Source organism: Garra rufa, chromosome 3 (assembly GCF_049309525.1).
Source record: "Garra rufa chromosome 3, GarRuf1.0, whole genome shotgun sequence".
Lineage (NCBI taxonomy): Eukaryota > Metazoa > Chordata > Actinopteri > Cypriniformes > Cyprinidae > Garra > Garra rufa.
The window spans coordinates 47815891-47887689 of NC_133363.1; the positions used below are offsets into that span (position 1 = coordinate 47815891).

General features: G+C 35.6%; 5 protein-coding genes across 6 annotated transcripts; 3 read left to right on the forward strand and 2 right to left on the reverse strand.

Annotated features, from left to right (window-relative positions):
• Window positions 1-768: 768 nt before the first annotated feature.
• On the forward strand, window positions 769-14247 carry calb2b (calbindin 2b). The gene is made up of 11 exons (XM_073837202.1): window positions 769-1205; window positions 3696-3772; window positions 4008-4097; window positions 7228-7308; window positions 8220-8276; window positions 8356-8433; window positions 8512-8567; window positions 8648-8687; window positions 11983-12036; window positions 12365-12436; window positions 13696-14247. The coding sequence occupies exons 1-11, from the start codon at window positions 956-958 to the stop codon at window positions 13810-13812; spliced, it is 972 nt and encodes a 323-aa protein (XP_073693303.1). The 5' UTR covers window positions 769-955; the 3' UTR covers window positions 13813-14247.
• A 3499-nt stretch (window positions 14248-17746) lies between these two features.
• gba2 (glucosidase, beta (bile acid) 2) lies at window positions 17747-41041 on the reverse strand. Its single transcript, XM_073837203.1, has 17 exons — window positions 40725-41041; window positions 39713-39965; window positions 35927-36018; window positions 35726-35841; window positions 34417-34635; window positions 32057-32296; window positions 30271-30527; window positions 28168-28293; window positions 27336-27520; window positions 25740-25844; window positions 25544-25651; window positions 25214-25365; window positions 24996-25102; window positions 24691-24833; window positions 24470-24585; window positions 18582-18773; window positions 17747-18487 (listed from the first exon to the last, which is right to left on the reverse strand). Exons 2-17 carry the CDS (start codon window positions 39901-39903, stop codon window positions 18284-18286), a joined length of 2553 nt encoding a protein of 850 aa, XP_073693304.1. The 5' UTR covers window positions 39904-39965; window positions 40725-41041; the 3' UTR covers window positions 17747-18283.
• A 686-nt stretch (window positions 41042-41727) lies between these two features.
• rgp1 (GP1 homolog, RAB6A GEF complex partner 1) lies at window positions 41728-47758 on the forward strand. The gene is made up of 9 exons (XM_073837204.1): window positions 41728-42028; window positions 42540-42655; window positions 42737-42870; window positions 44545-44628; window positions 44998-45147; window positions 45325-45471; window positions 45606-45733; window positions 46749-46926; window positions 47071-47758. Exons 2-9 carry the CDS (start codon window positions 42540-42542, stop codon window positions 47292-47294), a joined length of 1161 nt encoding a protein of 386 aa, XP_073693305.1. The 5' UTR covers window positions 41728-42028; the 3' UTR covers window positions 47295-47758.
• Window positions 47759-48553: 795 nt separating this feature from the next.
• msmp1 (microseminoprotein, prostate associated 1) lies at window positions 48554-49732 on the reverse strand. Its single transcript, XM_073836636.1, has 4 exons — window positions 49630-49732; window positions 49423-49531; window positions 48947-49110; window positions 48554-48585 (listed from the first exon to the last, which is right to left on the reverse strand). Exons 1-4 carry the CDS (start codon window positions 49730-49732, stop codon window positions 48554-48556), a joined length of 408 nt encoding a protein of 135 aa, XP_073692737.1.
• Window positions 49733-56137: 6405 nt separating this feature from the next.
• On the forward strand, window positions 56138-71789 carry pik3c3 (phosphatidylinositol 3-kinase, catalytic subunit type 3). 2 transcript variants are annotated; one of them, XM_073837205.1, is made up of 26 exons: window positions 56138-56506; window positions 58759-58947; window positions 59675-59818; window positions 60676-60805; window positions 61066-61092; window positions 63144-63230; window positions 63337-63432; window positions 64299-64370; window positions 64513-64617; window positions 64693-64785; window positions 65320-65505; window positions 65943-66085; window positions 66276-66354; window positions 66440-66507; window positions 66614-66719; window positions 66911-67027; window positions 67146-67277; window positions 67521-67649; window positions 68999-69068; window positions 69145-69209; window positions 69828-69912; window positions 70010-70084; window positions 70161-70329; window positions 70776-70866; window positions 70965-71090; window positions 71531-71789. In XM_073837205.1, the coding sequence occupies exons 1-26, from the start codon at window positions 56442-56444 to the stop codon at window positions 71543-71545; spliced, it is 2664 nt and encodes an 887-aa protein (XP_073693306.1). In that variant the 5' UTR covers window positions 56138-56441; the 3' UTR covers window positions 71546-71789. The 2 variants fall into 2 exon arrangements, with proteins under 2 accessions (XP_073693306.1, XP_073693307.1); XM_073837206.1 differs by lacking the exon at window positions 61066-61092.
• Window positions 71790-71799: the final 10 nt, after the last annotated feature.

Genomic DNA, 71799 nt, shown 5'->3' on the forward strand with positions numbered 1-71799 from the left:
CTTAAGGTGTTTGGTCACATTTGACTGCCAAAGAGTATGAGAACATATTAATTATGTCTCTTTTTCACTCCCCAGAATAAAATGCGATTGTAAAGCGTATTCAGAGTAGTTATCAATACACAATCAATGTACATTATGTGTTAATAATTACTCGAAATTGCTGCAAATATAGAAAAACTGCTGTCTATCCTACTTAAACCCATTCAAACACATTGACAGCGGGGAGTTGTTTGGAACTATTGAGAGCTCCATGAACCACGTGATCGCGCGGCGGCGAGATCAAAGCGTGTCGCAACTCTGTTTCTCTATGGCTCTGCAGCGCAGCTCCTCGTTTGTTTTGTTTTGACAATTGGGTCTTTCACTTCATCAGACAGGTACCTCAGAATAATGCCGGTGGGCAGTGGCTGCATTTAAAGTGTTGAATTAATGACGGTCAGTGAAATGAGGTAAAAAACCCGGACATTTTATGATATTTTACAAAATCCCCCCGGAAATAATTTTATAGCCAAAAATCTATCTATCTATCTATCTATCTATCTATCTATCTATCTATCTATCTATCTATCTATCTATCTATCTATCTATCTATCTATCTATCTATCTATCTATCTATCTATCTATCTATCTATCTATCTATCATGTGGTTTGGGCAAGCATAATAATGAACAATGTATTTTTCAATAATTTTGAAGAGTACATTCATGTACTCATGTACAAAATGTCGATATGTATTCCATATGTATTTTAACGACTACAGTCATTGCTGGTCACTGTCAATATGCTTTAGGAAACTTTGATGCTATTCTCTGCTCGTAGAAGCGTACAAACTCATAGGATTTGTTAACATTTGAATTAATTTCCATAATCCTGCTGTGATGCTCCTAGAATACGGATTGAATGAACTCGACTGCTGAATCTGCTTTTAAACGCGCTATGTGATGCCGCCTATCGGTGGATGTATGAACTGCAGACTTCAGCAGTTACGGAGGGGGTTAAAACTGCCGTCTCTGTCGGGATACTTCCAGTGACTCGCATTGGGGTAGACAGAGGAGTGCTTCAAAGACAGGACACTTGTTTCTTTGAAAAAAGAAGGGAAAGAAAAACAACTGATATGGCGAATAAAGCACCAGAGCCTATTCATTTGCACCTGGCGGAACTTACTGCTACCCAGTTTCTCGACATCTGGAATAAATTCGATGCTGACGGTGAGTCTAACGTCCCGGGACGAAACGCGTTCATAGTTTAGTTGTACATCGGAGGCTATTACTTATATCCAAACTAATTTTTGTATTGCATTTGATTAATGTCTACAATTAATTCAACTTTAATTCACTTTAAATAAATTCTGTATTTACCATGTTAAAATATTAAAGAATATAATGAGGACAATCAAAAAATATAATCTAAGCAATAACCGAATTTACTAAGTAGCCAGAATACGATTTATTTATGGAAAGAGTAGTGGTGGAGAAATACTTATGTATTCTTGTCTAGCGAATAATTAAACTTTTTTTTATTAGTAGTATTATTATAAATTTACTCGTTTAATTTCTGGATTAAAACTCATGCATATACGAAATTATATTTCTTTGCGGTACCGCATATACATGTAGGCTATGTTTTTTATTTTTTTTTTAGGTTGGTTCATTGCGTTGCACGTTTAAAAATGTAAATGCAAGTATGTGAGCATCTAGACCAGGGATCCTCAAATCTTGATGAATAAGATTTGAGGAACCCTGATCTAGACTGTTGCCACGTTCGCGTATTATGAGCTTCTTTTTCTATAAAGTCGCTTTTGAATAGGCTGTTATGGACAATCGTAGTTTGGGATTGTTTTGATAAGTGATTCCTATATGCAGAATGCCGTTTCATATATTGCTTGCCCCACACAGCACAAAAAAGTAATGTTTATGCTAATTTTAAACAGGTTGTTTGTTTTGCGGGATCTGGCAACAGTGATCTAGGAGGACGCTAACGCAAGTGGAGTCCTCGTGCAATATGCAATGCAGTTTTACGCACAAGCGTATTCTTGAATTATTCAGGGAAATTGAAAAAGCGCCAGTGGGATGATTGCCTGCTATCGCCCTGTTAACTTCTTTCAGCGTTAAGCACGCGTTTTCGCAGCTCAGTAAATTTTGCCTCACAGGCATTGTTGGCATTATTGATTACGCTCGGGAATGGAATCTTTCCTTCCAATTGATTTATGCGTCAGCGTTTGAGAGACTATGAAGATGAAAAGTTATGGGCGGGGGTTGAGAGAGAGGCGTTCCTGCTGGAAATAAAACTACATCTCAAAGCAGCCCTAAGATGGTTTGCTTTTTTTTTTTAGTTTAGGTTTAAACTGGTATCCCAGTCTCGTCTTCATCTGGTCAAGATGGTCTCCCATCATGGCGAAGCTGGCATTCAGCTGGATTAACTGGTCAGCCAGTTGGTCTCCCAACCTTACCAGCTGAATGAATGACCAGGCTAAGACCAGCAAACATCTTAGGTTGGTTTATGTTTGGGAGTGATATATATCTATAACAAATTGGTACACACTTAAAGGGATAGTTCACCCAAAAATGAAAATTCTGTCATTAATTACTTACCCTCATGTGGTTCAAAACTTGTAAGAGCTTTGTTAGTCTTCAGAACACAAATTAAGATATTTTAATGAAATCCGAGAGCTTTCTAACCCTGCATAGACATCAAGGGTCCTCATTCAAGGACCAGAAAGGTCCCAAAAACATTGACAAAATAGTCCATGTGACATCAGTGGTTCAACTGTAATTTTATAAAGCTACGAGAATACGTTTATGTGCAGATCAAGCATGCGTATGCGTCATGGTACTCTCCAAAATGGCGCAAGAAGAGGAGGAGAAGAATTGTTGAATAAAGTTGTTATTTCAGTTATTTTGCGCACAAAAAGTATTCTCATAGCTTTATAATATTAAAGTTGAACCACTGATGTCACATGGACTATTTTGATGATGTTCTTTGTACCTTTCTGGACCTTGAACATGGTAGGACCCTTGGAGGGTCAGAAAGCTCTCGGATTTCATAAAAATATCTTCATTTGTGTTCCGAAGACGAAGGTCTTACAGTTTTGGAACGACTTGAAGGTGAGTAATTATTGACAATTTTTTTCATTTTTGGGTGAACTATCCCTTTAAGATGTTTCTACTAATCTGCTGATAACATATTAACCCACCAAAGCTAGTTTTCTGGTCTTCGCTGGTATAAGGCTAGCCTGACCAGCTAAAATAGTATCGACAACTCTCTAAAACCAACAAACCCGCTAAAACAAATAAAATGTTTTTTTAGATGATCTTAGGCTAGTTTTTAGCAATTTGGAAATAGTTATTCTTTAACATCAGTTATCACTTTCATGCAAGTTGAAATGAACTAGATCAATTAAAAATGTATCAACTGTGAGTTGTGTATAAGATGTAAGATTTTTCCCTGTATACCCAGGCATTGTTTCAGAGGAATGAAATCCCTTTGTAGCTTTAGTGATTTATCTATAATCTGCATTTGTCCTTCAGCAGTTTAAACCAACAAAACAAGAACTAGTGTTAGATCCTCATTTCATTAATAAAGTGAGACTGATTGTCAAGTTATATTAGAGAATGTGAGTTGAACCGCATCTGTGTCTTGGATGTTCGGTTACACTCATAATTTAATAAATGAATAAACTTCAGTTCATTTTTTTCTAGGAAATGGCTGCATTGAAGGGAAGGAACTGGAACATTTCATTCGTGAGCTCGAGCTAGCAAGGAAAACTACAAGTGTGGTGAGTCACATCAGCTGCAGCTGCAAGTGGTATCTGAATATCACATACAGTACTACAGAACGAGATGTTGAGATTAATCTTAATGCACATGCCATCTGGCTGATCTTTTCTAATGTCAATACAATTTCTGTTTTTTTAAATATTTTAACATAAAATGACACTTCTCTTGTACTATTTGAAAACAAATGGTTTTTAATTGTGTTTTACATATCAGACATGTTTGGTTGGTTTTCAGGATCCTTCAAATGCGTCGTTCAAAGACAGGATGAAAGAGTTTATGCAAAAGTTCGATGAGAACGGTGATGGGAAGATTGAGATGTCAGAGGTAAATTTCACCCCTTTTCACTTTACTTGCTAAAATAAAGCCACAGCATTGGTTTGAAGCTCTGGAGAGAGAACATTCTGAGATTGGAAGATAGAACACCAGGAAGGCATATATAGAGGACAGTGAGGGCAGATTAGGGGCTAGAAGGAGAGGCCAGAAGGTGGCATCTTTCGAGGGGATGATGGAATGATCAAGGGCGGGGGGCGGTGAGAGGAATGAGTGGAGGGAGAGATGGATGAAGGGGAGGGAGAGGATGGGGGGACGTCCATCATGATGACGGCACGAATGAATGAATCAAATGATTTATGCTGGAAGAAAAACCTCACTAATCCAGTCATAGAGACTGCATGAACATATGAGCTCCTTCCTTTCTCCAATTAATGTCAGCATGCTTTAGTTACAAAGCTATTATGTTTTTTGGCAGGTTAGGTTGTTTTGAATGTTTTTAGTGGTGGTACATTTCTTTCCCTTGAACTGTTTGCGTCTTATATAGCTTAGTAGAGGTAAAATGGTTTTGAAAGGATGAAAGGAGCCTCTCCATGCAGCAGATTAAAGCTTACTTAGTTGGAGACCATGCAGTTAATGTAGAAGGGAGGTGGTTATATATAAATGATCAAATCATTATGAAGAAAATCTTCTTAGTTGTGGTCCATAAGTGATAGAATGTTTTTCACTCAAACTTCAGGCAGTTTTACTGTTTTCAAGCTGGTACAAAATCTCCAACATTCTCAAACATACTGCTTTATCTTAAAAGCTGTCAGGATTTCAGCTGCTCATTCAGACCGCTTTTCAAGGCTTGTATGAGTCAATGATCTGTTCTTCTGTGTGCAACATGTGAATCTAAGCTGGAACTGCAGATTAGCCATATTGGGATTGTCATATCTGTCATCTTCTGCTTTCCAGTTTTTTAGAGCTTTCTGCTCGACTTAAAGATAGAAGTTATCTTTAAAAGTAGGTTTTTCATTCTTACTGGTATGAACAACAAACATTTGATTTAAGTATCTGTTAGCAGAGGAACAATAATCAACAGAATAGAGATGACTTTTTAGAGGAAGCAAATTTATTGTACTGAATAGCTGTAAACACCTAAGTAAAAAAATTTAAAGATTGAATAGGAGTAGGTAGGTAAAGACATTAATAATGGTATACAATTTCTGTATCAAATAAATGCCACTCTTTTTAATTTTCTACTCATTAAAAAACACTAAAAAAAGTGTCACATATTTCTGTATTTCCACAAAATAAAGCTGCACAGCTTAAGCAGCAAAACTGTTTTCAGTATTTATAAAATAAGAAATGTTTCTTGAGCATTAAATCAACATATTAGAACAATTTCTGAAGGATCATGTGACACTGAAGACTGGAGTAATGGCTGCTGAAAATTCAGCTGGAATAAATTGCATTTTAATATATATAAAAATAGAGAACATATATTTTAAATCGTAATAATATTTCACATTATTACAGTTTTTACTGTGTTTTTGATGCAGCTTTGATGAGCATAAGAGACGTTATTTTTTTCAAAACATTAAACAATCTGTTCTTCATGATCTACACTACCAGTCAAAAGTTTTCGAACAGTAAGATTTTTAATGTTTTTCTTAAAGCCTGCATTTATTTGATCCAAAGTACAGCCAAAACAGTACAATTCTGAAATATTTTTACTATTTAAAATGTAATTTATTCCTGTGATTTCAAAGCAGATTTTTTTAGCATCATTACTCCAGTCACATGATCTTTCAGAAATCATTCTAATATTATGATTTGCTGCTCAAAGACATTTATTATTATGTTGAAAACAGCTGAGTAGAATTTCTTCAGTTTTTTATATTATAAATGTCTTTACTTAAAGACATTTAACTTAAAACACTTTTGCTCAAATCAAAGCATCCTTGCTAAATAAAAGTATTAATTTCTATAAAACATATATAAATAAAATAAAATAAAATTAAAATTTAGTTTTTGAATTCTGTAGTGTATGATATTTTTATTTCAGATGCTGATCTTTCTGTTCATCAAAGAATCCTAAAAAAATACTCAACTGAATAATAAAATATTAATATTAATAAAAAATATATATATATATGTGTGTGTATATTATTATTATTTTATTTTATTTTTTATGTTTCTTGAACAGCAAATCAGCATATTAGATTGATTTCTAAGGATCACGTGGCACTGAAGCCTGTTATGAATAATGATGCTGAAAATTGAACTTTGATCACAGGAATTAATTACATTTTAAATAATATTTAAATAGAAAGCAGTTATTTTAAATAGTAAAAATATTTAACAATATTACTGCTTTTGCTGTATTTTAGATCAAATAAATGCAGGCTTGGTGAGCAGAAGAGAATTCTTTAATAAAACATTAAAAATCTTACTGTTCAAAAACTTTTGACTGGTAGTGTATAGTCAATCCAGCATTAGGATTAACAACAAACTAAGAATGCATTTATGCATTTTATTGAACTTTTATGATCTATATACTATATGTTTCAGATATAGAATAAGCATTTCATGATCATACAACTATATTTGTCCCATGTGTTGTAATACAATACACATCCATGTATTGAAAAAAACATCAGATCGATTGTAAGGCTTATAAAGTACTTTTTGCTACATAGACAAAAGGAGATCCTCCAGGCCCAGGTTTGTGTGTCAGAGCACTCAAGAGGTGGAACTTGTCGTAGACAGATGGCTTCAGAGCTTTTCTGACTTTTCGGTTTGGTACGGTTTAGTGTCCCTTCAGCAGTTCAGCAATGATGAGCTCCTCTGTTGAGGCCCGAAAAGATAACCAAGAGCATGAAATGGTCTCTCATCCCTGTCCAGCCCTTGCAGACACTCTCTTCTTAAGCCAGGCAGATAGGCTTTATACACAGGCATCAACTCAGACAGCAGCACTTGGTTGATCGTGTAGCAAAAGGGATGCTTTGGATAAGAGCTTTGTGCTCCACTGTGCAGCTGTCCATGGTGCTGAAATCCCTTTCAATGGAATTATAGAAGTCTAAATGTAGTGCTTTCGAAAAGAAAACATATTTAGTTTTCATATTTGGTTTTTATATAGACAGATAGATTTTACACCATTGATTAATACAATAATTCTTTCTCTTTTTATCTTTTTCAGCTGGCCCAGATCCTGCCAACAGAGGAGAATTTTCTTTTATGCTTCAGACAGTTTGTGGGATCCAGTGCAGAGTTTATGACAGTACGTAACACAGTGATTATTTTGTTGCCATATCTTATGGATATCCTGATCTGTAGAGATTTGAACTGATATGATTAATAACCTCTAAAACACTCTTAAAAATAAGGGTTCTAAAAGGATGTTTTTGCAGTGATGCCATAGAAGAACCATTTTTGGTTCCCTAAAGAACCTTTTAGTGAACAGTTCCTAAAAGAACCATTTAAAAAATCTAAAGAACCTTTTTCGACTATATAGAACCTTTTCTGCATTTGAAAGATTCCATGGATGTTCAAGGTTCTTCATAGAACCATTGATGCTAATAAAAACCCTTTATTTTTATGTGATTAATCAATAGTTGCAACAGTTATTAGTCTTATTGTAAAAATTAAATATTTTTCAGTAGCTGAGGTGCCTTTGTGTGCATTTGAGTGAAAGAAAGACAGAGAAAGGGCTAGAAAACTCTATTTGCAGTAGGTTATCCATTATGAATGGCCTGCAATACATAAAGCAACACAGTGTGTATATGTGTGAGTAACTGGGTTAATGGACGTTCATTTGTACAACATGGTGATTTTGTAAATAATACAAAGCATGTTCATTCTGTTGAACATCTGAGTTGTAGAAGAGGATCAACTGTTTAGAAGTGTGGACACGATAAAGACATTTTACACACACATACAGTACAATGCGATACACATCCTAGTAAATCAGGGCAGGTGGGTTTTTCTCCCCATTAGATCAGCTTGCCAGTAATCCCAGTGTAATTCCCAAATACCAAATACACTGGTTTAATCAAGAGGACATAATCACTACAAATCAGAACATTTTAGTTTGAAACCCTGTCTGTTTCACCTTTTAGAGGGCAAAGGATCTGTACATGTATACGTGTGGGAAGTGTGGAGGTGTCTTAAAGCTATTGTTTCCTTTTTCAGGCATGGAGAAAATATGATACTGACCGTAGCGGATACATTGAAGCCAATGAACTGAAGGTATAACTCAATAGGTCACACTGAACTTCCTATGCCTATTATAGATCCATTACTAAATAAAATGATTTCTTTTCCTCAGGGCTTTCTCTCAGATCTGCTGAAGAAAGCAAACAGACATTATGATGACAAGAAACTCAATGAATATACAGAAACCATAGTGAGTAGACACACAATTCACACACAAACATGCACACACATACACAGCCAGTCTTTAATTTGTGCTTTTGTTCTGCAGCTTAAAATGTTTGACCTGAATGGTGATGGGAAACTAGGATTGTCTGAAATGGCTAGGTGAGAAGTCTTTAGAGTGAATTGACGTGAATGCATATTAATGCAATATTGTATACAATTTTGTTATATTTTTTCTTCAGATTGCTTCCTGTGCAGGAGAATTTTCTGCTCAAGTTTCAGGTAAGATCAAGCTGCGTTCATAATGTTTGATTCAATTCAACTTTATTGTCAGAAGTGTTCCTGCAGCTCAAGTCAGAAGAGAGTGAAAATAAGATCATGAGTTTGATCCAGGGAATGTATCTCATACCCAGGGAATGCAATGCAAGTTTGTTTTGTTTTTTATTTGGATAAAAGTGTCTGTTAAATGATTAAACATTATGTAAATATAAGTATAGAGCCAATGAAATATATCAGCTAACCTAAGTGCAAATACTGATGTTGCAAGGTACAAATCTCTGTATCACAATGGTCATTGTAGATTATTGTAGCACAATATATAGACCAATTTGTAGTAGACGTCACAGTTAGCTCACTTGCAGATGCGTGTGCATAGTAGTGGCAGAAAAACACTGGTAACAAGTGGAGTGAAACAGGTAAAATCCATGGAATAAGATAAAAAAAATATATTTTGTGCCTTTTGATGCCAGAATCAGAATGCAGATCATTTTTATAGAATACTTTCATCAAAGACGGCATTTAAAGTTAAACACAGACGTTTAAGCGGACAGACTATGGATGAAAACTCTACGATTACTTGACTTTTAAAGCGTAAATTTGATTTAAACAATGTGTCTACATAATATTCACATATGCTGTTCATTGGGGACGCATTGTATTAGCCCTACAGTTACAGCATGACATAATGTTATTTTAAACCTATTACTATTAACATTTTACATAACATTTATTTATTTTATCTCACAATTCTGACTTCTTTCTCGCAAATGCAAGTTTATCCCTTTAACTGTCATCGTCCCCTCTGTGGGATGCCAAAGTTTACTTCACCATTTTACAAATAAATCTTAATCTAATCATAACAAACTATATGTGACCCTGGACCACAAAACCAGTCTTAAGTCGCTGGGGTATGTTTGTAGCAATAGCCAAAAATACATTGCATGGGTCAAAATTATTGATTTTTCTTTTATGCCAAAAATCATTAGGAAATTAAGTAAAGATCATGTTCCATGAAGATTTTTTGTAAAATTCCTACTGTAAATGTATCAAAATGTAATTTTTGATTAGTAATATGCATTGTTAAGAACCTAATTTGGACAACTTTAAAGGTGATTTTCTCAGGATTTTGATATTTTTGCACCCTCAGATCCCAGATTTTCAAATAGACGTATCTCGGCCAAATATTGTCCTATCCTAACAAACCATACATCAATAGAAAGCTTATTTACTGAGCTTTCATATTCTATATACATCTCAGTTTTGTAAAATTTAACCTTATGACTGGTTTTGTGGTCCAGGGTCACATATATCGTTGGAAAGGTCTAAACAGATATTTTACACTTTTTTTGTGTTACAAAATATGTAGGAAAAATAATTTATTAATTTATGACAAGAGTGCACCTCAAAAATCGACTTCATAACATGGAAAATGTACATCAAAATCATATGACAAAATGAATTATAAAAATTTAAGTTTGAATTCTTCATTTTCACGTCTCTGTTCAAATATGGGAGTGACAGTTAAGGGGTTAAATCTCCTAGTTCGTACTTTATAACTCGATTTAACTCAACAATAGTGAGCTTGTCAATTCTCAGGAGGAAAAAACAGAGCCGAGGGGAAAAGAGAGAATGACGCGTTGTTTTTTCTTATCAGAATTGTGCGATTTAATATCGGAATTTCAAGAATAAAGTCCGAATTTTTAAATATAATCTCAAATTTATATTTTTCTATACTTTTTTTCCATGGCTTCATAGACTGCTTCTTGAAAACTGTCATTTTCTGCAACCAGATAAGCTCCACCCACAAAAAAGTCATCACTGTTTGCAAACACTGAATTGGTCTTATAGAAATGTGGGTTAGAAAAGTAATTGGTTGGTTCATTTCAGTTCAATAACTGAAAAGTTTATAATGAAACAATCTATTTAGCTGCAAGCAGCTCTACTAAGACAGTAGTGTCGTTTTTCAGCTTGAGTCAGCTCAGTGTTGATTCAATTCAGTTCAGTAACAGTATCAATGTTGCAAAATTTATAAATTATGAACAAATTCGATTCAGCTATAAATTCAGTTCAAGTTTTGAAAACTGATATACTGGAAGCTGGCAGTTGTTTGTACAGTTACAGTAGAATGGCAGCAGTTTACAGTCAGAGCTGAAGAGAGAGATAAGATTTGCAATATGGCAAGAGGTTTTTTTTTTAGATGCATGTTTTCTGCTGAAATCATGTGATTACCAGTGAATTTAGTACATTGGTTTGCTTGTGTGTGTGTGTGTGTTCATACTGTATGTGTGTTTATAGGTTTTGCCTTTGTCTAAACCTGACAGCAGATTGGTAACTGATTTCTGCCACAGAGAGCATGGTTTGATAGGGATTACTTCAATCCTACTGTAGTTACGATAATCTCCATAGATTATTCTTGAACCTGGAGATGTACTGATCTGACCTAGTCTCCCACATTCACTGGGTGTTCACTCTCTCATTCACACACTCTCTCTCTCTTTATTTTTCTCTGTCTCTTTTTTCCTCAACAACTTAACAACTAAAAATAGTTAAGGCTGGAAGAACTGATCTACGTTCAGTTCAGTCTCATAGCACTATCAGAGTCAAAATATAGGTTGCCTTTTCAGTCATGAAAACAATTTAAAATATTCATAAAAGGATATCATTCTATAGCCAAACATTTTAATAATAATTTGACTTTTTTGCTTTTTATTTGAAAGTGATTAATAAATACAGTTATGTATACAGTTGTGTAAAATATGATCTAAATATTATATAATCTTATTACATTTATTTAATAATATACTGGGAAAACATCATTTAGTAGGGGAATAGGAGGCACTCTAAAACGACACAGAGGGGCATAAAATGCTCATAAATTGTAAACCGATGTAATACATGGAAAAGAAAGCAATGCATATGAGATATAAATTGAATATTATTACTGTCATTAGTGGAATACCATCAATGCGAATTCTGTATTACACAAAGCCATTTTCTAAATTAGTTTTATCTGCAATGTTTGGCATGATTGCATCACATTATTATATTATATTATATTGGCATGTTTACAAATGGTATCCATTTTTTACAGTAGCATTGATGCTATATGTTGCTGCTCTGTTCTGTTGTAATCCAAAGGATTAGAAGGATTATTTTCTAGTTATGAATATTCAGACCCTCAAAATCAGATCTAAAGACAAAATTGATAATACATTATTACCTTCTATATACACTATATTTTGCGTGTACATACATACCTGGGCATAAACTAATGTCTCTTTTTCTTCTTCATCATCAGGATTTCAAACTATCTGCTGCAGAATTTGAAGCAATCTTCACCTATTATGATAAGGTTAGATAATGTATATATTTCTTGTGTTCTTGTTAATTTGTCTTGTATTGTGGGTTAGTAATCCACACATGACCATTTACACACACAGAAACAAACAACACTTTAGCACTACTATATGATACACAACCATAAATCCATAACTGCCACATCCTCTCAGATACCATGTTTACATTGTGGAGATGTCTACTTTTACTATCATTTTCATCTGCAAGATTTATTTTTTAAAATGTTATGTCAGATGTTAAAGAGGCTCTTAGAAAATTACTTTTTAATGTGTGTATAGTTTAGAATGTACGTAAAACTGATTCTGTCCCTTTTCCCTTAACAGGATGGGAATGGTTACATTGATGAACATGAACTGGATGCACTGCTGAGAGACCTTTACCAAAGACATAAAATGGTAACTTGATGTACTTGATTTAGCGTTCTGTTAAGTCTTTTCCTTTAAATAGTTGCACAAAAGCTGCATCTGAAGCTGCATATACACTACTAGTCAAAAGTTTTTGAACAGTAAGATTTGAATGTTTTTTAAAGAATTCTCTTCTGCTCACCAACCCTGCATTTATTTGATCCAAAATACAAAATCAGTAAAAATGTGAAATATTTTACTATTTAAAATAACTGTTTTCAATTTGAATATATCTAATTTATTCCTGTGATTTCAGAGCTAAATTTTTAGCATCAATTCTCCAGTCACATGATCCTTCAGAAATAATTGTAATATTCTCATTTGCTGCTCAAAAAACATTTATTATTATTATTATTATTACTATGTTGAAAACAGCTGAGTAGATTTTAATGAATTCATTTATAATAAATAGAAAGTTCAGAAGAACAGTATTTATCTAAAATAGAAATCTTTTGTAACATTATAAATGTCTTTGATCAATTTAAAGCATCCTTGCTAAATAAAAGTATTAATTTCTATCATTTGGATCTTTCTATTCATCAAACCTGAAAAAAAATCTACTCAGCTGTTTTCATAATAATAATAACAATAAATGTTTTTTGAGCAGCAAATCAGAATACAGTATTAGAAACATTTCTGAAGGATCGTGTGACTGGAGTAATGATGCTGGAAATTCACCTTTTTAAAATTACATTTTAAAATAAATTCAAATAGAAAACAGTTATTTTAAATAGTAAAAATATTTCAAATTTTTACTGTTTTTGCTTTACTTCTAATCAAATAAATGCAGGCTTGGTAACTTTAACATTAAAAATCTTACTGTTCAAAAACTTTTGACTGGTAGTGTATATTATGGAAAAGTACATTTACACACAATCTAATGCTGTGCAGTTGAAACTGCAGAAATAATGGTATGAAATTATTTTAAATATAAAATTATGATGAAATATAAATATTCAAATAAAAGATAAACTTTCTATACATTAAACATTCCTGAAAAATATCAGTTTTCTCAAAAATATTATGAAGTGAATTTGAAATGTTTCTTAAGCACCAAATCAGCGTATTTTTATGTTTTCTGAAGGATCATGTCAGACAGAATTAAGTAATGGCTGCTGAAAATTTAGCATAAGAGATATTTTTTTAGAAAACAGTAAAAATAAATATTTCCCCTCCACAATATTAAATTACACATTGAGAAATATGGTTAGTCTGAATACTTATAGACTTGTATGTGTGTCCATCTTTAGGTTGTTGACCCTAAAAAACTGGCTAGCTCAAAGAAGAGCATCATGGCGTTGTCGGACGGAGGAAAGCTGTTCCGCACAGAGCTGGAGATTGTGTTATGCAAGGATCCGTCAGTGTGAACTCTGAGTTCTTAACTCTCACGTCCTTCACCCACCCCAATCTAGCCAAAGCAGGTGCATGTGGTGGCTCTGTTCCACCTCTTATCCTGTCAAAGTTAATCAGCATCCACAACGTACCCCTCTCTCTCCGTGGCATGCCTTTCCCAAAGATATGGCTTCTCGATGTGTGCATCTCTTGCTTGTCTTTTTTTATGTCAAAACATGACATTGTGGTATAATAATGGATATATGGTCTTATTCTCTTGCTTGTACCAAATCTTCGATTGGGTTTGTTACTTTATGTATGCAGCCTTCTCTTTCTCTCAGTTCCTCTCTTTCTAGCTTCTCTCATATCTCCTTTTTTTGTTCCTAGCAAGACTGTAGACTGTTCTGTTTTGCCAACACTGCTAAAAGAATTATTGAAATAAAGATCAGATAATACATTTACCTTCTAAACCATACTGTTTCTTCTGCTTTAAAGAATCTAGCTTACTTTTTCTCTACATAAAGGACCATTTCCATATTTTCAGATTATATTTTGCAAGGTACCATTAATGCCTCTAATTTAATTATGGCTCTAACTGTTTTGGAAGCAGATAATAGTAATAACAGGCACCTATTATCGTAGTTCGGATGTGCCATCTTCTCAGGCGCACTGTGATCTCATTTTCCATTTAGATAAATCCAAACGTGGCTAACTTATCTTCGCAGGCCTGCAAGTGAAGGCGCGCATCTTCAAGCCAAAGCGAGCGCGGTAGCACAATGAAGTGTTTAGAGCTTATCTTTTTCATTTTCATGGTACGAATGTGCTTTGTGCTTCATTAATCTCTGATACAGGATAGAACAGGAAAAGGATTGTGGTGATGCAGACAGTTTTTTTTTTGCCTTTAGTTTCTCAGTTACACCCCGAATATCTTCCACAAAATTTAAAGGTGCAATTTTTATGCTTGTCCTGTTGGGATCACATGCATTTTATTACATTTTCTGAGAGGAGAGGGCAAACCATGGAAACCTTCCTGCAGTTTATCAACCCAGCTAACAGGGAACTTTGGCTAATGTTTTGGCAAGGTTCTCGATGTGTGCATCTCTTGCTTGTCTTTTTTTTATGTCAAAACATGACATTGTGGTATAATAATGGATATATGGTCTTATTCTCTTGCTTGTACCAAATCTTCGATTGGGTTTGTTACTTTATGTATGCAGCCTTCTCTTTCTAGCTTCTCTCATATCTCCTTTTTTTGTTCCTGCAGTTTATCAACCCAGCTAACAGGGAACTTTGGCTAATGTTTTGGCAAGGTTAGTCAAGTAATATTAATAGAACCTTTGTTCAAAATGAACTGACATTTAGTAATGTTTTCAAAAAATTTTCATGAAGTGTTATTTTCAGAAACATTTTACTTGGATATTCATCTAAAATGCTTTCAATATTACTATTTCTTTCAAAATGTTCAGAGAAAAGCGACATTCCCATAGAATTTGCAAATGTAAATGGAAATTCTGTCAATAATTACTCACCCTCATGTCGTTCAAACCCGTAAGACCTTCACTCATCATCTGAACACAACTAAAGATATTTTTGATTTTTGAAATTTTCCATCAGCTTTCTGACCCCCATAGAGGGGCATCTCGATTTGGTCAGTTACACGGATGTGCGGCCATATTGGCTATACTCGGATGTAAACAACAGCATGGATTGCACAGTTAACGTACTACTGAATATGTTGTTCTACTAATTTAGGCTGTCTAAACCACAGAAAAATATGTGGAAGCTGCTAAATGATATAGAGACAGACTTAGTAAGCAGGAAGGGGTGCAATATTTTGACAAACTAAAGTTAACAGGTGGTAAAGTAATAACACCAGCAGTAATAATTAAGATATTAGTCTAATATTTCACCTGCCTGAACAGAAATGATAAGAACAAACACAATGTTGTCACGATTCATGCCCTGGAAATCCTGGTTCAGTTTGGCCAACCACAAACGCCTTTAAATCCTCAGACAGTTTTTTCCACTCTTCTCCTTGATTTGCTATAACTTTATAACTATAGTACTCCAAATGTTTCCGACCGATAAGTACAGCCTAAAACATGACAATAATTGACCATTTCCCGCAGCAATAATTAGCAAAATATGCAAGTTTCGTTCGGTTCAGTGGCATTGTTTATGAAAATATGGCCGATTGATGACGTGTCGTGAAAACTATATGTGACCCTGGACCACAAAACCAGTCTTAAGTCGCCGGGGTATATTTGTAGTAATAGCCAAAAATACATTTTATGGGTCAAAATTCTAGATTTTTAATTTGGAGAACTTTAAAGGTGATTTTCTCAGTATTTTGATTTTATTGCACCCTCAGATTCCAGATTTTCAAATAGATGTATCTCGGCCAAATATTGTCCAATCCTAACAAACCATATATCAATAGAAAGCTTGTATACATCTCAGTTTTGTAAAATTTAACCTTATGACTGGTTTTGTGGTCCAGGGTCACATATTAACAGCAACGGAACTTCCACGTTTAAGGGTCAGAAAGGTAGTCATTTTCATTTTTGGGTGAAGCAGCCTATCCCTTTAATTTTTTTTAACATTTAATAAACAATTTCATAACGTAACGTTCGTAAACAAATTAGTGTTAAGTTGGGAATCCGCAAATACATACTGACGCTAAAAGACGATGTTTTCATACTGCTGAAGGGATATCGTTTCATGATTTTTGTTTTGTGACAGTTGCAGTTGCTCTGCCACTTTCTGACTAGCTGTGCTACAAGACCTCGCACAGTCTGGGAAGGCCATCAATTAAATATCAGCACTCTCATATATTTTTTAACAAGAGTGTTTAAAATAAGACTTAGCTCTGTATGGCTCTTCTCACAAAAAGAGCGTGTGCACTTTAGACGCCGCTCTAGCACTCCAGAGAGATGAAGCACTCAAGACTGAAGGAGCACACTACGGAAATCTGTGGAAACTGATGGAGACTGAAAGGCTCAAGAGAGACCTCTTGTGGCTGCTACCAAAACACTAGCATTAGCGCTTTTTACACTCGTGTCATGATAACATGATTGCCATTATATTGATGGTTTTCATGTTTGGTTTTGCACTGAAATTATCTGAAATTTACCTGAGGAAATCTAAACTTATAAATAACGTTTATACTAAACACACTAGGAATCACTGAATGAATTCTACTTTAATGCTATGGGTTCTAGGAATCATAATTTGAAAGTGCATATACAACAGGACCTACAGCTCAGTTTCCATCTGTAAATTTATTGGGTCAGGCTTCTGGTCTCATCCGCATCCAAGTATTTTTATCTGTACAAAACAGCTCGTTTTGCTGCTTGATATTGCAAACTGGTGCGTCTTACCATATTATTTTAATGTATTATCCTAATTGTGAACACACTGGTTTGTAGTGCTAATGAACCAGAAGTCTCGCCCATGGGCTTACTTCCGTGTTGAAGAATGAGGTGGATAAGCCTCCAAAACAAGTTAGTAGGGTGAAGAATGAATATATTCTTCTTATAGCACACCTCAGACAGACTCTCAAGATTCATGAGCCTAGGATATGTTTCTACACCTACACAAAACCAATAGCACAGAGCTCCAACAGTAAAACAGCTATTTAGAAAAGCTGTCACAGGTGACCTTGTAAGTCATATATTGCATTTTGACATCCTAAAAAGTTACAAAAGCCTTTTGAGGAGCATAAAACAGGACTGTATATATATATATATATATATATATATAAAAAAAAAACATATTTCTGATCAAATAAATGCGGTCTTGGTGGGCAAAATATATTCTTTTGAACAGTAGTGTGCATTGCTGTGGCTTCCCTGAAAGGTGAAATGCACTTTCAGTCAGTGATTTAAATCACATTTAAGCCTGGCATGCCTGTTTAACATCTCAGGGTTGTGGGTTTGATAGCATTTCCTTACAGTACCACCAGCATGCAACAGAGAAACAAAATGCTTTATGATGCATCTGAGGAAAAACATTGAATCTGACAGCAGTAAACATTCATTCCAATTTACTTAATTATATATCTATTACAATTCTGCAGAATAATGTACAGTACTGACTTGTCAAATGCTTTATGACACATACAAGGACAAAAAAAAGAACCAGCAGTTCTTTCTTCAAGTACTCTACAGGGCATTCCCATAATAGAAATAAAAATATACAGTGAAATTATATAGAATCATGCTATAACTATGACAATACACCCAGTATTCAGATCATTAAGACCAAGCTTTTAGATTCCCATTTGTAAAACAATGATTTACAGCTGCTACATAGAAGGACTGTGGTAAAGCTTATGTATGTTTTCAGTGGAAATGTCAGTTTTACAAAATAATTGAAAATTGAGGCTCTATGTGAACCAACAGTCCATGATGACATTGCAGTCTTTTAAAACAAGGATTTAGAGGTCACTTCATTACGGAGGCTCGACTGTGCAAGTTTCCTTTAGCAGATTTATAAGGCTCCAGCTCACTTATCAGTGGTTTTGTTGTGGTTTGGTCGATTGTTCAGTGCAAGCTGCATTGCCCAGATGCTCAAAGGCCTCATATAAGCGAGAGAGCGGTAAATGCCTTTCTCACAGTATGCTTCAGGAGTCTGGAAAGCCATGCCCATTCGCTCCCATACAGCGCGATAACAGCCTTCCGCAGTGCGCATTCCCTCTTCTGTCATGCCCTGAGAAAAAAAAAAAAACAGCGAGATGTATTAGGAGTTAATTAAAGGAGTCATTTCATCTGGAACCTGGTGATATGATCTGAGGTTTGATTACCTCATGTATCATTGTGGCTGCTAATCCGTACACTACTCCCACCCACACTTCATCTGATTGGACACTGGAACGGTCAGGCACACCCTCTGGCCTCATCCCGTTCACCGCACCCATCTGCCCGCCTGCAAAGCTCATAACATTGAGGTCAAACACTGACTTCAATGCACTACAGATTTTCTCCTTGGGAAAAGCCTGCATAGAGAAATGGGTAGAAAATAATTCATGTTAGTTCCCATCCAGGACAGTCCAGGACTTTTCCTCTAGAAGACTGACCCCTTCTGGAGTGTAAGTGACCCATGTGAAAGTAATGTAACAGCATTTTATTTTAATTTGCAAATTTAAAGGTTCAAATCATTATCATTAGGTGTCTTACTAACAATGAACAATACACAAGTTCACTTCCAGAACAAAAATGTACAGATAATGTAGTGACCCCCTTGTCATCCAAGATGTTCATGTCTTTCTTTCTTCAGTCGTAAAGAAATTATGTTTTTTGAGGAAAATATTTCAGGATTTTTCTCCATATAATGGACTTCTATGGTGCCCCAAGTTCGAATTTCCAAAATGCATTTTAAATGCGGCTTCAAATGATCCCTAATGTGGTTGTAAACAATCCCAGCCGAGGAAGAATTGTCGTATCTAGCGAAACGATTGGTTATTTATTTTTTTATTTTTTTAAGTACAATTTATACACTTTTTAACATTAAAGCTCATCTTGTCTTGCTCAGCATGAACTCTGTTTTTTCCCGGTTCAAGACAGTTAGGGTATATCAAAAAAACTCCCATCTCATTTTCTCCCTCAATTGTCCTACATCGCTGTTTTACCTTTTTTGTTAAGGGTGATCTTCTTTGCATGTTCACTTTGTAAACACTGGGTCGGTACTTCTGCAGCGATGTAGGATGATTTTGAAATGATTTTTGAAAATAAGATGGGAGTTTTTCAACCTACCCTAACTGTCTTGAACCTGAAAAACAGAGTTTAGGCAGAGCAAGACAAGATGAGTGTTTGAAAAAATTTAAAAATAAAAATAACCAATCATTTCGCTAGATAAGACCCTTCTTCCTCGGCTGGGATTGTTTACAACCGCATTTAGAATCGTTTGAAGCCGCATTTTGGAAGTTCAAACTCTGGGCACCATAGAAGTTCACTATATGGCGAAAAATCCTGAAATGTTTTCCTCAAAAAACAATTTATTTATGACTGAAGAAAGAAAGACATAAATATCTTGGATGTCAAGGGGGTAAGTACATTTTCTGTAAAGTGAACTTCTCCTTTAATTTTAATATACATTTTTAAACCTTTCAATATGTAAAATGAGCACAAAGTTGTGCTGCAAGGATGCAATAAATTTCACACTTCATTAAGCAGCAAAAACCATTTCCAACTGTGATGATAATAATGAATGTTTCTTAAGCACCAAATCAGCATATTAAAATTATTTTTAAAGGATCATGGAGTAATGGCTGCTTATTCAGCTTGCAATTACAGGAATAAATTAAATTTTAAAATATATTAAAATAGAAAAAATATATTTGAAATATAATAAAATTTAGCATTATTACTGTTATACTGCATTTTTATTTTATCAAATAACTGAAGCCTTAGAAAACATAAGGGTCTCTTAAAAAAATCGTACCTAACTGTTAAACAGTAGTATAAAGTGTTGCTCATATTTAAATATAAATCTAAATGGTTGTGTGTTATTTTATGACACCTAATGCAATGATGTTAAGGCTCTGAACCGTATTTTAAAATGTTATAATTATTCCTTATGTTAATGAACCCATACAAAATCATTTTTAAATAACATTGAGTGGTAAAAATACAAACAAATGTTGATCATATTAAAACATAGTCTGTTTTAGGCAAACCACCTACAGCTTTCTCCACACTTTATTGGTTTTTACGCACCTGGACTTACAAATAGCCTTCGTCTGAGCGCAACAATACTTCCTTGTCTTCTGAGTTCCCTTTTATTGTTTGCTGCTCCACCCGTACTACTTTGGGTGAAGATGTCGTCCTTTAAAGAGATCAACCAACTGACTGACTGTAAAGCTACTACTTTCACCTGCAGTCTTGAAGATTCTCAGAACATTTTGTTCCCAAGAGACGAAACTAATGCTCTACAACCAGAGGACACTGAATTCTCTATAAAACGCTACAAACATCTTATGGAAAAAGAGATTCGCTATAATCTCCACGGTTCTACACTGAGTGAATACTGGAGAGCTAGCAGCATACCAGAAGGCTCCAACTATTGGCCGTGAAGACCCAGCCTTTTGCAAAAGATGGTGTGAGATCATGAACAAGGCATCTCTAGATCTTACTCTCTTGGTTATCGAGTTTACACAAAAACAGTTACTTAAGATTAAACAAGACATTGATGAGACTAAAATCTCCATTATTGATTCCCATGATGAGACTGTGTTCAAACAACAAACTGAGCTTCTTGAGAAGTCTTTGGTAAAATTCAAACGAGATTTACAACAAATCAAGATAAGAAAATTTCGCAGAGATGCAATGGATTACAGGGATAATCAAGTTTACACATGGCTAAATCAGACCAAAACAACCAGGCCACTTCGCAAAGTCCTTTTTGAAGATGGTGCCTCACTGACCTCAGCGTCTAGTGTCGAGAGTGATTTTTTAGGAGGACAGTCCTGCGACACCTACAGCCTTCAAAGTGTCACACGCCCACGCCTAAGAAGACGCGCCGAGGTCGACGAGGCAGTAAGATGAGGCAGCAAATCCACATCAATGGTGAGAAAGCAGAGCCGGAAAAAGATAACTTAATCTTCAACCTCACAGGCAACACCCAGATGAAGTAAGCATTTTAAATAAGGGTTTGAGTTTTGTCCCTAGGAAACCTGCTGATTCCTTTGTTACTAAAATAGAACTGTTTAAATTTTTTCGCAATCTGAGACTGAAAACTTACTACAAGGACACTACAACTACCTCTTCTCAGATCTACAACAAACAGGAGCAAGGTCAATTTAAACCTGCAAGTACTTTTTGCCCTCCCATCTTTAATCCCGCATTGGATACTTTCTGTAGACTTGTAGAACGTGATGTTGAGCAGCTTTTTAGCAAACCTCATCCTAAAAATTGCATGAATAATTTGACATTTTCAGAAAGACAGGCCCTTGACAAACTTTGCAAAGACAAAAACATTGTGGTGAAGCCAGCTGATAAGGGAGGTGGTCTAGTAATTATGCCCAAAACCACGATCAGGAGGTTCTAAGACAATTACAAGATCTGACCTATTACAGAGCTTTGCCCACTGATCCTACTAGTAGATTTCAAAAGGAAATAGAACTATTCCTCCAGCAAGCTCACTCTTCTTCCCTTATCTCTGAACGAGAATTCTAATATTTGTTCAATCGTACCCCAACTAGACCAGCTTTCTATATTTTCCCTAAGGTCCATAAAAATCTATCTCATCCACCAGGTCGCCCAATTGTTGCAGGTAATAATAGTCTTACTGAACCTCTTTATAATTTTGTAGACTTCATTATTAGGCCTTTGACACTTTTCTCCCGAGTTGCCTCAAGGACACATCTGACTTTCTTAAATGTCTGTCTCAGATCGGTCATCTAGGTCAGGGTGTTTTGCTTGCTACTATGGATGTAACCTCTTTATATACAAACATTCCTCATACTGATGGTTTGTCTGCCCTGAATTATTTTCTTGATCTTCGGACTAATGATGATGGTCTACCTACTAAATTAATTGTAGATATGTGTTGTTTGAACATCAATATTACCTTCAGATCAGTGGCACAGCTATGGGTTCCACTATGGCCCCTGACTATGCCAATTTATATCTTGTTTTTTTGGAAGAACAGTGTGTTCAATAACAATCCTTTTTTGGAGAAGATAATATTGTTCAAGAGATACATTGTGATTTTCCATGGCTCATTATCTGAATTTGAATTGTTTGTCTTATACATGAATTGCTTAAGACCTTCCATTAAGGGAAGACAGCGAGTGCCACTAGTGTGAACTTTTTAGATACCTGTATTTCTGTTATTGATGGACATATAGTCTCTTCTTTATATAGGAAAGACACAGAGAAAAATAGCTTACTTCATGCCACAAGTGCTCACCCAACATCTCTGAAACGTGGTCTGCCTTTCAGTCAGTTCACCAGATTACATCGTATCTGCTCTGACAAAAATGACTTTGAGGTAAAAGCAAGACTTCTATACAGAGATTTTAACTCCAGGGGATATCCCAACAGTTGGCTTGATACAGCACTAAACAAAGTACGTGCCTCTGGTACACATTCGGCTAATTTGGTTTCCAAACAAAATGAGAACCGCTGCATTCTAAAACTGACCTATAGTCCTTTGAGCAGAGACATTAGAAACATTGTTAATTCTCATTGGCATTTAATTAAAAGTGATTACCAACTGAAGGGACTTTTTCAAAATTTGCCTCTTTGTGTCTTTTCTAGAAGTTCAAATCTTAGAGATAGGCTGGTCCATGCTGATATTGCCATGCCTCCTTCTAGTACTCTCTCCAATGCCCAGGGTAATTTTCCATGCAAAAGTTGCACTTCCTGCTCACATTACCTTAAACTCCAGTCTTTCACACATCCGCACACACGTAAGATATATCAAATCAAGCAATTAATTACATGTAAATCTACTCACGTGGTGTACATTTTGATTTGCCCTTGCCCATCGTGTATGTAGGAAAAACTATCAGGGCTTTACGAACGAGAATTTTGGAACATTTGAGTGCAACTAGGAGATGTGATGAAACTTCATCTGTTTCCCAACATTTTCAATCAGCTAAGCATGCCATTTCTGATCTGAAATTTCTGGGCATTGAAAGAGTTTTTCCTAAAAGGAGAGGTGGTGATTTAGATAAAAAAACTGCTACAGAGAGAATCTTTTTGGATTTTTGAACTTAACAGTCTTTTATAAAGGGATGAATGAAGAGATAAATTACTCATGTTTTTTGTAAGCATTTTATTCCTCTTTTTTAGGCCCCGTTTACACGAAGGGAAGACGCAGATATTTCCCTGCGTTTTGGCCTCTCATTTACAGGAAAACCCCTTTTTTTATCACAGAAAACGATTATTTCTAAAATCTCCGGCCATAGCGGATAAATTTTGAAAACGATATATTTATAATCATGTGACGCATTTTGTACAAATAGTTGTCTATGTTTACCCCAGTAACTGTGTCTGTGCTATTCACTGTCACACTGCTGCTAAAGAGATTTACCTTGTACACTCTTCAAATTACAGTCCTAAATTGATGACAGAAAATTTACTCACAGTTGCTGTCCTGCAAAACATGACGACAACTGCTTTTCAGATAAAATATGAATGAGCGCGATATAGACGCCTCAGTGGATACTTCCGTAAATTATCCCGCCAGAAGAATTGTGTGAAAACTTATTACGTCTGTATAATTTGAGGCTTTACGCATGCGCAGTAAGGCGAATTTGATGTTTTCCTACGTTTCAGTGTGGATGAGAAACTTTTGGAAAACGCTTGGAAACGCTAGTGTAGACAGAGAGCGTTTTAAAATGAAAACTCCGTTTTCAAATGTATCCGGATTAATGTAAACGTAGCCTTAGAGATAAACATTGTTAACTTTTTTATAAAAAGAATTGTGTTTCTACCTGTTCTCTGGGTTTGGGCAGAAGCCCCTCCCACTGCACCTGTTATCTGTCTTCTGATTACCTATTGAGTATTAATTGATTGCATGTCTGGTGTTGACTCATTATGAGCATTGAGCTGGATGGCTGAAACGTCTGCTCTTGCTCTATTGAAATTATTGATTCTTTTTGTTAAAGACTTTGTCTAGTTTTTTCAGAGTGCGAACCACCTACAGCTTCCTAAAACATGCTTGTAAAATGTTTTTCAGACTGACCTGGTAGTCATCGTCCCCAAGTCCAGACGCCCTGAGAAACCACTGGCCTGCACACTGGTCTGACATTACACTGTTAGACAGGCTTCGTCCACTGCTGTCGTAATTGTAGTATTTGCCTATTAGAGAAAAATAATGACATTTCACAGGGGGGAAAAATTCATGCATTAAATTGAATGTTGTTGTTGATTTTCTTAAAAGGCACTGTGTATGCTTACACTCACCATTCCACAGAAGTTTGTCAAAGGCTGCACTTCCTCGCTCCAAAATATCTCTGTAGCGTTGATAAACAGACTCACAGTTCAGCACACGTGCCATTTTACACATCATGCACACTGACGCCAGCCACAGACCTCCACAGTATGCACTGGAAGACCAGAAACATAGGAATGTTGTTATTTAAGATTTTAAACTTATTCCATGATACAAGATATTAATATACAAAAAAAAAGTGTATATTCTGAGAAATGTAAAAATACATATATTTTTCATTTTCAGAAAAAATAAATAAAATAAAATAAATCCTTACCTGGGTCCTGTCACCTTCCATCCATCATAAGTCTGGTCTGCATAGCCAGAATTTTCTATCAGGCCATCACCATCCTTATCAAATTTCAACTCAGTTTCCATAACTGTCTAAATAAGCCAGAACATCAGATATTTGAGTAATGCGTCTTGACAAATCCCTTTACATTTGCATATACAAAGGATATAATTCTACACAAAACACATCACAGATACACTCACCTGGCATATGGGCCACATGTCCTTCAGATACTGCTCATCCTGGGTCAGGTAATAGTCTCGGTACACCTGCAGCACAAACTTCAAGTTCAGATCCTTCCAGTCAGCTGTATCGTGGATCAAGTATGCATTGGCACGAACCCATGGCTCATCATCTGTTTGAAATCAAAGAACAGATTTTATTAACCTATGAACAGAATGAAGTGAATCGTTTTGAAAAACAAAGAGACATGGTAGCTACAATTAGACCATTCAAATGTGTTTCTCATAACTCTTTCTCTCTTTTTCAAATGAGACGTGTGACTTCATGGTATCCCATTATGCACAACTCACCAGGGTCTCCAATGTCATGAGGTACAACACCCCGGGTCTTGACTGGTGAGTATCTGCCATTCATAAGATTTAACCTCTCTGTAGGGTCATGCTGAACGACACTACCAGCTAAATAGAAATGAACAACAGAATGAGAAAATGACACAAAATAAAATTTAAATACTCTCTGCAATATTGAAATGGAAGCTTAGCTCACCAATATCATACTGAATACTCAGAGCCAGCTTGGGCCAGAGCATGATGAGAGCGAATGAAGCGTAGAAGTGCACGTCATATGTGTTATACATCCTGTACTCCTGACCTGGAGCGAGAGGCAGAGTTTAATTTTCACCTTAATTTCAACTTTGATTTAATTGAAGTAAAAAACTAAAATGATTAAAATTCATTTCAGTATTTCAAATAAAGCTGAAATTAAGTCAAATAAAAATATTAGATGAAAATTTAAAAATAAAAAATATTTGAAAACTTGTAGCAGAAGTACCAAAATGACTAAATGTAAAATAAAATAAATTAAAGCTGTAAAGAAATCATAAAAATGAACAAAACATAAAAAATAAATTAACAAAAGCTAATTCAAAACATTAATGAACACAAAAAGTTTGGGATTATATTTAAAATAAGTCTCTTATGCTCATTAAGGCTGTATTTATTTGATCAAATATACAGAAAAAAAATGTAATGTGAAGTATTATTGCAAGTTATGATATTGGTTTTCTATTTTAATATACTTTAAAATATAATTTATTTCTGTGACGCAGCACTGAATTTTCATCAGCCATTATTTCAGTATTCAGTGTCACACGATCCTTCAGAAATCATACTAATGTCGGCGCCGTTGCACTTCGGGCATCCCGTGTTCGAATCCCGACTCGAGGACCTTTCCCGATCCCGCCCCCCATCTCTCTCCCACTTCGCTTCCTGTCATGCCTGATCTGTCCTATCATAATAAAGGCAAAAATGCCAAAAAATAAATCTAATATGCTGATCTATTGGTAATGTTGGAAACAATTGTGCTGATTAATATTTTTTGGAACCTTTTTTCTTTGATTCTTTGATGAATAAAAAGCTAAAAAGATCAGCATTTTATCAAAAAAGATATCAATATGTCTTTATCACTTTTGATCTATTCAACACATCCTTGCTGAATAAAAGTAATAATTTCTTTAAAAAAAAAAAATGTATTGAAAATGTACTGTCCCCAAACTTTGAATAGTTGTGTAATTGTAAACTTCTATTTTATATAAACACTGTTCTTTTTAAATTTTATTTATCAAAGACTCCTGAAAACATTATCACAGGTCCCACAAAATATTAAGAAGCAGAACTGCTTCCAACATTGATAATACATCAGCATATTTGAATGATTTTTTTGAAGGATCATGTGACACTTAAGACTGGAGTAATGATACTGAAAAATCAGTTTTGCTTCACAGGAATAAATTATATTTGAAAGTATATTAAAATAGAAAGCTTTTTTAAATTGCAATAATATTTCACCTTTCATTTTCTGTATTTTTGATCAAATAAATACAGCCTTGATGAGCATAAAAAACTTTAAAAATCTTACTAATGCCAAATTTTTGAACGGAAGCGTAAATAATACTAAAACTGATTACCACTTAGCAGCAACAGATTTCCTCACAGCAATGCTAGTTATTATTTTGTTATCATAGTTTTTTGCATACATAATAATTATATACCCAAATCAAATGTTATAAATCTGTTCTAAACAAATCTTGCATTTAGTTTGCATGTTATGTTTATGTTGAATGTTACAGCCCTACTTGCTTACCCTCTAGGTAAGCGAATCGGCCATACTCCTTGACAAGTTCAGGCTGGGCTTGAAGCCCCCCATCCTCAGGACGAAGCCCACCGCTGATATCAGCATCCTCTGGCAGCTCCACCCAGACGGTTCCACCATCCACAACGAAGTACAGCTCATTAAACAGAGCTGACTTATACCAAGGTGGAAGAGTCCTAAAATAACATAGCATTTAAGTCTACTGTTAGGGAAACACATGAAATAGTTACTGAAATAAATTAAGTGAACATTTATTTCATATAATATTTAGTAATATTTTTTAAAAACAGAAAATGTAGTTGTAGCAGAAAATGTCCAATGACGAGGCTGTCAGTAAATCTTTAAAAACTGACACAAAGAATTTTGCCAAGATGGCAATGGCTCTTGCCAACACCCCTAATCTCAAAATGGCCAAATACCAACAGATTAATCAGCCGAGCAATTGAAAAGAATAGCTGCCTTATGTTGAAACAATAGGTGGACACCTAGAATTAGTATGTTGCATGTGACTGGGCCAATACCACTCCAAACACACACAACTCATTCTGTATTTAGAGCACTCAACAGTAAAGAGGACTGTTGAAACCAAGTGAGTAATATGCGCAAAATGACGTATAAGGGCTACACTTATCTATGACTCTTCTGTTCGTTTAAATAAGTAGTCAAATCAATTTACAGAAAGGACGACTGCTTGCTTGCACATAGTCTTTTGGACGAATAACAGTTACACAAATCAGCCACAGACAACTTGATTAGCCGACAGGACAGGCTGTCGTGCCCCCAAGCTTGATATTTTTCATGGGAAAATGACATTTCTTTTTACCCGTCCTGTAGAATTGGCCTCTGCCACTCATCAATGCTCTCCTCCCATTTACTGTAGTGTGTGAGCACGTAATGAGACAAAGATGGGGCGGCATCTCCTTTGCTGCCATAATAACGTGTGTATCTCCTGAAACAAACACCACACAAACAGTTATTATTTCATAGCATCAAAGGGTATTATTTCATCAGAAACAAAATGAAGCATATTTCTAGGACCATTAAGATCTTCATATAACAATTAAGCACATTTCCCTCAATTCCGATTAATGTGATGCAATAAAGTCTCATTCTCATTAACGTAATGCAAACTAAAATAACGACATTTTTAATTTGTAGTATTTATGCATCATTGTCTCCTGGATTCTCTGAGATTGCTGCATGCTATAATATGAACATGTGAGGAGCACAAACTGTGGCCCTTCAGGATTTTCCTGATGTGTGCTGCTGAACATTATGACTGTTGACAAATCCCTTCCTTTCATGCAGCTTGTAAATAGTACTTCTTTTCATACACAGCCACACCACTTCCTTTTAAAAAATCCCATGAAATAGCTTTAAAGCACTGCTTCCTATTGAAACAGAAAGTATGGCAATTGTTTGTCTCTTTTTTAAGCCTTTAGTTATTTCATAATTAATATTTATCTCAGTTAAGAGAACAACTGATTTAATAATGCATGTACCTGTTAACAGTCATTTCTGTCAACATTTGGGACTATAAAGGGACATAGACTATTGTTCAAAACTTACGAGTCCAAAAATGTTGTTCATGTTTTTGAAAGAAGTCAGTTATGCTGCACTTGAAATTGTAATGTTGTGAAATACTATTACAATTTTCTGTTTTAATACATTTTAAAATGTAATGTATTCCAATGATGGCAAAATTGAATTTTCAGCATCATTACTCCAGTCTTCAGTGTCACATGATCATTCTAATATGCTTGGTGACTTGGTGCTCATGAAGCATATTACTATCAATGTTGAAAACCATTGCGCTAGTTAATGTTTTTGTAGAATTATTCTTTGCTGAATAAAAGTATTCATTTCTTACTTACTTATTTAATTTATTTGTTACTTACTCCAAATGGTAGTGTTTACTCACCAAGCCCACATTTTTAAATATTTTTTACTATTTAAAATAACTGCTTTCTATTTGAATATATTTTAAAATGTAATTTATTCCTGTGATTTCAAAGCTGAATTTTAGCATCGTTACTCCAGTCACATGATCCTTCAGAAATCATTCTAATTTTTTCAGGTTTCAAAGAACAGCATTTATCTAAAAAAGAAATCTTTTCTAACATTATAACTGTCTTTATCATCACTTTTGATCAATTTTAAAGCATCCTTGCTAAATAAAAGTATTAATTTCTATCATCCCCCCTACAAAAAAAAAATACTGACTCCAAACTTTTGAATATTTGAATTTTTAAATATTGTTAATAATAATAAATCCACATAAATTTAATTAGATTTTAAAATATATTCAAATGGGAAGCAGTTATTTTAAATAGTAAAAATATTTAAAAGAATTACTCTATTTTGGATCAAATAAATGCAGGCTTGGTGAGCAGAAGAGACTTCTTTAAAAAAAAAACATTTAAAAAACACTTTTGACTGATAGTGTATCTATATAAAAAAGACACAAAAACATTTTACCCACCTATTTTACACACATATTAAAGAAAAACAAATACTACTGTAACCTGATCCATAATGTGTACAAAGAGAATGAAAGAAAGACTAGAGAATAGATAATATAACAAATAAAGGCCTGGAGCATATTATGTATCACTATACAGTGGAGATGTCAAAAAATGGCATCAATGATATTTTTTTAATCATTAAAATATTTATGCATCATGGTCTAATTCATCTGGGTTCACTGACCTGAAACAAATATTCCCTGCACAACTTATCATGCTGTTCGCATTAATTATTTACTTTCTTTGAGAACAGGCCAAAAAATTGATGATTCATGTTGCTCTACACAGATTTTTGTCCAATCAAATGCTATTTAGAGTAAGGATGTCCCTCCCACTAACAACCAACCAGCAAGTATCTCCGTGAAAGGAAAGAGTTTGTCCTATTCTGTATATACACATACCTGATATATATTCTCTCTCTGGAGCCAAATGTGATGTTAGGCATATCCCAGGCCAAACTGAACTCCACACTGTTGTGACTGTTAGCAGGCACAGAGCAGCTCACAGCCAGGGCCGCCGCCACTTCTTCCCCTTTCTGTGTGGGTGGGCTGGAGTCCTTAGGCGAGTCGAGACGTCCATCAGTCATGAGGTCACTCCACAGAGCACTACAAGTTCCCTTCGGGCTAAACGCCGTCTGGTGACTAATCTCTTGGCCAGACTAAAATAAAATGAAACTTTAAATAAAGAGAGGAACAACAACAGCTCTGTCTCAAAACCTAGTGAGGGATAATTCACTCAAAAAATGTAAATTCTGTCATTACTTACTCACCCTTAAGTCATTTCAAACCTGTATGACATTCTTTCTTCAGTGGAACATAAAAAATAATCTGAAGAATGTTTTAGCCATTTTTGTCCATAAAATGTAAGTCAGTAAGGTCCTAAAGCAACATCTTTTGTGTTCCACAGACAAAAGAAATCCATTTTGGATCTTTAATCAACAGTTTAACCTGTCTTTAAAGTTTTGTGTCTCAATAAAATATTTGAGAAGCACTTATACGCTTTATATGGTATTAGCTGAGTCTTTGCATAGTTTATTGTGGTGAACCAAAGCAATCGATCACCCTTATACTGCTCTCATTTGCACAGAGAAACAGGAGCTTACACAGCATATTGGTGTGATGGTGAAACCTGTTTTGCAGAGTGGTTTTGTCTGTGCACTCCTGCAGGACTCGCAAAATCGCTAGCCCGACGTCCCGGGGCTATTGTATTTTCCAGTCGGGCTACAAAATATTTCACCGGCACTGCCCGACGGGCTATCATAAAGTAGAGGGCTCCTGCAGGTCCTTAAACTCCTCAATTTAGTTGTATCAAATTTAAGGCCATAAAACATTTTAAATATGTTAAATAGTATAAGAAAAGTCTTAATTATAATTTAGGAGGTCTTTCATTTGGGGACGGAAAAACGAGAATGGCGATAGGGCTGGATTAAACTTCAAAAGGCAATGATGTCATTGAATAAATATGCGCACTGCACGTTTCAAAGTCAAAACGCGGCACAGATGTCTTTATATGAAGTGAACCGACTGTCCTCAGAAACGTGTCGTTGGCATTTTCATTTCATGCCTGATAAAACAACGTTAATGCTGCTTTGTGTACAGCCGTTACTAGGGAAACCGTAGTATTTCAGCGCTCCTAAAGCATCCCCTCGTGACAGAGAATGAATTTTTATTTCCACATTTTCTTCAGCTGTTTCTGGTTAAATTATTGCAATTATTGACCCATGTTTTTATGCAGCAAACACATGGAGTTGTAAATGTGAAGGAAGTTAATGTGCCTTCTAAAATACTAAACAATTAAGACAGTAATATTTATGTTTTAAATAAATATAATAAATGATATACTCGATTTATAAATTGCCTTGAATTGATATTTAAAAATTCTGCAGATACACCAAATAGTGAAATAAAATTCCTTCCTTGATATTTGTTTATATTTGTGTATTGAAAACATTTTTGATTAAGTTTAGACTCCTATCTGATTTTTTATGTTTTAAAAAATGTAGTCTTTTTTTATTTGGGCTAGTTAAATGAATTTTCGGGCTACCAAAATCTGAAGAGTACCTGCCCGAAGGGCTACCAGAGATTTTGAAATTTTGCAAGCCCTGACTCATTAGTTAGACAAATTAGTTGTTTTCATGCATTTAGTACAGGCAAACCCACTGCTTCTAAATTTACACAGGTGCATTACCTTTTCTCTTGCAGCTATGCACAGAGTGTAAGGGTTGACAGGCGTCTGGTGATGTAGTAACACCCCAGACACAGATTCTCCGTCTTTTTCAAGGTGAAATGGTTCGTTCCAGTGGCCCCCACTCTTATCGTCTTTATGGCCTGACCCATTAACCATTGTGAACATGATGGACACATCAAGTGCGTAGTCATTCTTATTCTCAATGTCCCACACAAACACAGCCACAGGAAGACTGGAGTCCTGATAAAAAGAAAAATATTTTTTTTGAAACTGCAATATTGGTATATGTACAGTTGAGGTCAAAGGTTTACATACGCTTGATTCTTAATACTGTGGGGTTTTTTTTGGCTAAGTGATAACTGTGTAGTGATTGGTGTTTCGGCTTTTCCAACAATTACTATGATTTTGAGATTCATCAAAAGGAAAACTGAGGGACTCATATGCAACTATTACTGAAGTTTCAAATGCTCACTGGTGCTCCAAAAGGAAACACAATGCATTAAAAGCCAGGGTTGAAAACTTTTGAACAGAATTAATTAAATTTTTCTTATTTTGCCTAAATATCATATTTTTTTTCATTTAGTACTGCCCTTCAGAAACTACAGAAGATACTTACATGTTTCCCAGAAGACAAAATAAGTAAAATTTATCCTGATCTTCAAATTCAAAAAGTTTTCACTCCCCGGCTCTTAATGCATGTTTTTTCTTCTGAAGCATCAGTGAGCATTTGAACATTCTGTAATAGTTGTATTTGAGGCGCTCTGTTGTCCTCAGTTGTGAAACGATGGATCTCAAAATCATACAGTCATTGTTGAAAACAATCATGTTAAGCCCACCCACAAGTTTTCTCTTAATGCATGTTTTTTCTTCTGAAGCATCAGTGAGCATTTGAACATTCTGTAATAGTTGTATTTGAGGCGCTCTGTTGTCCTCAGTTGTGAAACGATGGATCTCAAAATCATACAGTCATTGTTGGAAAAGGTTAGCCTGGCAAGCCAGACCCACATAAATGTAGGTTCTGGGCACTCTCCATAGACAGGGCTCAACCGGAGGGGTGGGATAAACGGTTGTCTTTCAAACTCCTCTCCACGCAATAGGATAGCGCTACAACCAATCAGAGACTTAGTCTGTCAGGTGACGTAGTCAGAGCGACGGAGATTTCTAACGAAAATCAGTGCACTGTGCAGTCTGTCAGCCAAATAATAGACATAGATGGGCACTAAACCTTTAAAAGTAAACAAAAACATGCACAGACAAATCCAAATTACACCCTGCTCTGATGTAGTATACGCAAACACCGGAAGGGGAAATCGGTGAAAAAGTCCAGGATGAGTTTGCGCAAGCAAACGTAATCTTTTAGCTTTAAATGGGTTTGAACAACCAGGATAAGCGCAAGTAATTACCATTTTGAATAGCCGCTATATCCACAATCTCTGTGCACTGTGTGAACAATGAGTGTCCTATACACGCCACAGATCGCTTCCGGTGTTTGCGTATTCTACACCACAGCGCGTTCACATGTAACGAGCTCCTGCTCAGGACAGATGGACGTGGCTGTGTATCCAAAGTAAAAAATTATATAAATACTGTTCAGTTTTCCACGCGTAATTCACAGAACCAGGAATTCATGTCTGACGGAACTTATGGTCGCAGGTCAGTCGTCATCATGTTAAGCCCGCCCACCGACTCGTGATTGGCCCGGTACATCTTGGATTTTTCGGAATTTTAAGTGAATTGAGAGTAACTAGACTGACCTTGGAAGCAAATGTAATTTGCTGCCGCTAGGGGCGCGTCTAGATTCTAGGCTAGGAAAAGGTTCAAATACACAAAAATGCTGAAAAAACAAAGAATTTGTGTGACCTGAAGGATTTTTCTGAAGATCATTCAGGTAACAACAGTATTAAGAATCAAGTGTATGTAAACTTTTGAACAGGGTCATTTTTAACTATTATTTTCACTTGTGAACTATTTGTAAATGTCATATGTGAAATATCTTACTCAGGTCAGAACTAAATAAAAAGAAAATAACATTATAACAATATTTTGGTAAAATAATTAATACTTTTCAGATTCTGCCAGGTGTGTGTAAACTTTTGACTTCAACTGTATAAACAGTAATATTCTGAAATATTATTATTTAAAATAACTGTTTTAATATATCTCCACAGACATGTTTTAATATATTTCAAAATGTAATTTGCAAAGTTGAATTTTGAGCAGAAAACTTTACAAGTTACACTTATCAGTGTTAAACAGCAATGCATCCATTTTTGTGGAAAAGTGTCATACAACATAAATTATTTACAAATAAAAGCAACAGTGTGCTTTAAATATCAAACACATTCTAAACAGCTTTTCACCTTGTAGTCGTGAGGAATGACAGGCGACACCTGCCTGCAGGTGAGAGTGACATTCTGCCCAGGCAGGTGATAGACGGTCCAGGCTCGTGGGTACAGAGCATGGTAAAAGGCGTATTCACCACAGTAACCCCAGTTCCAACCCTGAAGAGTTGGGGGTCGCTCCGTAGACAACACCTGCTGGTATACTGTCTGACCTCCCCTGCGTAGACATACTGTAAACTAAGAGATAGAGAGGGTTAAAATAGATTTCAACTAGGTGTAAGGGAGACTGAACACCTGCATATATAACAACACACATAACTGTGTTATGCATAGCAACAGACTAAATGTGTCACTAATTTGTCAAAGTGAGTCATAGAGATACTAATCATTACCGTTCAAATGTTTGGGGTTGTAAGATTTTCTAAATGGTTTTGAAAGAAGTCTTACCAAAGCTACATTTATTTGATCAACAAATACAGTAAAACTGTGATATTCTGAAATATTATTACAATTTAAAATAACTGTTTTCTATTTTAAAATATATTTTTGAAGTGTAATTTATTCCTATGATGGCAAAGCTGAATTACAATATTTGTAATAATCTAGTGGCATAAGGAGTCTGACAACAGTCAGTGCTCCACACAGAGATCTGATCCCACCATCATCCAGTCTGTCTGGAATGACATGAAGAAACAGAACAAACTGAGACAAACTAAATCCAGAAGAACTGTGGCAATGTCTCCAAGATGCTTCTAGAAACCTACCTGCAAAGCTACAGTACTGTTAAAAGTTTTAGGCACTTGTGTAAAAATGTTGTAAAATGAAGGTGCGGTCAAAAATAATGTAATGAATAGATTTTATTTATCAATTAACTTCTATTAACTAAATTAAATCTACATTTAATGTGACCATCCTTTGCGTTTAAAGCAGATTTTGCCCTAGGTGCACTTGGAGACGTTAGTCTGTCTCAGTTTGTTCTGTTTCTTCATGTCATTCCAGACAGACTGGATGATGATGAGATCGGATCTCTGTGTGGAGCACTGACTGTTGTCAGACTCCTTGTGCAAACAAAAATCTCACTTTATTACATTATCACAATAATGACAAAATGAATGTTTGGAAATGTAAACTGATATTTCCTATTGACACACTACAGCAAAAGATAGAAATAACTGAATTAAAACCATTTTTAGCTGGTGAAAATACTAGTGTTCTAATAATTTTGGACGCCACTGTATTTCAAAAAACAAATCTTACTGAGCCCTAATTTGTTGAACAATAGTGTGGATTTTTTTAGCTGTTTTATTGGATCACACCAGTTCTTTACCTGGTTAGCAATAACGGTTTTGTAGTGGTACATTCCAGGATTTAGTTGCCACCTGCAGAAATCGCCCCTCCATCCACGTGTGATACTGCCTCCACCAATGCCACCGAGAGGAGCACCTGAACAAAACATATCCTCATTTGCAACAGGTCATTTTAAAAGTTCTGTTGTTGCTTTGATGTTTCTATTTGTCTTTGCGCTTACCATAAATTTGTTTCAGTGGTAAAGCCCGAAACATATCAATAAAAGGAGCCTTCTTCTCAACCTGGGTCTTTTTGTACCACCATCTCAGATACCTGCTCAGAAAAGGCAAGAAAGAATTCACTAAACTGACCTCCCTCTCGGTCACAGGTACAGACTTGAACTGGTACTGTTGAACAGTAAAAATGGGTAACAGAGTTTGTTCAGTGTATTGGTTATGCATCTTTGTGCAAAAATCATACTTTGACTTCTTAAAGAGGTCATGAACTGCCTTTTTTATTATTTTGTACTGTTCCATCTTACTGACATCCACTTATAATGTAATCAAGATTTTCACAAAACCATCCTAGTTTAGAAGTAAAAGGCTATTCTTTCCTGTTTTGACCCCGACATCAGAACAACACTCTGTTTGAATAGATGTGACGGATTGTATACTCGGAAGTAAACTCACTGCTATGACTAGGGCTGTCGCGGTTAAGGAATTTCCCTTGCGGTAATTTTGAGTGGCTCAGTAGCGCGGTATGCGGTATTACCGCCATATAATTGTGTGTAGGCTGTTACAATGTAAGGTCATATTCAGAAATCAATAAACCGAAACCAAATCGCGTTGATATATGAAGTGAAGTAAACAGTACTTACATAGAAACCTAGCCAGAAAGAAATGCAAATTTTGAAGAAAAATGTCAGACATACTTAGAGGCTTTGCATCTGAAATCTTCGTGTATATAACAGCGCGCACCCTCGAGTCTGACTGGACAAGAGACTTTCTGTCAGTATTTCACCTGCGTGTTTTAGGCGAGCTGTCAGTCAGTGCAGTTTCATTTTACGCCACAAGATGGAGGCAATAGACTATCTTTGAGTAAGTCTTTAATCCGTTCATTCAACTATACGTTCAAAAACGCTTATTTATTCAAATAGAGACGTAATGAAACACGATGTTAAAATCATTTCAACTTTAATCGCCACTTTTAAAGGCTCAGCTGACCAGCAGAGCATCGATGTTAAGACAGAGATTTCCCTTTCCTTGGACATGACAAGCTAGTTTCACATACATACCTGACTCGGTCTGAAAGACAGACGCAGGTAATCGCACAAGCTCAGTCGATCTCTCTCTCATTCGCTGTCTGTTAAGGCTTGTTAAGTGCATATCTACTAAGCCTCATAATAAACACATTATGTTATCATTACTAACTTATTACTAATTTAATATTCAGCGCACAGGCATTAAGTGAGAAGGGCAAATCCTTAGGAAAAAAGAAAACAGGCAAATATCGCGGTTGCTGCGGTTGTTGCGTTCCTCTGCGGTTATGCACGTCAATAGCGCGGCATTGCGATATTGCGGTTAACGCGACAGCCCTAGCTATGACTGACTAACAGTTGTGTATGTTTGACAGCCTACATCCTTCATAGATGGACGCTGCTGTGATTGAAGTTAAAAACTCAAAAATACTAAGCAGATATCAAACAATCTGTAATAACAGACAAAGCAATAGTGACTATGTAATAAAAACAGTAACTCACACGTGTGTGCTGCGACAATACTGTTGGATCCAATAAAGTCTTCTGCAAAAATGGTGTTTAGCCACAATATTATGTCATGAAGTGTCACATTATACAACCTGTCGTTTAGGCAGATTGGCTTTAATATAAGATGTTTTTAGATTAACAAGAAAGTTTTAAGTTCTGAAACTTACAGGATGTTGTTAAAGTACAATGACCTCTTATATGTCAAAAGATCAAGGGAATTTTCATTTCTCAGTTCATGACCCCTTTAAATTGGACTTTATAGCTTCCCAACAACGTTACTTCTAATAATGAACCTCTCTTTCAAACCACTCCATCCAACTCATTCTTCTCTGTCTCATTCATTCTCCAGCTATAATGCACACGCAGCTGTTTTCAGTCTTGTTGCACTCAGCACAAGAGCGCCTAGAAACAGAGACTACTTCACACACACATAAAAGGGCAGATAGCATTATGGGATAGGTTGAAAAAGCAGGGAACTGTCTCTGCTCTAGATAAAATCACCTTTTTATACTGAAGTTTTTCCCAATCAAAAGCTCTTCTATCACACATTTATCTGAAATGTTCAACTTATTTCTCTCCAGAATTGGAGATTATTTACAGTCAAACCAAAAATTATTCAGACACCAGATATAATTTTTGATATTTTTGTACTAGCGGGTGCAGGACACTATAGTTCATTTACGTAAGTGAGGACAGCAAAATAAAGTAAACTGTGACATATTATTCCCAAAAATTCTACATACAGTGAACTACCAGTAAAATTAATACAAATTTGGGACCAAAACTTATTCAGACACTTTGACCTGACCATGTTTTGCTCAAGTGTTTTTTCTTTAATTGCTAATACAACCTTTTTACACCACAGACTGAACAAAATTTAGCATTGCTTGGTAATTGCTCAACAAAGTATTGATAGTTGTGTAAATATTGTCATACTAACAGCTGTCTGAATTTTTGGTTGAATGTAATCCATTACATACCTTTCTATCAAAGTTAACTGAGATTATCAAGATAAATTTGTTCTGACACAGTTTAACTCTTACGTTCTTATCATATTTTATTACCATTTTCTAAACTATAGTGAATAAACTGTGATAATGTGAGAAATGTTAAAGGTGTCTGAATAAATTTTGATTTGACTGTAATTATTTATTTGTTTATGTTTGTTAACTGAACTGGATTTTTGTCCACTGAACTGGACATTGTTATGGGTCAATCACTTGGCAAGTTTATGTCATATCATAATCACTTGGCAAGTTTATGTCATATTAAAGGAAAATTAATAAAACAATTCTTACAAAAATAGTATCTTTTTCACATAAAAAAAACTGCAACGTTTACCTACTATGGAGGGTTTCAATTCATGATTGCATATGATTATCGTAGATGGTAGTTATAGCTCTAGCTCATGCTAGCAAGTAATCAATCAAGCGTGGTGAAGGTTGGGCAGCATGAATACAGTACTCACATACACATCAGAGAACTGAATGTGTAAATGGGAACGTACAATAAAGGTTTATAAAGCTCATAACCACTTTGTGTCAATCATTACCGTGACATAAAACAGCACAGGGTCAATATTGACAGATATCGACACTGATTAACCAACCTTAGAGGAAATTCCATACAGCTGTATTGTGATTTTGGAGACAAATTAACAGTTCATTAACAACAACAAAATCCAGAATCTAAACCCAAGCCAACACCTATAGAGCTTATAGGTTTATAGCAGGAACATCCAATGGTCCATTCATTGAAATTCATTTGAAATTAGTTATATTGTAACAGTCTAACTAGTTAGAGAGGAAAAACAGCCCCACCTGATCCAGGTAAATACACTGGCTGCACAAGGGCACAACTCGCCTACAGGTGACCCATTAATAATCCGTTTGCTCAGATTTCTGGTTGAACTAGTATGTGAGATGCAGTAAACACAATAAACCGTTCTCTTTATGAAGATATCATCAGTAACCACAAAACACTGGTTGACTAAATAAAGTCACTAAAAACCACGCAGAAGGGTTTAGCAGAAGAAGGGAATGAAAACATGTCCGTCTGTGGTCAAAATATAACCACCGAACAATATTTCCTCTTCACGTTTCAACCATACATATTGTTAGAGTAAAAGGCCATTGAGATGAGTATAAAGGTCTATTTCTGTAGCTTTTGACATGAACGTATTATATTCTTTTGGTACTTGTGTTTGCTGTAGATGAAGTAAGAACAAATAAATGAATGACCAAGTAAATCTGTTAAACATACCTGACTCCTAAAGAAACGTGCTCGATCATGTTGGCCAACGAGACATCTTTGGCTTGAAATGGTTTCCGCTTCTCTTTGAATTCATGTGCCAGACATATCCGCCAGCCATCCTTGGGGACACCAAATCCAGTTTCTGTAGACACATACCGGCTCATCAGCTCAGCCAGAGACGTGCTGTCATTTAAATCCATAGTGTGGAGTTGTTGGATCACCAGTCCAATACGAAACTGTAAAAATCAACTCCCTAAATTCTCTGAAAAAAAGCAAAATTGATACAAGTGTTAATGCATAGGATATTTCCTTTGTTTAAAGGCCAAAGTGACTGATCACCTTAATGACACATGGTTTGAAAAATTGACTTCTTGCCTACTGTGTTGTGCAAGTAAGAGTTGAGATCACATGTTTGATCTGCATGCATAGGCAGGTAATCTACATTCGGACGCAAAGTTCACCTGTCACCAGGGTGACAGAAGACAGGGTTGGGTTGCCAGAAACAACCACTGGCTGGAAAAGTAACCTGATCCTTTTCTTTTTAATTAAATAACAATAGCTTGCCCTTTCATTCATTCCACCTCTGCTCCAAACAAATCTAACCTATCATTTGTCTGTATGGTAGAATTCACCTGGCCAAATAAACAAAATATCTGTACATCCCCAGCTGGTCCCACATAAAGAGGTCTTCACATTGTTGATTCTACTTAACATATCTACTCTTACTGAAATAATAATAATAAATAAAATAAACAACTATAATAATAATAATATATTAAATAAAATATATACATACATAAATATATAAATGCAGCACCATTACAGAATCATGCTTCGACAAGAAATATATAATTCAATAATGTCCACTATGCTTTTGCACCCTTTCTCATCGCCACGTTCTAAACTTTTGGCTACTTATATGTCATATTTGCTTTTAGGTTGTCCATGCATAATGAATGTTCTTTCTCACTGTTATTGTTTCATCCACGCTATCAAACATAGGAATGTAAATCTCTCTTACCCTTGCCTCCAACACCACCCTGGGGTCTGCGTGTCAGCGGCGAGATGCACTTGTTTTGACGCTCGTCAGCATGACTATGTCAGTAGAGCCATCCGGTGTCCCTATGGCTCCTGTTCTACCTTGTTGCGGTTGGATCTTGGGAAAAATTTTCAAGTGAACAGCAAAAACTAAGTTGTACAGACGAAAGCATGTATGTAGTATTTATAAGCTTCCTTTAAGTAAAAAACACATTTTCTGATTCAGAACAGCACGTCGCGATATCCTAATGAACACCTGGTCAAAGCCAGAGATCAATTTCCCACTAATACAGCAGTACAGTAGGGCCTTATGTTGGCTTATACCATTGAGCTCACTCTCGGGGAGGTAACGTACAATCGAGTGTCGTCACTTCAGTATTTTCCAAAGAAGCACAAACCTTTTTTGAATGTCTGTTTTCTCTTATAAGCCAACATTTGTCAATTTAAACTTTTAAATAGTACATTTTCCTTAACTATTTTCTTTTGAAGAAACCGTACCACCCCCGTTGTGATTTTGGATGAGACATTTACGTCACATTTGCCACGGAGCCAATGATCGTTTTCACTCGTTTATTCGAATCGGTTCTTTTGAACAGTTCATTTTACTGAATCGTTTTAAAAGTGATTCACTAGTACGTGTTGCTTACTGTTCTTATTTATGTTTATTACGTTTTTTGATTTAAGTTTTAAAAAGTCTTTGTTAGTCGTTGGTTTTAACGATGGCAATTTTGTTAAAATGTAAAAAATATAATTTTCTGCCAAGAACTGTAAATACATGTAAATATCTCTTAATGCCAATGCAATCTTAATGTTTAATTCTCGAAATGTGTAATTCTCGGTCTGTTTATTCAAAAGGTTTTTACGACCATCTTCTCAAGTTGTTTGGACTGAATGATTGGCGAACAAATCTTTCAAACAGTGAACATCATGAACTGATTCACTGAAACGAATAGACTCATAAGAATGATTCGTTTGCGAATTGGACATCGCTATACCGGAGTTATGAAAAATAGATGACATCGTATGCTTTACCATGCTATGTTTTACTGAGTAAATCAAAGTAATATGCATAAAGAAGATTTTTCTCAGGTCTAGATCCATGTCATGGAAGCGTTTGTTTTTTATTTATAAACGTAGCCTGAACACCGTTTAGGAGAAACTCAGGGAAACATCATAATGGCCAAGAAAAGTCTCCGGTTGTTTTGTTTTTAAGTTGCTGGAGCGTCGCCGGCTACATTTTACTTTTAACTTTTGTGTTCAGGAATACGACGTAGAAAAACGTCGACGGTAAGAAATAAAAGAAGGACCTTCGAGGTATCGTAAAGGGAACAAATAAAAGAATGTTATGACCTCCTGTTAGTATTGTACGTTAAACATTCGTCGTTGTGTCAAGCTGCAGGAGGCCAGCTCTTTAAATATACATATTAGCTGCTCCGTAGCTACATTACAGTTTAGCACATATTTCCCTGTCAGAGGCAGATTATTTAGAAGAGGCTTGTCTCAATACCTGTGCCACTGCTTAAAAGAATAAGAATAAGTTCAAATATACATCTCTCAAAAAGAAGATATCCTTCACAGTGCATGACCTACTCTCTACCCTGCTAAAAATCTAGAAACCAGTCTATGCTGGTTGCTAGTCTTAGCTGGCCTCCAGGTTTGGAAAACCACTCTAAAATCAATAAACAAACTTGTACAGGCTAGAAGGACAGAAAACCATCTTAGGCTGGTTTTAATATATATTTTTAAAAATCATCGTTAATTAAGTGCCTTGCTTGTAACCATTCATTTTTTTTCTCAGATGATTGAGGTGGTGGCATCAATGGCACGAGGGCCTGTGTTTTTGGCCGGGGAGGTTTTAGAGTGTCTTATAACCTTCACAAACCCTATGTCACATCTGTCCACATCTGCCAGCAGGTAAAAAACACTGTAATTAGTATAAACCCTCTCTATACATATGTGGTGTCGGTCCTGATTGAGTCTGTTCATCCTCCACAGTGAGATGTTGGCCTGGTCCAGTGCTCAGATCCACTGCCAGTTCCATGCCAGCGAGAGTCGTGTGGCTCTACCTGCTCAGGGCACCAAGCAGGACGTCCAAGCTGAGAGTGACACCGTACTTATACCAAGCAGAGGTGAAGCTTAAGCAGCTTATCTCAGTCTAGTTTTGCTTAACTTGTAATTTTAAAAGATCAGAATCAGTTCAGTTTAATAACTGTGTAACATTCATCAGTAATTAAACAAGTTGAATTCAGTGTTAAGCAGCTCTGTTGAAAACAATAATGTCTTTATTCAGTTCGAATCAGTTCAGTGTTGAAACAGTTCAGTAAGTGTCGATGTTGCAAAACTTTTCAGATTATTTCAGCTATGAAGCAGTTCTAAGAAGACAATGGTTTCATCATTCAGCTCAATTCAGTTCAAGTTTTGTTCTCATGCGAGTGACAGTGCAGTCAAATGTCACATGCTGCAATCTGTATTTTTAGAAGCAAAACAAAACAGTAAGAAGAATTTTGAACAAAAAATTAGTTTGAGCAAATACTGTACTAACAGCAAATGTTCAGGTTGTGAAAACAGGAAATAGTTATATTGATGAGGATGCTGTGCTTGCAAAATACACAATCATGCAATATTAAAATAACCCTTTACATTAAAATATTTTAAAAAAGCATCAAAAGTCCACCATGAATTACTATACCAGAAAGTCAATTGAAGTCAAAAGTTTAAAACCATCTTGGAGAATCTGCAAAATATTCATTATTTTACCAGAATAAGAGGGATCATACAAAATGCATGTTATTTTTTTTAGTACTGACCTGAAGTTATTTCACATAAAAGACATTTAAGTGTAGTCCACAACACAAAATAATAATTGAATTTATAAATAATGACCTTGTTCAAAAGTTTACATACACTTGATTCTTAATACTGTGTTGTTACCTGAATGATTCACATCTGTGCTTTTTTTTTCTATTCTTTTTTTTTAAAGTGATTTAGTTGTTCATGAGTCCCTTGTTTGTCCTAAACACTTAAACTGCCTGCTGCATTTCAGAAAAATCCTTCAGGTCCCACACATTCTTTGGTTTTTCAGCATTTTTGTGTTTTTCAACCCTTTTCAACAATGACTGTATGATTTTGAGATCCATCTTTTCACGCTGAGGACAACTGAGAGACTCATATGCAACTATTACAAAAGGTTCAAATGCTCACTGATGCTTCATAAGGAAAAAAGAGCCATTTTGTCTTCTGGGGAACATGTAAGTATCTTCTGGAGCTCCTGAAGGGCAGTACTAATTAAAAAAAGATAAGAAAAATGAACACATCCTCATTCCATTTAAAAGTTTACACCCTTGACTCTTAATGCATCATCTAAATGCATCCTCAGTGTAAAAATATGGATCTCAAAACCATACAGTCACTGTTCTCTTATTTTTGGTAAAATAATTAACATTTTGCAGATTCTGCAAGGTGTATGTAAACTTCTGACTTTTAACTGTAAAAACATGCTGGGCAAAATAATGATCACAAACAATCTGCCAAACTCATAAATGTAGTTAATTGGGGGAAATGCAAAGTTTTGCAAGTGTTTGGTGTTGAATTGTGCCTTTCTTATCACAGTATAAGCCAAATACTTTGAGTCTGTCAGCAAGTGTGCTTGTGATGAGGATTAGACAGCGGGCAGGGTTAATTTCAGCTTTGTTAATTTACCCAGCTCTCTGTAATCTCAGATTTATTCACAGGAAACCTCTTAATTTTGGAGCAGGGTTTTAGAGGAGAGATTTCACAATTACCCTGTTTCTTCATTGATCCAGGTGAACGAGGGCAGTGTGTGCTGGACACGCCACCTAAGATCTTGTTCTGTGACCTTCGCTTGGATCCTGGAGAGAGCAAGACCTGTAAGAAGCTGAATATAGACCAGACACAGATTCAATCACATTTAACTTTCTGTCTAAATGACCCATTGCATTTTCATTTATTATGTGCTTGTGTTGTTTACATTGTTTACACCCTCACAACCTCAGTAATAAGAATTACTTAATCAGTTCAGAAAAAAAGCTAATTCCTCATGACCCAGATGTTGTTGAAATGGTACTAAAAACTGGTTCATAGCACACAACCAATAGTCAGCTGGCCAAACTTCAGCTGTTCAGTCATGTAATTGCACATTATGCCTGGCTAATGTCATTCTGAACTACAGGAGACAGTCACATATGTAAAGCAGATCTCTCCTAGATTACAAATAAGTAATATTTCCCCTCATTCAGATTCCTATAGTGAGGTCGTGCCCACAGATGGTCCGCCCAGTTTCCGGGGTCAGGCAGTGAAGTACGTGTACAAGCTCACGATTGGCTGCCAGCGAGTCAACTCACCCATCAAGTTACTGCGAGTCCCTTTCAGAGTTCTAGTGCTTCATGGTAGGATGCACAAATGGTCTCCTTGTCCTGTTTGTATATACATTACTGCAGTTTCCCTTTTAGCCTTGTTCATGCAAAGCAGAGGCAAATTTTTGTAATTTTTTGTAAATGTGTAATCTTTTTAGAAATGTGTGACAAATATGTGTGTCTCCACAGTAAGAAAATGTTCTTTTGCAGGCATGCCAGAGCCTCCGTTCCCCCAAGATGAGGAGGTGGCTCCCTCAAACCCCTTTTTGGAGGAGGAAGAAGGAAGCAGGAGAGATACAAGACCACTAGAAAGAGCTCTGGACATGCTAATGATCACCACCTCACGTCGTTGCCCATGTGCGTGAATGAATGTTGCAAGACTTGTGTCTTTGTCATTCATCTATCTCTTAAAAGTCATTATTATTAAAAGTATTATTGGAATTCTGTGTTAATTGTGAATATGGTAATGAGCACATGCATTTCCTTCACAGATATGTTCAACATCACAAATGTGCGAGGAAAGGTGGCTAAATTCTGCATCTTTAAGACTGTGTACAGGCTCGGGGAAGATATTATTGGCACTTTCACATTCTCAGAAGGGGATATTCCATGTTTACAGGTATAGTATACATTATAGGCCAAAAGATTTGGGTCTGTATTTTTTTTTTTTTTTTTTACTTTAGTGTCAAAATTATGCTTCAGAAGTCAATCTAATATGCTGATTTAGTGCCCGAGAAAATGTTCTTATTAATAATTAATTTTGAAAACAGTTGAAAGCTGAAAACAATAACATTGCTTAAAGGGACAGTTCACCCCAAAATAAAAATTCTGTCATTAGTTACTCACACTAATGACAGAATTTTTATTTTTGGGTGAACTGTCCCTTTAAGCAATGTTATTGTTTTCAGCTTTCAACTGTTTTCAAAATTAATTATTAATAATTTACCTGTGAGACCTTTGTTCATCTTCGAAAGACAAATTAACATATTTTTGATGAAATTCAAGAGCTTTCTGACCCTGCGTAGGCAGCAACGATACTACCACGTTCAAGGCCCAGAAAGGTAGTAAGGACATTGATAATATAGTCTATGTGACATCAGTGGTTAGGGTTAGGGTTAAATTTTATGAAGCTATGAGAATACTTTTTGTGCATAGAGAACCTCTGCTCTCACATGGACTATTTTATTGATGTCCTTACCACATTTCTAGGCCTTGAACATGTCAGTTGCGTTGCTGTCTACGTAGGGTCAAAAAGCTCTTGGGTTTTATCAAATATTTCATAATTTGTGTTCCAAAGATGAATGAAGGTCTTACAGGTTTGGAATGACATGAGGGTGAGTAATTAATGACAGAATTTTCATTTTTGGGTGAACTATCCCTTCATTATATTTGTGAAAACTGTTTTTTTTTCTGAATTCTTTAATAAATGTAAAGCTCAAAAGAACAGAATTTGATATAAAATTAATGCAAATGCAAACTGTCACTTTACTGTCAGTTTTGATCAATTCAATGCATCCTTGGTAAATAAAAGTGTTAATTAACAAAAATATACATCTTATTGATCCCAAATTTTGAGAATGTAAATGTGTCATGAAGTGCTCCTGGAATGTTCATGTCTATTTATATGTGCTCAGTATTCAGTAAGTCTACAAAGTGAGGAAGAGGTCCAGGAGCAGTACCAGAGACGTCCAGGCCAGGCTGTCAGTGTCACTGGTCATGGCCGACATCTAGAGTCCTGCTTGCACACAGCCTCCAGCCATTTCTCTCTCCCTGTACCCCTCAACGTCACACCAGGATTCACTACAGATATAGGTTAGAAATCCTTCACTCATAAAAAAAGTTGTCTGTTGAAAGTCTCATAATATTCTCATAATGCTCTGGTTGCCTTTTTTCAAATGTGTTATCAGTATGTGAGTAACGGAAATAAATGAGCAATGATTTTATTCTCTTCCCCAGTGACGTTAAGATGGCGTCTGCATTTTGAGTTCGTAACAGCGCGGGAGCCAGTGGAGGCGCCAGTGGTTCTGCAGAATCAGTCAGAAGTCACAGTATGGACTGGGGCAGAGCATGTGGATGTTGATACCTTCAGTTGGGACCTTCCAATTAAAGTCCTTCCCACAAATCCCACCCTAGCTTCATATGTTTCACAGTTCACAGGAACAAACAGCATCAACATTTAAGGTGTGTCTGTATTTGTGCCGGGAGATCATAAAACTGATGAGTGATTGTTGTTGTGAGATGTCTTGTTAGCAGTCTATTTTAAATTGAAAGGTGGCTTATATATGGAGTTGTTTTATTGGTTTTTATCTTTTGCCGTGCAATGAGATGATAATTCTGTATTTAAGCTGCTTTACATTTCAGCCTTGACCAACAGACTGCATTACCTCCTGTAATATCAAGATTTTCTGTATTTATTGTCTATATTTCATTCGTATGCTCCAAACTGTAATGACAAATGGTTTCTATTGTATTTCAATTCTCTATTACAAGCTATTTTGTACCATTTCTCTATATGCAAACCATAATTGAATAAAACTGTAATTGAGAGTTATTTTCAGCTGCTGGTTATGTGAACTACAACATGTCTTGTATCTCTGCTGTAATTCTAACAAAGCTGCTTGTATTAAAACTTTATTAACAGAAACTATGAGTTTTGATAGATGAATAAATACACAAATGATTCCTGCAGTTTTAAGAACTGTATGTCTAAACTGTAGTTTAGATCTTGATTTTGTGTTTATTTGCATTTTTAATTAGAATTATAATCATTTGTCTAATTTGTAATAATCATCTGTGACCCCGGCCGGACCACAAAACCAGTCATAAGTAGCATGGGTATATTTTTAGCAATAGATTTAGATTTTTTTTATGCCAAAAATCATTAGAATTTTGAGTAAAGATCATGTTCCATGAAGATATTTTGTACATTTCCTACCATAAATATATCAAAACTTAATTTTTGATTAGTAATATGCATTGCTAAGAACTTAATTTGGACAACTTCAAGGAGATTTTCTCAATATCTTGATTTTTTTGCACCCTCAGATATTGTAATATCCTAACAAACCATACATCAATTGAAAGCTTATTTGTTCAGCAATGTCATAAAATTATGAACTCTTATGATTGGTTTTATGGTCCTGGGTCACATTTTTGTTGATTTGAATACTTCTAAGTTATCCTGTGGCTGAAGCCCTTGAGAACCACTGTACTACTGTAAAAAAATTTTTTAGAAAATAAAAGAGATTTAGATGATTTCCCATTACATATTTATTAGAGTAAATTGTAAATATGAAACAAACAGTTACATATTACTAAGCCGGTTATTTACAATAGTGCATAAACGATTAAAACAAATTAAATCAAAACATTGCTTTTTCCATGAAGAGGCTTTTAGTTGTTGCAACAATTTATGGGTAATACACTTTCAGTATTGTTCTCAGAGCTTAAAAGCATCTTTTAGGAAATGAACTGTAAAAGAGACAATAACAGTCCATAAAGTGCTAATATTTAGCGTTATAGTGATGTAAAAATAACATGGTAGAATATGCACAAATTAATATACACAATGCACATTCCATACAAATAAAACAAACAACTTATCTGTCTCTCACTCCAATACATTGTTTAAACACATGACTTAAAATAATGCTTTAATTCCCTACATGCTAGACATGCCAGACCACTTCCTATCTTCCTTTAAATTGAGAACATAAATTGTAATGGTTATGTTTTAAGAATACAGTCGCTATAGGAGTAATATGCCTTCTCACGTAATATTAAGACAGATGTTACAGATGATTCTTGGTTTGAAGGCTTCCTCCATGCTAACCTTCTAGTTTCATGTTGAGTGATCCATGTCTTGGATCAATAACGTTCTCTTCTCCAGGAATGCAGGGCAGGCGAGGATCAGAGGTCATCACCAGCGTGACCTGGCAGGTCAGAGATTCAACTCGAACTTCACACCAGGGAGGAAAGTCAACAGGCTGATGCACCCTGTAATTGAGTGATTTATTGGAATAAAAATGAAAATGAACTACATCTCAAGTACAAAACAGTTGGATATTAACCTCAAACTCAAAATGGCAATGCCATAGAAGAACCATTTTTGGTTCACCAAAGAACCATTTAGTGAACAGTTCTTAAAGGAACAAGGAACACTAAAAGAACCTTTTGTGCAATGAAAAGGTTCTATTGTTTCTTAAAGGTTCTTAATGGAACCATCACTGCCAATCAAATCCTTTATTTTCCAGAGTGTACTTTCAATTCAAAATTCTAATAGAGAAATGACTGCCAGACACTTCTTACGTTTCACAGCATCCCACTCCCACCGGGTGCAGGCAGGTGCATTGCACACAGCCCTGCTCCATCCAGCTCTCTCCCATATAGTACTGCTTCCCATCATACTCGCACAGAGCTGTGAAGAGAGACATCTTGAGAAAGCCTGATCCAGAAGTGCATTTCAAATAAACCTGATTTAGAGTTAATATCATGAGACGGGACACCTTGTCTCACCTTGAGAGTTGAAGTGGCACTGCATTGGTGCTGCTGAACATTTCATCCAGACCAAAGAGGCCATGAAGATCATAACTGCACTATGTTTTGCCATGGGACCCATCTCAGTTGTTCGATCGGCTTCTGTAACGTTCTCTCCTCTTTCGCACCTCCATTTATACCCCCTTGCGTTCATGGGGACGGGTGCTGAGGAGTGGTTTACCCCCTACCTGAGGTGTGTTTCTGGGGTGGGGGCAGGTTAGTTAGGCTGTTTGAGGGGGGTGTGCAAAGGAAAAAGCTGTGGCTTGGCACCACTTGCTTTTTCTCTTCGGTGATTGCCATTCTCCGCTCCACTGGGCATGACCTTGAAAAACTATAGAAAATCTGACACATCCTGGGATGACTAAGAGAGGTGGGGAAGAGAGCTAGAGCGCAAGAGAGAGCAAAAAATTGACGCGAGACAGCATGCAGAACAAATATGGATAACATAAGTTGCCAATTAAAGATAACAGCTCTATGTTTTGACAAACAAATGTACATAACTACATTTACATAATACGATGATGCTGGCTTAAAAAATATAACATTTTCCATCATCTATTCATCTATTTCCATTCATCTATTTATGCCGTTCAAAAGTTTGGGATCAGTAAGATTTTTTTATGTTTTTTAAAGAAGTCTTTTTAAAGTTTCATTTATGTGATTTTGTTCAAAAACACAGAATAAAAGTGATACTATGAAATATTATTTAAAATAACAGTTTTCTAATTTAATATACTTTAAAATAGAATTTATTCTTGTGATGCAAGGCTGAATATTTAGCATCATTACTCCAGCCTTCAGTGTCACATGATCCTTCAGAAATCATTCTAATATGCTCATTTATTATCAATGTTGGAAACTGTTGTGCTGCTTAATTTTTATTTATTTTTTTTTGAACCTGTGATATATTTTTTAGGATTCTTTGATAAATAAAAGGTTAAAAAGAACAACATTTTTTCAAAATAGATATTTTTTCTAACAATATAAGCCTTTACTATCACTTTTTATTCATTTAACACATCCTTGCTAAATAAAAGTATTAATTTAAATGAAAAGAAAGAAAAAAAATCACAGGCTCCAAACTTTGAACAATAGTGTATACTGTTACAGAATATTTCTGTTTTAAATAAATGCTGTTATTTTTATTCTTTGAAGAATCCCTATTAGAATGATTTCTGAAAGATCATGTGACACTGAAGGCTGGAAAATTCAGCTTTGCATTACAGGAATAAATTCGACTTTAAAGTGTATTAAAATAGAAAACTACTATTTTAAATTACAGAAATGTTTAACAATTTTACAGTTTTTTTTTTTTTTAATCAAATAAATGCAGCCTTAAAAGCATTAAAAATCTTACTGATCCCAAACTTTTGAACAGCAGTGTATACCAGTTTTAATCCATTTATCAAAATAACAGAAGTAGTCAAATGCCAAATGTTTTAATGACAATGAGAAGTGTTGAAAATGTATAATCTAATTTACAATCTGCAAAGGAGTGGAAAACTATGTTCTAATACTCCATTTAATGTCAAAAAAGTTCACATAAGCACAAGTTTATAAATAAAAACTTTTTCCCCAGCAAAATCTGTAAATTTCTGTCACTCTTTGGGTGTTGTAAAACACCCACAGATGTAACAGAAAACATCTGGCACATGTTTGCATTTTCTTCTGTCACTGGCCATAATTCTAACCTTGAAATCAGGATTAGACATTAATTAATGTCTTCAGAATCATTCATACATATGAATTGAACAAATAGTTGTAATCTGGCTCAAAGGAAGAAAGAAAGCATGTGGGAGTTTTTTAGTGATTAAGACATAATACAAGATGACTTCTGTCAAAATGGCTGTCAAAAAATGCTAATCAACATCCTATAATTATTTAAAAAAAACTAGTTTAGATTTTTTTCAGCAGTTGATAAGATAGCATACAGTTTTTTGTCCGATGTCACCTCAGAAGCATCCTAAGGATGGTGGTTTTCAACATCACCAAATGGTTACTAGGTGATCTTCAAACACACAAACACAGGAATCCCTCACAACTGTGGTCCTCAGGTTGCCGTGACCCTCGTCTGCTTCTTTGGACTGAGCTCATGCTGTTGATGTCATGGCCGTGGTGACCTCACGTGGGCCCGGTCCAGCTGAAGATGTTCATGAGCAGGCGGAAGCTCATAAAGGCAGAATTGGACTTTTATTGCACAACCGCTGCAGGTGTGTGTGTGTGTTTATGACCAGAGAAGATGAAGATGTAATATTCCTGAACTGCTTTTTTGTTATTGAGGAAGGATCCTAGGTAGGTGACGAGCGCGAGGGATTAGACTTTGAGCGGATGCCGGGAAGGTAACGCTCTTTGAGCCAGAACCAAACATTACACACTCGTTCACACATTAGCTCATCTCTCGTCATCTTTGCTATCAAGACGGAAAAATTTGCGATAGAAGAAACAGGCGTTTTCCAAGGAGGCCCTGGGGTACCACAAAATCTGTTTGTAGCATTCACGCCTGTGTCACCCCACAGTAGTCTGAAAGGTGTTGAAAGCTCCTCTCTGTGTACTGCATGTTGTACTACTGCTCTATAGCTCTGACTAGCGCCTCAGTTTGGACAAAGTGACTCACAGTCTCTCCTCTGCTCTGGCTGTGCCTTCTGACCATGTTCCCCTCTGCTTGAACGTTAGAAACTGGTGTCGTATTTAAACATTTCCGCCTCATAGGACATGATTTGTGTCCAGAAGGAGCAGAAAATTTGCCAAAAGGCCATTGGGCAGAAGTTTTCAATTTTTGGTTGTCAGTTCATCTTTGGTTATTGTCGTTAAATGGAAGAAGTAACTAAAAGCGCTGTTATGAATAAGTCTATTCAACAGGTACACTTGATTTTTGGCAGCACATATTCTGATTTAATGGTAAACCTTAGGTAACCTATGCCACTGTTTCCCAACTTCGGTCTTATGTTGCCATCTGTAATGCAATTCTAGGAAAATAAGATTATTTGCCCAGAACAGCATTTTAGTAAATAGCTAAGAGAGTTTTATTGCTGAGAAAATGACAGAAGTATGAACAAGATTACATGTGTCATCCACAAAAACGGAAAAAACATACAGTGCCCTCCAATAATATTGGCGCCATTGAAAAATGAGCAAACGTGGCTGTGAAAATAAATCTGCATTGGTTATACTTTTAGTCTTTCATTAAAAAATTCTAACCCGTTGTTGAAGTAAAACAAGTGGTGGGAAAATTTCATTATGAAATAAATGTTTTCTCTAGTTCACGTTGGTTACAATTATTGGCACCCAATTAATGCAATGCCGTTTTTCCCAAGATAACAGCTTTGAGTTTTCTCCTATAAGGCCTGATGAATTTGGAGAACACCTGACAAGAGATCAAAGGCCATTCCTTCATACTGCATCTCTCGAGATCCTTCAGATTCCAAGGTTCATGTTGATGCTTCTTCTTTTCAGCTCACCCCATTCATTTTCTATAGGGTTCAGGTCAGTGAACTGGAATGGTCATGGCTTTATTTTGTGCTCAGTGACAGATTTTTGTGTTGATTTTGGATCATTGTCCTGATGGAAGATCCATCCACGACTCATTATAAGATTTCTAACAGAGGCAGTTTGGTGGGCACCATCTGGTGGGTTAGCTGCCAAAAAGCTCTTTTTTAGTTTCATCTGACTATAGAAGCCAATCCGTTTTGAAGTTCCACTCATCTTGTCTGACAACGGAATATGTTGGAGTTTAAACCCTCCCAAACAACGTGTGGTGATGTAGGGGCTGTTTGATATTTGTTTAGGCTTTTTGACCCCAAGACTCAACTAATCTCTGCAGTTCTCCAGCTGTGATCCTTAGAGAGTCTTTAGCCACTCAAACTCTCTTCCTCGGCATACTTTAGGACAATACAGCCACACTTCCTTTTACCAGGCAGATTTGTAACATCTTTAGTTGACTGGAACTTCTTAGCTAATGTCCTAATGCTGGAAAGTGGGATTTTCAATGCTTTAGCTCACAGCCAATTTCTTTTTTGTGAAGCTCAACAAGCTTGTTCTGCACATCAAAACTATATTCTTTGGTTTTATTCCTTGTGATGGATGGTTAAGGGAATTTGGACTTTTCTGTTTCTCATATCTATAACTTCTATAATCAGGAAGTCATGGCTAGACAATTTCATGCTTCTAGTTACCCTGGTGTGCTAAAAAAAAATGCAAATATAAAAGCGAATATAGTTCAGAGATATTTTACTCATACAAATTTCTAGGTGGTATTAATTATTGCCAGCTTGCATTGGAGAAAAACATTTATTTCATATTGTGAGTTTCCCCCCACTTTCAATTGTTTTACTTTACTTTAGATTTATTTTCACAGCTGCCACTGTTTATATTTACCAAGGGTGGCAATATTAATGGAAGCGCTGTATATTATTTAGTTTTTAAAAGGAGCTTTTTTTCATTCATATGCAACTATTTCAGAAGGTTCAAATGCTCACTGATGCTCCAGAAGGAAAAACTATGCATTAAGAGCTAGGGTTGTAAACTTTTGAACAGAATGAAGATGTGTACATTTTTCTTGTTTTGCCTAAATATCTTTTTTTTTTTCATTTAGCACTGCCATTCAGAAGATACTTACATGTTTCCCAGAAGACAAAATAAGTTCAATTTAACCCGATCTTCAAATTCAAAAAGTTTTCACCCCCAGCTTTTACTGCATTCTGTTTCTTGCATCAGTGAGTGTTTGAACCTTCTGCAATAGCTGCATATGAGTCCCTCAGTTGTCCTTAGTGTGAAGAGATGGATCTCAAAATCATACAGTCATTGTTGGAAACGGTTGAAATACACAAAAATTCTGAAAAACCAAAGAACTTGTGGGACCTGAAGAGTTTTTCTGAAGAACAGCAGGCAGTTTAATAAGGGACTCATGAACAACTATCACTAAAAAAAAAAAAAAAAAAAAAAAAAAAAGACACAGCTGTGGGTCATTCAGGTAACAACACAGTATTAAGAATCAAGTGTATGTAAACTTTTGAAATGGGTCATTTTTATAAATTCAACCGTTATTTTCTCTTGTCTATATATAAACATATTTTATGTGAAATTTCTTATTTAGGTCAGTACTAAATAAAAAATAACATGCATTTTGTATGATCCCTGTTATTTTGGTAAAATAATTAACATTTTGCAGATTCTGCAAGGTGTATGTAAACATTTTGTAGACCTCAACTGTATAACCATTGTTCAAATGAGCCTCACATAGTAGCCAATGTGCTTTTTTTGTTTAAATAAATAATTTCAGGTTAGTTTAAACAAAATTTTTACTTCCCTACCCATTTTTTTTTAATAATGTGAATGAATGAATGCAAAGACGCATCATACCTGCAAATACATAATCCATCATATGAGCAATTATTGATGGGTCATAAGCAGTTCCTGAATACAAGTTCAGGCCTGCTAAGGTCTAGCCAGTGGAAACCTCCATCATCCCAAGAGTGCAGCTTCCCTTTAGCTCCAACTCAAAAGAATGTGGCTTTAAACTTGGGGGCAAGGAAGCAAAGCCCCCTCTGTGAGTGTTCGGAACACATGAGGGGTGGCAATGAGCCTTATCCTCTTTAACAGCTCTTGGGTCCCGAGTGGAGGATGTAATGGACTGCGGTCCTGTTCTGTTGTGCAGTCTGACTCATCACCATTTATTATATAACCACACACTAATGTGCAGGGGGGACCTAAAGTTGCACTAAGATTTAGGATGCAAGTGATCTAATGCCAAGCTGCCAGCGAATGTAAATTAAAAGCGAGAACAGCTTGTTTTCTCAATCATTTTATTGGCCTGATTCTTTTTCTGCCCTCACAAATGAGTGCAAGAAACACACTTGTGTGATGAGAGATGAGGTTTTTAGGAAGTACAACCTATTTTGGTGCCTATATACACAAACGCACCAATAAAATGGTAATTGCATTGGAGAACATACTTGGAGAACATTATGTTCACGCACCCAAAAGACAGATAGGATTTGCAAATGACTTGTCCACCTGCTGTGCAGAATGGCTGACAAAGGCCACGACCTTCTGCTTTTACAAAAGAGCCAACTATCAAAAGTTAGTTCAGTGCAGTATATAAAATATAAAATTCTTAATTGCAATTTAAATAGATTCCAGGCAGATTAAATGTATCATTTTAATACGATTTATGACATGCAGTACATAATTAAATTAATTAAACATATTTAAATGAATTAAACTAGAAAAAATAAATAAATCTACGGAGACGGAGCCCTAATTCAGTTTAAATTCACTGCAAATCATTGTACTCACTGCACAACTAATATGCAATTCAAAAGGACTTTTATACGCCTTACGAAATTTGTCCTGTTTTACTATCCGTTCTTAAACCAAACAGGAAGCCAACGAGATTTGCCAGACCAAAGAAGCCATTTCTGATCCGTTCAGTCCATACAAGTCGCTGCGGCTATCGAACGATTTGACATCGATTATTTACGTCTGGCTATAATGTTTTCCTTTCTAAAAGCGGACGCGATGCAGCCCTGGCAGATGTTTATTACAACTTTATTATTGTCTTAAATTAAGACTGACAGTATTTTTGACCGGCCATATTGGTTTTCATTAACCAGGCAGAGTTATATCAAGAATATAAACTGTTGCGAAAAGCAAAAGCTGAAGCAAATCCAGTGCAGGGTCTTTGCTATAGGCCCTGCAGTATATCTCTCACCGCCTGAATCTGCATTTTTTCTTTTATATGCGTTTTGTTGTATTCACTACGGTTTTTCATAACACTTCATCGATTACTGAAGATGGACACAGACAAATTTAACTATGTGTATAGTTGCGACTTGGACATAAACGTCCAACTGAAAATGTGAGTATGTTTCAGGACCTTAGTCATTGTTTTGATTGCAGAACTGTCAAACCAGCAGAGGCTGAACAACAAAGACATATCGCACGTTTTAGTTGAAGAAGCTATCTATCATATGCATCTATATCAATGTATGTAATGTAATAATACGTGGTCGCTTAGATCAGAGTAAAAAAATATAGTGCACTTTTAATGTAAATCTAAAGAAGAGGAATTTTTCTTCCATGATTACTAATCAAAGCGTTGTTTATGCGATGTTTACCAAAGCGAGCATGGCAACACTGTGAGTCAGATGTATTAACACGAGTCCAGCGAGAGCTTTTGTATTTTAGGGCTGTCATCAGTCTATTGACATCATTCTCCTTTTGCCCTCGATCTTAACGAGTCTCTGTCCGTGTACGCGTGGGTCATAAATAAAGATCATAAATGGTTCTTCTGAACCGCGAGTGTTGCTCATAATGGAACCAGTTTAATTTCGCTGTGCGTGTTGCATTACGTTACTAGAAGAACAGAAGGAAGGATTCCCGGGGTGCAAGTAAGCATACTTGCGCAAGATCTCATCATAGGACGGTGACTGTAAAAACTAAACTGCATGAAGAAGAGCTGTCACCATGTGAAGCACTGGGGATAATGGGATGATTCGGCGGTCCTGACCTTTCTGAAAAGGACATGTAGTAAAAAAACTAATTCGCCGTAAAGTTTTAAATTCAACTTATTTAGTATGTATTTTACCTGCACCAAATAGACGCACGCAAACGCTAGCTGTGAACGAGCGCGTTCAGCATCGGACATTCAGCAAAAACGTTCCTGTAGATTTACAATACCGTTTATAAGTTTGTGCTCAGTACGATTTAATCAAAAGAAAACAATACTTTTATTCAGCAAGTATGCATTAAATTGATCATTAAAAAAACGCACTACCAGTCAAAAGTACAGTAAACAAACAGTAAGATTTTAAATATTTTTAGATAAGTCTCTTCTGCTCCCGAAGCCTGTATTTATTTTATCCAAAGTACAGCAAAACTAGTACTAGTACTAACTAGTTTTTACTGTTTAAAATAACATTTCTATTTGAATATATTTTAAAATGTAATTTATTCCTGTGATTTCAAAGCTGAATTTGTAGCATCATTATTCAAGTTACATGATCCTTCAGAAATCATTCTAATATTCTGATTTGCTGCTTAAAAACATATTATTATTATATTGGAAACAGCTGAGGCTTTTTTTTTTTCTGGTTTCTTTGATGAATAGATATAATATAGTGTATATTTTACAAAAGCTTTTTATTTCTGATAAAAGCTGATCTTTGGATCTTTTTTCATTCATCAAAGAATCCTGAAGAAAAATGCACTCAACTGTTTTAAATATTGATAATAATAAAAAAATGTTTCTAGAACGGCAAATCAGCATATTACAATGATTTCTGAAGGATCATGTGACACTGACGACTTTAGCTTTGAGCACAGGAATAAATTACATTTTAAAATATATATTCAAATAAAAAGCAGTTATTTTTAATACTACAAATATTTTGATCTGAAATGAATGCTGTTCTTTAGAATCCTGTTTTTTTTTTTTTTTTTTACAAAACCATTAAGCAGCACAGCTTTTGTCGACTGTGATAATAAGAACTTTGCTAACACTTTACTTAAAGCCGTTATGTATAATGCATTATAAAAGTAGTTTTAATGCATTAATTATGCCTTAATTATGCACCTTATAATGCATTATACAATCTCATGAATAATTGTAACCACAGTTAATACATTTTACACGAATCAATTCATTCTTACACTATGCATTTTAAATTCGGTTATAATTATTTAATGACCAGATATAATGTATTACAATACATGTTATAAATAGGTATAATGTATTATACCCTTTGTAATGCATTATACATGAAGGCTTTAAGTAAAGTGTTACCAGAACTTTTTCTTGAACAACAAATAAGATTTGGGGAGTATCATAATGTGACACTGAAGAATATTATTTAGAAATAATATTATTACTGTTTAGTATTACTGATCAAATAAATGCAGCCTTGGTTAGCATAAGAGATTTTTTCAAAAACATAAAAACAGCATCAGTGCATATAAAGTATAATGGAAAAGTCAAGGAAATCATTGATAGCTAATAGCTTTGTAACCCTGCTGACTATTAACACAATTGTCTTTTTAGGCACATGTCTTAACATGGGGCTGTGTTCTGACTGAGCAAAAATAATATCTCCTATCTGTTTACTTTTGCAGAGGCAGTCTGGAGGGCAAGAGAGAGCAGAAGAGCTATAAAGCTCTGCTTGAGGACCCCATGCTGCGATTCTCAGGACTTTATCAAGAAAGCTGCTCTGACCTGTATGTCACCTGTCAGGTGTTTGCTGAGGGCAAGCCACTCGCTCTGCCAGTACGAACGTCTTACAAGGCCTTCAGCACTCGCTGGAAGTATGTACATTTATCAACATTTAATCTTCTTATGCCACACTTTGGCTTACTTTATGAACGTGTGAACCATAATGAGTCAGAGCTGGAAACCAAAAAACTGTGCCAGGGATGGTTTACTTACATTTATAAAACGGTTAGTTCCATTCCTCAATTCTGATTGGTCAGCAGCTGTGTCGTATTCATGATACGGCACTGCTATGACCGCTTCACTCAACGGTTTTGTGTATCATTGAACCCACTTAGCAACCACCCTTAGCAACGTAAACACAGCTGCAGCAGTTAGGGACTACTTTTTACAGCGGAAGGCAGCTAATGATTTTACTTTATGAAAACGTACAACTTTAATATATATAAATTAATATATATTTTTGATTTTAATATTTTTATTGTGTGGTAACCGTTTTATAAAAGCAATAAGGTACTTGAGGCCGTGCTGTATCATGAATAAATCACGGCTGAAGGGGTTGCAGGCACTCCGCTTTGTGTCGTGCCTAACAACGCCCTTCAGCCGTGATTTATTCATGATACAGCACGGCCTCTCGTACTTATTGCTTAAATATAACCAGATTTTTGTACTACATCATCCTCTTGCATACTTACATATGCATACTAACATTTGCACAATAAATAACAATATGATACTTTTTTTTCATTTGAACTTATTTTAATACCTTTAGATTTCATTTGTTCAAATTACTAAATCGTATATTTTTCTCTTTACTTTTAGCTGGAACGAGTGGCTTAGGCTGCCAGTGAAGTACCCTGATCTGCCTCAGAGTGCCCAGGTGACTTTAACTGTTTGGGATGTGTATGGACCTGGCCGAGCCACGCCTGTTGGGGGCACTACAGTCACCCTGTTTGGGAAATATGGGTAAGAGTCTAATGTTTGCAGTTTTTGTTGTGTTTTTTGTACCTCATGAGCCTTCATGAAAACTTATAACATATAATATAATTGAGTGCTTTTGTTCCTGGATGTTTTTTTTTATTTTTTTAGCTGTGCTAGTTCCAGAAATATTTTTCTCATTGATTTTTCAGATGGGATTTTTAAAAAGTCTTCATTAAACCAGTTATGTGACACTGAAGACTGGAGTAATGGCTGCTAAAAAAAAATCAGATTTGCCATAACAGGGATAAATTACATTTTAAAATACACTGCCAGTCAAAAGTTTTTGAACAGTAAGATTTTTAATGTTTTTTTAAAGAAGTCTCTTCTGCCCAAGCCTGCATGTATTTGATCCAAAGAACAGCAAAAACTGTAAAATTCTGAAATAGTTTTACTATTTAAAATAACTGATTTCTATTTGAATATATGTTGAAATGTAATTTATTCCTGTGGTTTCAAAGCTGAATTTTTAGCATCATTACTCCAGTCACATGATCCTTCAGAAATAATTCTAATATTCTGATTGGCTGCTCAAAAACAATCATTATTATTATTATGTTGAAAACAGCTGAGTAGATTTTTTTCAGGTTTCTTTGATGAATAAAAAGTTCAAAAGAACAGCATTGATCTAAAATAGAAACCTTTTGTAGCATTATAAATGTCTTTATCATCACTTTTGATCAATTTAAAGCATCCTTGTTAAATAAAAGTATTCATCAAATAAATAAATACTAATAGTTGTACTGACTCTAAGCTTTTGAATGGTATAGTGTATAATGTTACAGAAGCATTTTATTTTAGATAAATGCTGATCTTTGGATCTTTCTATTCATTCTGTCTACTAGAATGTTTCGGCAGGGCATGCATGATCTGAAGGTGTGGCCAGGTGTGGAGGGTGATGGCAGTGAGCCGACTAGTACACCAGGAAGGACCAGCAGCACTCTGGCAGAGGACCAGATGGGCCGCCTGGCCAAGGTCAGTTGATGGATGAAGTGAAGAAGCCCAACTGAGACAGAAACTGGAGAAATATGTCTGTGGACAGTTACTGCACATGAGGGATATGTTAAATGAAAAGTGGGTGGCGGCAGGGAGGGATAGATGGATATGCTGATTGTGTTTATAGATTACCCAATTTGTGGAAAGAATGAGAATTGAGAATGTTTGTTGTTGCGAGGGAGTGTGCTTGTGTGTGTGTGTTCTGTCAAAGGACATTTTTTAACTGCCCTCTGTTCCAGGGCCCAGACCTGGAGATACTTAGTGACGTGAGTATGAGAGAAAACAGGACAGGAATGCTGAATGTATGTGTGTGCGTGTATGAGTGTTGGCTTGTCTCATATATTTGTGGGCAAGATATAGGACAGGGTATATCTTTAGCTTGTATAATTTGACCAACAGTTTCACAAATAGGATGAGTATGTTATGTTTTGGACTTTAAGCAGTAAGCACTAACATTTTTGCTGCTTGCCCTCACCAATTGTTTTACATTTTATATGTATATACACACTAGCAGTCAAAAGTTTTAGGACAGTAATATATATATATATATATATATATATATATATATATATATTTTTTTTTTTTTTTCTAAAGAAGTCTCTATTGCTCACAAAGCCTGTATTTATTTGATCTAAAATACAGCAAAAGCAGTAATATTGTGAAATATGTTTACTATTTAAAAGAACTGCTTTTTATTTTAATATATTTTAAATGTAATTTATTCCTCTGATCAAAGCTGAAGATTTAGCATCATTAATCCAGTCTTCAGTGTCACATGATCCTTCAGAAATCATTACAGTATATTTTTTAATTATCAAAGATCAGCATTTATCTGAAATAAAAAGCATTTGTAACATTATACACTATACCATTATTATTACCATTGATAAAAAATCAATACTTTTTTTTAGCAGGGATGCTTTAAATAAATCAAAAGTAATGATAAAAACATTTATACTGTTTTAAAAGATTTCTATTTCAGATAAATGCTGTATTTATTTGATCTAAAATACAGCAAAAGCAGTAATATTGTGAAATATGTTTACTATTTAAAAGAACTGCTTTTTATTTTAATATATTTTAAATGTAATTTATTCCTCTGATCAAAGCTGAAGATTTAGCATCATTAATCCAGTCTTCAGTGTCACATGATCCTTCAGAAATCATTACAGTATATTTTTTAATTATCAAAGATCAGCATTTATCTGAAATAAAAAGCATTTGTAACATTATACACTATACCATTATTATTACCATTGATAAAAAATCAATACTTTTTTTTAGCAGGGATGCTTTAAATAAATCAAAAGTAATGATAAAAACATTTATACTGTTTTAAAAGATTTCTATTTCAGATAAATGCTGTTTCTATATTAATTAAAGAAACCTCAAAAATTCTTGCTGTTTTCAACGTAATAATAAATGTTTTTCTGAGCAGCAAATCAGAATATTAGAATGATTTCTGAAGGATCATGTGACTGGAGTAATGATGTTAAAAATTTAGCTTTGAAACCACAGAAATAAATTACATTTTAAATATATTCAAAGAAATGCAGGCTTGGTGAACAGAAGAGACTTCTCTAAAAAACATTACAGATCTTACTGTTCAAAAACTTTTAACTGGTAGTGTATATTTACTAGATGTTATAAAAAACACCAAGTGTTCAGGGGAATCAAGGCATTAGAATCAATTGTCTGACACTATAAATTAATAAAAAAATATGGCAGGTCAAATATTTAATTTTTTTTAAATTTACAACTGTTTGCAAATGCTGGTACATTTGCCAGATCAATCACATCTTTAATGTATAACCAGATGTTCATCCACTTAAAAAAACATCAAAAGTAGGATTCAGAAAAATGTACAGACTAAATAAAAAGATTTTTGTGCTCGATAATAATTTGTTGTGGATGCTGTTGTGGATAAAGCGTGACTTGTTTTGAAGTGGGAACATTCCTTGAAATAATCATGAATGTCATGGACATTATGTTTAGTCACTAAAACACAAGTATGGCTGGTTAAACAAAGTCCTCTTAGACTCTTGGTGGCCTTTAGATGAGATTTGTTATTGTACTAACTATTACTAACTGTTTGTTTAGAAAGGTCTGAGTCATCTTGGTGTGCTACTTACTTTGTACCAGCACCCCCTTGAATGTCCTTTGGCTAATGAGCATTTTTGTCTGCTTTTGCTGGCTGACACGCCACAGTCATATGATTGGCTAAAGGATTGTGCACACGTCTTAGTTGTGCCTTAGTGTTACTGGTCTTTTTCTTGAAGTTTTCCTCTCTCTTTCTTTGCCTTTCTGTCCCTTGTAGCTAACAAAAGCTCATCGTCAGGGGCACATGGTTAAAGTAGACTGGCTGGATCGCTTGACCTTCAGAGAGATTGAAATGATCAATGAGGTGAGTGGTTTTTGGGGTAAAAAGTGTCACAATATGAAGCAACAGTAATTTGTGCTACCTCTGTGTAAAGCCCAAATTATTTGTAAAACTTGTTTTTTATCTACAGAGTGAAAAACGTAGCTCTAATTTTATGTACCTCATGGTGGAATTCCCCCGTGTCAAAAGTGGTGAACGAGAATACAGTATTGTTTATTACGAGAAGGTATATCAGTTTACGTTTTTAATCAAAATAACCCTGTTTATTTTCAATAAGATTTGTCAAAATGTATTAGCCTTGCATCGCTTCTAAATAACTAATTTTTAGTCGACTAGGCTGTGGTGTTAATGTTAACTGGCCGAATAAATACTAAGGCATTGTATTAGGATACTCCTGTAGAGAAAGAAGCTTTTCAGAAATGTTGCTAATTGTTAACAGAGCAATTTATTGCTGGTTAATATCATATGTGACCCTGGACCACAAAATCAGTCATAAGGTTAAATTTTACAAAACTGAGATATATACATCATATGAAAGCTCAATAAATAAGCTTTCTATTGATGTATGGTTTGTTAGGATAGGACAATATTTTGCCGAGATACATCTATTTGAAAATCTGAAATCTAGGGGTGTAAAAAATCAAAATACTGAGAAAATCACCTTTAAAGTTGTCCAAATTAAGTTCTTTGCAATGCATATTACTAATCAAAAAGTACATTTTGATAGGTTTACAGTAGGAATTTTACAAAACATCTTCATGGAACATGATCTTTACTTAATTTCCTAATGATTTTTGACATAAAAGAAAAATCAATAATTTTGACCCATACAATGTATTTTTGGCTATTGCTACAAATATACCCCAGCGACTTAAGACTGGTTTTGTGATCCAGGGTCACATATGTAATGACATTAATTAGTTCTTGAATGTCTTGCATAAGTAAAATAAGTAGTAGATGGCGTTTTATGTGGACTTTAAATTAGTGATTAATCAAAATTTTGCAAAGCAGTGTATTTCACTAGTTCAAATATTTTACCTTCCTTTATCTAGTGCTTAAATGGCTTGTTAAAGTTCAACTCTCTTTTTGCAGGATGCAGATGATTCTTCCCCTTTGCCAACCAGTTCAGATATTGTAAAAGTCCCAGATCCTCAGATGTGCATGGTGAGTAAAAATCAAAGCTAAAAAGCCTGTTATTTTGGGTTATTTTAAATGATGGAGGAATTGTTGGCACTTGATAATGTAAAAAATAATTTTCTGTAAAATGCTGAAGTTGGTAGCTGATGGTGTTGGTGTCCTTTTGCAGGAGAACCTTGTGGAAAGTAAGCATCATAAACTGGCTCGTAGTTTGCGCAGTGGACCATCTGACCACGATCTCAAACCTAATGCAGCCACACGAGATCAACTCAATGTTAGTAATAAAGCTAAAAAGATTTGCACAGGAAATCTCCTCTGATGTGTTTATAATACTGTTTATCTGTCATAGATCATAGTGAGCTACCCACCCACTAAACAGCTGAGCTCTGAGGAACAGGACCTTGTGTGGAAGTTTAGATACTACCTCACCACACAGGAAAAGGTGAGTAAGCAGATTCAAAACCATTCAAAAGTTTGGGGTTACTAATGCGTTTATTTAGTAACGGCACATTAAATTGAACAAAAGTGATATTAAAACATTTCGAATGTTAGATTCTATTTCATGGTTTCATGCATGTCAAAAATGTGTTGTGATTTAAACAAAAATATTAAGAAGCACAACTCTTTTCAACACTGATAATAATACATGTTTTTTTGAGCACCAAATCACCATATTGAAATGATGAGAGGATCATGTGACAGTGAAGACTGGAATGATGGCTGCTCAAAATTCATCTTTTCTGTCACAGGAATGAATTACATTTTAAAATATATTTTCAATTGTAATAATATTTCACAATATTACTCTCTGTATTACTGTATTTTTATTTTGAACCAAAACATAAAAAAGTCTTACTAATCACAAACTTTTGAAATCATGTTCATGTAGATACCAGCATTGTCCCATTGGTAACAGGATGTTATCTCAATTGTAGTCTGTGTCCAAGACAAGATCTCATTGTGGCTTTGTTTTTAGGCTTTGACCAAGTTCCTGAAGTGTGTGAACTGGGATCTGCCCCAGGAGGCCAAGCAGGCCCTGGAGCTGCTGGGAAAGTGGCGGCCAATGGATGTGGAGGATTCCCTGGAGCTGCTTTCCTCGCAGTTCACCAACCCCACAGTCAGACGCTACGCTGTTGCGAGGCTGCAGCAGGCTGATGATGAGGTAAAGTCTGCGTGGGTTTGTCAGATTGTCAGTGGATTAGATACATAACATAATTTGACAAACAAAGATTTGTTACAAATGTTATGCTTTCATATAAGAATTATTAAAGGGATAGTTCCCCCAAAAATGAAAATTACCTTATGATTTACTCTCAAGCCATCCTAGATATATATGGCTTTTTTTCTTTCAGGCGAATATAATCGGAGTTGTATTAATAAATGTCTTGGCACCTCCAAGCTTTATAATGGCAGTGAATGGTGTTTAAGATTTTGAAGAGGGTGAGTAAATCATGAGGTTATTTTGATTTTGGGTGAACTATCCCTTTAAGAATACTTAATTACACATATTGGTGTAATCTTTAGGGACAACTAAAAGATTGATGCATTAGAGGAACCTGATTCCTGTGTAAATACATGTAATTCTGATTACCCTTGTAGGATCTGCTAATGTACTTGCTCCAGCTGGTGCAGGCATTGAAATATGAGAACTTCAATGATATCCAGGGTGGTTTGGAGCCTGCCAGTAAGAGAGACAGTCAAGGGGTTCTGACAGAGAGCTCTTCAATAGCAGATCTGGACAGGTTAGCTGCATACTCACAGAACATGCGTCTATGTGAAATGCACTGATTTTACATTACTTTGCCTAGAAATAGAACATCTTTCTAAATCTGAATGTATGATTCTCAAAGATACTTGGATCGTATGTACATTTGAAATACTAAAAAATGTAACATTTAAAAATCACGAGGGTTACAGTGATTTATTTTTCAGTTCCCAGATGGGATCCACCGTCACTGTGATGCCCAGCACCCAGAAAGGCAAAGAGGGAACAGATGGTGAGAATCTAGAGGTAAGTGTAAAAAAAACAAAAACATTTTTGGATGGATAGTGGATGTGAACATTATGTAACAGTGTATATGACCTGTGTTCAACAGCAAGATCTGTGCACCTTCCTTATATCACGTGCCTGCAAAAACTCTACACTGGCAAACTATTTATACTGGTGAGTAATGGATTGAGGTGTTTGCAGTTCTGTTCTTACCAGTTCTGCTGACTACATATTAAACATTTATAATTGTAAGAAAATACTTTGACATCTTTTACTGCAGGTATGTAATTGTGGAGTGTGAGGATCAGGACACACAGCAGAGAGACCCCAAAACCCATGATATGTATCTCAATGTAATGAGGCGGTTCAGTCAGGCTCTGCTCAAGGTACATTCACATTCTGAACCCACATGGATTATAACAAACCAATGTAATGACATACACTGCTTCTTCTTGTTTGTGATATTAGGAATGTACTTTCGTTGTATAACAATTTAATGCCTACGTTTATACATATGATGAGCGTTTTTACATAAAAAATATCGGAAATAATATGTGATGTTTATATGTGTTTCCAGGGTGATAAGAGTGTGAGAGTGATGCGCTCCCTTCTGGCCGCCCAGCAGACGTTTGTTGACAGATTAGTGCAGCTCATGAAGGCCGTTCAGAGAGAAAGTGGAAACCGCAAGAAAAAGGTATGCAACACTGAATCGGTTTTAATAGCTGCTGTAGATGATAAGGAATCGGTTAATAATTTTTTAGTAATTTCTAGTATTTATAAAGTTGTATCATTTTGTTTCTTGTCTCCGACAGACGGAGCGATTACAGAGCCTGTTGGCTGATAATGAGAAGGTGAATCTCTCAGAGATTGAGCCCATTCCTCTTCCTCTGGAACCACAGATCCGCATCAAAGGCATCATCCCTGAGACTGCAACACTCTTTAAGGTATTGTGCATCATTCATATCCATTGTGTCACACCCTCAGCCAGGGGTGCCGCTCGCAATTTTGGGCCCTATGACAAAATATGAGGTCGGGCCCCCCCTACCACACCAAAGCAGATCTCTGGGGGCCTCTAAAGGGCGTGGGCCCTTAGAATTGTCCTAACTTTCCCCCCCTTAGCGGCGCCCCTGCCCTCAGCCATATTCATGCATCTGTCCACCCCTGACTGCTGTTTTTCTCTTATCCAGAGTGCTCTGATGCCAGCAAAGCTCATCTTTAAGACAGAGGATGGAGAGCAATATCCTGTTATCTTCAAACATGGAGATGACTTGAGACAGGACCAGCTCATCCTGCAGATTATTTCACTTATGGACAAGGTCTGAAAGCATGACATCTTGTCACACAGTACCAAAAAGACACATCTTACATTCCTGTACAATATCATAATTGCTGTTTAAACAATGTGCGATTTAACATTATCGAGTATATCGCAAAAAAACAAACAAAAACACACAGAGAGTGCACGCATACATTATGAGATGCAGGTTACACTACTAGAGTGCGCATTTAAAGTTTATTAAATTATTTAGTCTATTAAAATTCATTTAGAATTCCCCCAAACTTCAAGATAAGGTGTGATTTTTATTTTTTTTATATAATCTGATATAGTTAATATCACATAAAGAGTACAGTATTTTTTTTCCAAATATCGGTGTGAATCCAAATGGAATATTGATTTTTATAATGCAGTCCGATAAACAAGAAGTTAATATTAATTGTTACTTACATGTGAGACACAGCAGTTACTGTTTTTTCTCTATTTCGTCAACGAAAAGAGTTCCAAACAAAGCCACAGCAGAGTTGTTTTGGGTCTCTGAGGAACACAAGATGGTGTTTTGTTACTGAATCAATCGCAGTTTAAGCGAATCATTGAATGAACGACTCAATGACTCACTCATGCAGTGATTTGCTGACACCTACTGGTGGTTTTAGGTTAAAAAAAACTTTTTTAGGTTAAAAAAATATTTAAAGCATATTTTTCCCTTTTTTCCCCAAAATAATTAAAAATATCTGTATTTTGTGCTGGATTTACAAAAGTATGTAAAATATATAATGTATATAATGACTTTTTAAAATCCGTTCAAAAGTTTTACTTACCGGTCTGTTATTGTGGCGACATTTCCACGCTCTTAAACACTCTCTTAGACACAACACAAATAAAACGTGATTGGTTGCAGTCATATGGCCTTTTGGGTGGTTCTTGGCCATTTAAAGTGGCTGAAGGTCTGGCTATGCGAGACTAGCATTGTGTGTGAGTGCATCTAAATGCTACTTCAGATGCAGATTCTTTGCCACCTCTGCATTGCTAACAGAAATATATTTGATACTGATTTAATTTGATTGGTAACAACCTTATAGTGTCTTACTGCTTAAACTTAAGAATTTGACACAAAAGATGATGCATTCATTTAATTATTCTAGAAAAAAATTCCTTATAAAGGTAAATATTTCTAAAAAAATTAAAAATTAAAAAATCAATTTTTAATCAAATTCAAAGAAAATATTGAGATTCTTTTTGTTGTCAATATAGCACACCCACTGTACACACAAAAATCCAATTCCCTTATTAGAAATCTGTTGATTTTATATTAAGCTACCACTAAATTAAAAATATTTAGTAGTTATTTCATTTTTATCAATACTTTCTCAACATTTCCTTTAACAGTTGCTGAGGAAAGAGAATTTGGACCTGAAGTTGACTCCATACAAAGTTCTGGCGACCAGCACCAAACATGGTCAGTACTGCTTCACCTATTGTGTGCAGACAAACCCATGAGCTGCTTCTTTTTACACTGGATGATTTGTCTGCAGGTTTTATGCAGTTTGTGCAGTCAGTTCCTGTGGCTGAGGTTTTGGCAACTGAAGGCAACATTCAGGTAATGCAGAACTTTAGAGTTGTCCAAACTGTTTGCACTCACATCACTGAATATGTTGTTTTGCTAATTTATGCTGTCTAAACTATGGAAAAAATGTGTGGAAGCTGCTAAATCATATAGAGAAGGACTTTCAATATTTTGACAAACTAAAGTTAATAGGTGGTAAAGATATGTACAAGCAGTTATTAATTAAGATATTAGCCTAATATTTCACCTACCTGACTGGAAATGTTAAGAACAAACATGAATGTTGTCAAGATTCTTGCCCTGGAAATCCTGGTTCACTTTGGCCAACCACTAACGCCTTTGGTTCCTCAGTTTTTTGCACACTTCCCCTTGATTTGTTAACTTTTGGCAGTCTACAGCACCCCAAATATTTTTCCCAGTCTGACCAATTAGTACAGCCCAATATATGACAATAATTGACCATTTTCAGCAGGAATAATCAGCAAATTATGCAAAAGTTTTGTTCAGTTCAGTGGGATTGTTTATGTTCAGTGCCGCCAATATGGCCGATAGGTATGGTGCATTACAAAGAAAACCAAGAATATTTAAAAAAAAAATAAAAAAAAGTCTCATATTTTTGTGTTTCTCTTGGTTAATTATGTCTCCATGCAGAGTTTCTTTCGAAAGCATGCTCCGAATGATAAGGGGCCATATGGAATCAGCTCTGAAGTCATGGACACATATGTTAAAAGCTGTGGTGAGCTTCAGTTTGTAAATCTGTTAGTACTATATTTAGCTATTTACTTAGTACTTTAGAAATCATCATTTACATGTACTAAATCTTGATATTTCAGCGGGGTATTGTGTCATCACATACATCCTAGGGGTTGGAGACAGACATCTGGACAACTTGCTTCTCACAAAGACTGGTAAACTCCATAAATGCACCACAATTGTTAATGACTTCCATTGATTGGATATGCTGATTTTCTCTCTGGCTTGCAGGGAAGCTGTTTCATATCGATTTTGGGTATATTTTGGGTCGGGACCCAAAACCCCTGCCACCCCCCATGAAGCTGAGCAAGGAGATGGTGGAGGGGATGGGGGGCATGCAGAGTGAACAATACCAAGAGTTCAGGAAACAGTGCTACACTGCCTTCCTGCACCTGCGCAGGTCGGTTACAAACGGAAGACTTGCACTAACTTTCAGAAGTTTGACTTTTTGAAAGAAATTAATACATACAGCAGTGACACAAAAGTGGCAGTCAGTATTGATGATAATAAAAAAGGTCCCTTGAGCACCAAATCAACATATTAGAAGAATTGAAATGAAGGTTAATGTCACAAAATACTGGAGTAATGGCGGTTATAAATTCAGCTTTGGCATCACAGGAATAAATATAATACAATAGAGAGCAGTTATTTTAAGTTGTAATAATATTTCACATTATTACTCTTTACTGTATTGTTGATCACGTAAATGCAGCCTTGGTGAGAACAGACTTTTTTCAAAAACATTACTGACCCCAAACATTTGAATAGTAGCGTACTTCATTTAGGTAGTATTTCAGTAGACCAAATCATAGAAATTAAGCTCTTTTTCTCTTTGTTCATGTGCAGATACTCCAATCTCATTCTGAATCTGTTCTCTCTGATGGTGGATGCAAATATTCCAGACATCGCGCTGGAGCCTGACAAAACTGTAAAAAAGGTTTGTGTGCTCCTCACGTTATGTCTCCAAAACTTGAGAGGTACAATCAGCTGGGCAGTAAAATAATAAATCGTTCATTCCTTGCCCGTCCACCGCAGGTTCAGGACAAGTTTCGATTGGACCTCTCAGATGAGGAGGCGGTGCATTATATGCAGAGTCTGATTGATGAGAGCGTAGGTGCTTTGTTTGCTGCAGTGGTTGAACAGATACACAAATTTGCACAGGTGTGTATGTTTCCTCATTTTTTTTAACACAACACTTTTTGTTCTTTTTGAAAAATCAGCATGGAAAATAGCAAATCCTCTTGTCTTTAATGATTAATCTCAGGATGTAACTTAAAAATATTATGGAATACACAGAACTTTTGCACAAATTTTTCTATAATTTGCAGTCTTGATGCTAATTGCCATAAGTCAGAGCCAGAGAGTTCAGTCACAGGATATTTTAAGCTGGTTCTAGAATACATATTTCATTTGTCACAAATCTAGCAATGAGGCACTTTTCTGCTCAGATTTTAAAAGTTGCGTAATGTATTCCAGACTTGACAAAGTTTGCATTTCTGTTTATTGGCTATGATTATTTACCAGTACAGAAAACCCAAAATGGCAAATAGCCGAACATTAATTGCCATGTTTTACTAATGTTTCATGTTTGAACTCCACAGTATTGGCGCAGATGAGGTGATGTCATGGAGGCTGATTCTCACATAATCAGTGAGCGACACATAGATGGACGGCAGCAGCGAATGAATGATGGAGAAGAGAAATGGACACGTGCCAAGGCCACACTAGTGACATCATGTTTTCACCATTCATGCACTAGGTCTTGACTCTACTGAATATCTTTGTATATATAAAAATTGTAATAAAATTAACTGTATATGTAAAAACAAAAAAGCTATCCAAATAAAGAATCCAACTTTAGCATTTGTGT

Bases quoted from the DNA above. Each gene is read 5' to 3' on its own strand.
- pik3c3 (XM_073837205.1), top strand. From the start codon at position 56,442: ATGGACACAGACAAATTTAACTATGTGTATAGTTGCGACTTGGACATA. The intron at 66,355-66,439 runs GTAAGTGTAAAA...TGTGTTCAACAG, and splicing joins CAGATGGTGAGAATCTAGAG to CAAGATCTGTGCACCTTCCT. The intron at 69,913-70,009 runs GTGAGCTTCAGT...TTGATATTTCAG, and splicing joins CACATATGTTAAAAGCTGTG to CGGGGTATTGTGTCATCACA.
- msmp1 (XM_073836636.1), bottom strand. From the start codon at position 49,732: ATGGGTCCCATGGCAAAACATAGTGCAGTTATGATCTTCATGGCCTCT. The intron at 49,532-49,629 runs GTGAGACAAGGT...CTCTCTTCACAG, and splicing joins GTGCCACTTCAACTCTCAAG to CTCTGTGCGAGTATGATGGG. The intron at 48,586-48,946 runs GTTAGCATGGAG...TCTCTTTTACAG, and splicing joins ACTCAACATGAAACTAGAAG to TTCATTTCCTAAAAGATGCT.
- gba2 (XM_073837203.1), bottom strand. From the start codon at position 39,903: ATGGATTTAAATGACAGCACGTCTCTGGCTGAGCTGATGAGCCGGTAT. The intron at 34,636-35,725 runs GTAAAGAACTGG...TCTATCTCTTAG, and splicing joins AAACCGTTATTGCTAACCAG to TTTACAGTATGTCTACGCAG. The intron at 25,103-25,213 runs GTGAGTGTATCT...TGGCTTATTTAG, and splicing joins ACATGTGGCCCATATGCCAG to ACAGTTATGGAAACTGAGTT.
- rgp1 (XM_073837204.1), top strand. From the start codon at position 42,540: ATGATTGAGGTGGTGGCATCAATGGCACGAGGGCCTGTGTTTTTGGCC. The intron at 42,656-42,736 runs GTAAAAAACACT...CATCCTCCACAG, and splicing joins CTGTCCACATCTGCCAGCAG to TGAGATGTTGGCCTGGTCCA. The intron at 42,871-44,544 runs GTGAAGCTTAAG...TCATTGATCCAG, and splicing joins CGTACTTATACCAAGCAGAG to GTGAACGAGGGCAGTGTGTG.
- calb2b (XM_073837202.1), top strand. From the start codon at position 956: ATGTATGAACTGCAGACTTCAGCAGTTACGGAGGGGGTTAAAACTGCC. The intron at 7,309-8,219 runs GTACGTAACACA...TTCCTTTTTCAG, and splicing joins CCAGTGCAGAGTTTATGACA to GCATGGAGAAAATATGATAC. The intron at 12,437-13,695 runs GTAACTTGATGT...GTCCATCTTTAG, and splicing joins TTTACCAAAGACATAAAATG to GTTGTTGACCCTAAAAAACT.